Source organism: Citrus clementina, unplaced genomic scaffold, assembly GCF_000493195.1.
Source record: "Citrus clementina cultivar Clemenules unplaced genomic scaffold, Citrus_clementina_v1.0 scaffold_7, whole genome shotgun sequence".
NCBI lineage: Eukaryota > Viridiplantae > Streptophyta > Magnoliopsida > Sapindales > Rutaceae > Citrus > Citrus x clementina.
The window spans coordinates 8,732,909-8,787,631 of NW_006262075.1; the positions used below are offsets into that span (position 1 = coordinate 8,732,909).

The 54,723-nt window shown below is 34.1% G+C and overlaps 7 protein-coding genes, 1 long non-coding RNA gene and 1 pseudogene across 17 annotated transcripts in view; 7 read left to right on the plus strand and 2 right to left on the minus strand.

The window, feature by feature from the left end:
• Positions 1-583: 583 nt before the first annotated feature.
• Positions 584-3,667, plus strand: LOC18037337 (transcription factor bHLH68). The gene is made up of 9 exons (XM_006426867.2): positions 584-1,018; positions 1,153-1,504; positions 1,690-1,764; positions 1,983-2,048; positions 2,296-2,361; positions 2,531-2,590; positions 2,718-2,762; positions 3,062-3,106; positions 3,251-3,667. The coding sequence occupies exons 1-9, from the start codon at positions 837-839 to the stop codon at positions 3,377-3,379; spliced, it is 1,020 nt and encodes a 339-aa protein (XP_006426930.1). The 5' UTR covers positions 584-836; the 3' UTR covers positions 3,380-3,667.
• Positions 3,668-11,068: 7,401 nt separating this feature from the next.
• Positions 11,069-13,927, plus strand: LOC18037604 (probable inactive nicotinamidase At3g16190). Of its 2 annotated transcripts, XM_006426870.2 has the most exons (5): positions 11,069-11,199; positions 11,311-11,424; positions 11,823-12,057; positions 12,159-12,275; positions 13,504-13,927. In XM_006426870.2, the coding sequence occupies exons 1-5, from the start codon at positions 11,149-11,151 to the stop codon at positions 13,575-13,577; spliced, it is 591 nt and encodes a 196-aa protein (XP_006426933.1). In that variant the 5' UTR covers positions 11,069-11,148; the 3' UTR covers positions 13,578-13,927. The 2 variants fall into 2 exon arrangements, with proteins under 2 accessions (XP_006426933.1, XP_024036627.1); XM_024180859.1 differs by lacking the exon at positions 11,069-11,199 and having other exon boundaries at positions 11,395-11,424; positions 11,795-12,057.
• A 4,160-nt stretch (positions 13,928-18,087) lies between these two features.
• Positions 18,088-20,452, plus strand: LOC18037613 (sodium/hydrogen exchanger 6). Of its 5 annotated transcripts, none has more exons than XR_002904546.1 (5): positions 18,093-18,541; positions 18,648-18,699; positions 19,346-19,443; positions 19,744-19,895; positions 20,122-20,452. XR_002904546.1 is itself a non-coding variant. In XM_024179992.1 (4 exons), exons 2-4 carry the CDS (start codon positions 18,352-18,354, stop codon positions 19,512-19,514), a joined length of 411 nt encoding a protein of 136 aa, XP_024035760.1. In that variant the 5' UTR covers positions 18,089-18,210; positions 18,324-18,351; the 3' UTR covers positions 19,515-19,737. The 5 variants fall into 5 exon arrangements, 3 of the variants coding, with proteins under 3 accessions (XP_024035758.1, XP_024035760.1, XP_024035759.1); XR_002904547.1 differs by having other exon boundaries at positions 20,139-20,452; XM_024179992.1 differs by lacking the exons at positions 19,744-19,895; positions 20,122-20,452 and having other exon boundaries at positions 18,089-18,210; positions 18,324-18,541; positions 19,346-19,737.
• Positions 20,453-20,737: 285 nt separating this feature from the next.
• Positions 20,738-23,567, minus strand: LOC18035878. Of its 3 annotated transcripts, none has more exons than XR_002904565.1 (4): positions 23,329-23,567; positions 22,842-22,987; positions 22,667-22,732; positions 20,738-22,160 (listed from the first exon to the last, which is right to left on the minus strand). It is a non-coding gene; the product is annotated as an uncharacterized LOC18035878 (long non-coding RNA). The 3 variants fall into 3 exon arrangements; XR_002904563.1 differs by having other exon boundaries at positions 22,830-22,987; XR_002904564.1 differs by lacking the exon at positions 22,842-22,987.
• A 216-nt stretch (positions 23,568-23,783) lies between these two features.
• On the plus strand, positions 23,784-24,963 carry LOC18037005 (probable inactive nicotinamidase At3g16190). Its single transcript, XM_006426874.2, has 5 exons — positions 23,784-23,807; positions 23,857-23,970; positions 24,261-24,495; positions 24,637-24,753; positions 24,875-24,963. Exons 1-5 carry the CDS (start codon positions 23,784-23,786, stop codon positions 24,961-24,963), a joined length of 579 nt encoding a protein of 192 aa, XP_006426937.2.
• Positions 24,964-30,520: 5,557 nt separating this feature from the next.
• On the plus strand, positions 30,521-33,918 carry LOC18037303 (protein NRT1/ PTR FAMILY 1.2). 2 transcript variants are annotated; one of them, XM_024180036.1, is made up of 5 exons: positions 30,521-30,585; positions 30,681-30,939; positions 31,185-31,402; positions 32,087-32,637; positions 32,718-33,918. In XM_024180036.1, the coding sequence occupies exons 2-5, from the start codon at positions 30,828-30,830 to the stop codon at positions 33,670-33,672; spliced, it is 1,836 nt and encodes a 611-aa protein (XP_024035804.1). In that variant the 5' UTR covers positions 30,521-30,585; positions 30,681-30,827; the 3' UTR covers positions 33,673-33,918. The 2 variants fall into 2 exon arrangements, with proteins under 2 accessions (XP_024035804.1, XP_006426938.1); XM_006426875.2 differs by lacking the exon at positions 30,521-30,585 and having other exon boundaries at positions 30,648-30,939.
• Positions 33,919-35,119: 1,201 nt separating this feature from the next.
• On the plus strand, positions 35,120-37,247 carry LOC112096873 (annotated as a pseudogene).
• Positions 37,248-37,386: 139 nt separating this feature from the next.
• Positions 37,387-43,717, minus strand: LOC18037304 (uncharacterized protein C630.12). Of its 2 annotated transcripts, XM_006426876.2 has the most exons (14): positions 43,475-43,717; positions 43,169-43,310; positions 43,011-43,061; positions 42,748-42,926; positions 42,524-42,659; positions 42,070-42,166; positions 40,447-40,506; positions 40,267-40,367; positions 40,046-40,080; positions 39,892-39,949; positions 38,568-38,642; positions 38,340-38,497; positions 37,982-38,236; positions 37,387-37,853 (listed from the first exon to the last, which is right to left on the minus strand). In XM_006426876.2, exons 2-14 carry the CDS (start codon positions 43,295-43,297, stop codon positions 37,625-37,627), a joined length of 1,563 nt encoding a protein of 520 aa, XP_006426939.2. In that variant the 5' UTR covers positions 43,298-43,310; positions 43,475-43,717; the 3' UTR covers positions 37,387-37,624. The 2 variants fall into 2 exon arrangements, with proteins under 2 accessions (XP_006426939.2, XP_024036468.1); XM_024180700.1 differs by lacking the exons at positions 43,169-43,310; positions 43,475-43,717 and having other exon boundaries at positions 42,748-42,935.
• A 6,994-nt stretch (positions 43,718-50,711) lies between these two features.
• LOC112096874 overlaps positions 50,712-54,723 on the plus strand; it is a 15,494-nt gene continuing 11,482 nt past the window's right edge. The window contains exon 1 of the mRNA XM_024181072.1: positions 50,712-51,909. Within this exon, the coding sequence (XP_024036840.1) occupies positions 50,712-51,909 (1,198 nt within the window). The remainder of the gene's footprint in view (positions 51,910-54,723) is intronic.

Genomic DNA, 54,723 nt, shown 5'->3' on the forward strand with positions numbered 1-54,723 from the left:
ATGAGTCTTTTAACGATAATATATAGATTGTATTTAACTTTTTCATTTTTTTTATTTATTAATTATCAATCACTTTTATATATATATTTACTCGGAAGGAGATCAAATTATGGGAGGCTAATAGGCTTAGCCGCCTCCTATTACTAGAAAACAACTATATGAATAAATAAACACGGTGAAAAAGAAAGAGGGCAGAATTGGTACATTAATCGTGTCAGCTAGGGCTTAACACTTTTTTTCATATTCTACTGAATATGTCTGGCTACTTAGATTCTAAATTTTTGTTCGCGAGTTGCATTATTGCACAAGAGTAGAGAAAGCATTATGATAACATACTATTATACTCAAGACCCTAACTCCAAAAACAATCCCAATGTAGCCTATTACCCTAAATCAAGGAAAATAATAATAAGGCTCCTACAAAGCATTTGTTTATGGACTGAAAACGCACATCACACCAGCTTTCTTGCCCCCACTTTATAATAAAGCAAAAGCATAGAATAAAAAAAGAATACTAAATAAATGAAACAAAATAAATAAAAGAAAGGGTACATTTGCAAAGCTTCCTTGCCCCACATCTCTATAAAAATTCCTTTGAAGAAATTGGCTCAAGTTTCTTCAACCTCCTAAAGCAAATAAAGCTTTAGCAAAAGTTTTGTTTTGATTCATAAACAAGAAAATACATAACAAGTGGAGAGAGAAAAGTGAAAGAATTGAAAGGGAAAAGAAAGAAAGGAGAATTCATTTTTGAGTTCTTTTGAGTGGCATGCTTATGAACCAGCTAAACTAGATATCATCAATTATCAGTGTGTTGCGAGTGTGATTGTACAAAACAAATGATGGCAGGAAACCCTAGCTGGTGGAGCATGCATCCACTTAATCCTCATCAGTTATCTTCTTCATCATCTCCATCTCTATTTCCATCTCAATATGTACATGGATCTTCTTCTTCATTTCCTTTCAATTCTTTGCCAGATTCTCAAGACCAACATCCTCAGTCATGGAGCCAGCTACTACTGTAAAATTTCTCCTCTCTTTCTCTAGCAATGCTCACCTAATTTAGACATGCATGTTATAAATCATATTAACTATTTTAGATTTTGCGATGAAAGGTTTAGCGGGGTTTTAATTTGGTTATTATTTGTATTTTAGGAGTGGGCTGCCCAGCGACGATGATGGTTTTAATAGTACTCCAATTAGCCACTTTCATCAGCCTAAAAAGTTCGAAAGTTGGGAAGATCATCATCTCCAAATCATAAATCCATATTCTTCATCAAGAGTTGATGTTGTGGATGATGTAAAGCAAGAAGCTCCCCAAGCCAACAACTTGTATCTTCATGGACCTGGAGAATTTCAGGCCACTGCTGCTAGCAACTGGCCCCAAATCATGCCACTTTCCCCTAGGTCTTGTGTCACCAGTTTAAGCAGTAACATATTAGACTTCTCTCATACCAAGCCAGCAGATAAGAAAAATAATCAGCAACATCCTGATCATTCATCTGAGGTAAGACTGAGAAAAACCCACAATATATATATTTTTTAATTATTTTATAACAGCTAGCTAGGATAAGGCTATATATTGTACATAATTCAATTTACGAATATATATAAAAAAGAAAAAATACATTAAGTTTTTCCAAATTTTTAATGCATAATATCTTTTTTCTTACTCTCTTCTTTCCTCTACAGTGTAATAGCACAGCAACTAGAGGAGTGAGCAAGAAAGCTAGGGTTCAGACCCCTTCAAGCCAAACACCTTTGAAAGTAGCACAACTTCTCTCTCTCCTTGTGTGTCTTTTTGTTAATTTGTGAGCGTGAAGGGATGTTATGTCTTTCTTGATTGTCCATTTCCCTCAACATTGTTATTCTTTGGCAGAATTAAAATTTATCATAATAAAAATGCAATTAAAATATTAAATAATGTTCATAATTCATATATTGATCTATGGTATTTATATATATATCTATTGCCAATTTGCCAGGTGAGGAAGGAGAAGCTAGGAGACAGAATTACAGCCCTTCACCAACTGGTTTCCCCATTTGGAAAGGTAAATTATAATTAAACAAAAACTGAACACAAGGAATCATACCAAAAGCACTTCTGTTTTCTAAGATTAAACCCATAAGTGGATTTATTTTAATAATTTTTAATTTGAACACTGATCAAAAAAGCTTTTATCTTTTTTTTCTTCTGGCTTCCACTTTTAACATTTAAAGATGATGAGAATATGTGTATATTGCGAAAGTTGGTTTGTTGATGAGATCCATGTGCATGTTGTTGTTGCTCTTTTGCAGACTGACACTGCTTCTGTCTTGTTAGAAGCTATTGGGTATATTAGATTCCTTCAAGGTCAAATTGAGGTGATGATGTTAATTAATTTCTTCCTAATACTATTTTTTTATACTATCTCTGTAAGTCTGAGCATGCAGTTAAAGATTCATTTATTCATATGCCTTTTCTAATAATTAAAAACAATAAACTTCAGTTATCATCAAAGTTACAAAATTTATTCTCTTCCAATGCATGCAGGCACTCAGCTCCCCTTATTTGAGCACTTCTCCTTCGGCAAGCATGAGGAACCAACATTGTGTAAGTACCCACGAAATGGTTTTCCTTTTCATTTTCCAAAGCGAACCCTAGCTAGCTAACTCGCATTTTTTAATATATTTCTTTATATATATATATATATATATATATATAAATTTATCTATTTCAGGTTCACGGAGATATAAATGGTGCATTTCCTGAAGCCCCAGGTCAGGTAATTAAATTAAGCTTTATCCATCACCTCACCTGTTCTTTCAAAAGCTATGTGGGAGAGGGCTTTGATTTTGAAATGCACTAGTTAATTCATCTATCTATACATTTGATAATGAAAAAAAGAAAAAAAAAACATTGAAAGGACAAGGTTCTCATTTCTCAACTTTAGACACTCTTTTATTTAAGCAAACGTTTATCTAAAGCAGAATATGGGGACAGCTGAAAATTAATTTTGAATCAAAAGGAGAGTTCGAGAAAGATTTAAAGTAGTAGTAATGTCCTTTTTCTCTTTTTGTATAGCTGTTGAATGACACCTGCCTCAAAAGAAAAGAAGCTCCTAACCAGGTATAGCACTCAGTCAGTCAATCTTTCTATTCATTTATACAATAATTGTTCTCTTCCATTTGACTAATAACATTGATTTATGAATCATCATTATCTCCATGATTATGATCATTAAGTAATTTGGATTAATTAATTATTTACTAGGATGGCCAAGGCAAGCCAAAGGACTTGAGGAGTAGAGGATTGTGCTTGGTTCCACTGTCTTGCACTCAGCAAATTGGGAGTGACAACGGAGCTGATTTCTGGGCTCCGGCGCTCGGTGGCGGGTTTTGAGCTGCCTTTGGCAGCATATTTGGAGATTTTCATGGGAATGGTATAACATCATGAGCAGTCACTCTGCTGAAATTAAGACTGATTGCTCATGATGCTATGCATTCTAACTATCTAGCCAGTTAGATCAGATGTGCTCATTCTTCTTATTGCAACTCTCTTTTAAGCAAATCAAGATTGCATGTCATTAATTACCCCTTGTAGCTTCATGTCCATGAAGTTCTATAATTAGTTATTTTGCGATTCATGTTCAAATACTTTAACCTTTAATGGGAGTAGCATTTTCTCTCTTTTTACTCATGAAGGAGGAAAAATGCGGATAGAAATATTTTATGTTCCTCTCTTTAAATCTAGCTATTACTCTTTCTTTTCTTTATACGTAATATATATATATATATATATAATGTTTCATTCCATTAGTTCTCATCAGGATTGATTTTTGAACAAGCTTAGAAAGATCGTCTCTTTAGCTCAATTTAAAATGAAGGTACTATTATTTAATTAACGCCTTTCGAGAAAATGCACAATGAAATGGAGTAACTACAGAAGTTAATTATTTATTTGTAATTGGTAAAATTATGGGAATAAAATTCCCTCTTGATTTGAACATTCTTGATCTTTTACAAATCTTATGCCACTTGTATTTTAGTATTAGTATTTGATTAGATTTTAACTATCTTTACTTTTTAATTTAGTAGCCACTAATCACGTAAATAAATTTTGGCTTAGAAGAAAATCAGATCATCCTGAGAGGATTTTGATCCAAAATTCTAATCCATGCATAGACGAAGAACCGGTGCAAAAATAGTTGGTTAAAAAAATCATGTAAAATTACCCCAAGGACTTATCCAAGTGATTTTTAAATAGTTTTTATTTAGTTGACCATTGAGGTTTAAATCCTAAGAAAGGTAAAAGGCCAAAAATAATAACAATAATAATAATATACGTTGTGCCTATAAATAAATAAATGATTATGTAAAATTTTAGGTTAGCCAATGTAAATAAAAAATGCAGAGATTAATAATACTAGTTTTTTTGAGTTCATTATTTAGTTAATGGATCGGCTCTTATAAAAATTATTGCTAGCTATTGTATTTTATGCTAGAGATATATCATGAATGGCTTTCATCATGCTTTAATAACTATGATCTTGATAATGAAAATATTCTTTTAGTACTCATTTCTTCATCATAACTTAATAGTGGAAATTAATCTCGGCGTGTCTCTATTGTTTTTGATGGATTTGTTATAAAGGATGAAGTGCTTTTGTTTTCCAAAAGTACTTGAATGGTGTTAGAAGGGAATTGGATTTAATGGAGCCAATGACGAAACTAGGGTTAATAATTAAAAATATCTCTTAATTAAAAACTCGACACCCTATTAGAAATTATTGTTTTATTGCATAGCCATCAATATTGGATAGTGCATGAAGTGAACCATTATAAAAAGTAAGCAAAATGATGGAAAATGTAGTGGCTTAATTTTAATGGATGAAATTGATGTTCAACATCTAAATTAATTGGCACTTGAAACTAAGAATCTACACCACAATTCCAATACTTATAAAAGATATTTAAAGGTCAAATTATTTTAGCTTAAAATTTTAAGTAAAAAAAATAAAATCCCACCTTAATTAGGCCCATTTAAGAGCGTGCCACTTTTGATTTTCATTTTTTATTGCAGAGAAACAAGAAGAATATTGTACAAAACATCCACAAAATGGCAGTGTTTTTACAAAACTCTATTAAAACAACTCTAAATATAGGTGTAGTTTCTTAAATGTTGTGTATATTTAATTAGAAATCATCTAATTCAGGATTCTGTATTTAGTATTTAATCTAACATTGTGAACTATAACAATATTCGTATTTAATTTACATAACTAATGAATTGCACATACATACATGCATGAAAAAACAAAACTTATATGTAATTCTGACAAAAAAAATTAATGGAAAAGAATATTGGTCATGCATTGGGTTTCACACCTTCACCCTCACAAAATCTTCTTTTCTGTGAAATGTAAGAAAGAGCCATGTATATGAATCTCATATTAATCATTCACAAGCAAAAAGCCTGGAAGAACAAAACAATACAATCATGTACTTACTCTTTTGTTCGCTATCTATGAGCTACAAATTTTTTTTTTTTTAAAAAAAAAGACCCAAATATTTATCTGCTAAAGGAAACTTTACATGAGTACTCATGAATCATGATACATATAGCGAATCCAAATTTGTTTCCTAGCAATCCATATGCATCCGAAAATGACAAAGGCTTCAAAAGAAAAATAATAATAATTTCCTGCAAATTCATGGTCATGGCACTCAACGACCCACCCGAATATGGACCCCATTTCGGGTATTTCTAGACTGCTTTTTTGGATTGCAATCGAGTGGAGTGATTATGGGCCACTCTCGCAGTCTCGCACGCTCCTCGCAAGCTGCTCTTGTAATCCTGACGTTATATATTGCATCATCAGAATTTTTAATTATCTAATTTTTGTGGTTGGTAATGGTTGCTATAGTTTACTTATCATCAAACATGTTATTTAAAAAGAACGTGGGCGAGTGATACATGTTTAACTTTTTGCCTTGCCCACTATTCTTATTTCTCAGAAGAAGTAATGTCCATTGGAGAATATAAGACATGGTCCATTATTGCCTACTTAATCATGGTCTAATTTGTTCAAGTTATGTGGTTCCTAACAACTCCCGCCCCTCAAACATTGAAGACATGAATTTTGAGTCTTATCCGAATTTATGTTCCTTTTAAATATTTTAATAGAATAGATATCATTCTAATATTAGTATAAATAGAATTTTAAATTAGTAATCGCACATTAGATATTGAGTCTTATACAGTCCAATATTAAAATTTACTCTCTCAACATTGACGACATGAGTTTGAATCCTACTAAAACTTTTTTTTTTCCAAATATTCCCGTAATAAATTTTTATGTTTGAGGTCAATAAACTTTTGGGTTGTACTATAAATTAATATATCTACTGAGTATTGTTATGTCCCATAAGACAATATATTATAATATATATTTGCAGACTGTAATAATTTCTTTTAAAGAAAAAACTTAATCACGCTAAAATAACAAAAATAACTTGTTTTCTTTTTCATAGTTGTTATAATTTTGTTTGATAGGCCTCTCAACTCTCAAGTTACAACAAATGGAAAAGGTAAAAGCCCAGGTTTTTTTAGCACCGGGGATTTTATCCGGGCCTGGAAGCCCACTTGGATCACTCGACAATTTTATTTCTTGCACACGAACTTATACAGAAACAATTAAAATGAATTTATCCACAATGGATAGTAAATACTCTTCAACTCAAAATTTATGCTAAATAATCTTAGAGATCCGATATTTGCCTCGGGTCAAATCCCGCAAACTAAATAAAACGGCGTCGTTTTGTGTAGTTTTTTTTTTTTTCCTTTTTTGCTTCTCCAAAATGTTGCCGTTTCTAAACCAGCTTAAGATTTTTTGAGACAAAACAAAATTTGTCTCCTGGTCGAACTTCTGATTGGCGATTTGGGTACAATGCAATGACAGGAAGATATGAAGATCTCCTGTAACTCTAATAGAAAGCATTATTTATGCCAGCACAGAAATTGTTATTTATTTCTGAGTAAAAAAAAAAAATTATGTGCGAATTCTCAAACAATGCACCATTAAACGTGGACCGATATGAGACAAAGCATATATAATTTTATGTGCCACCATAAACAATCGGTATAGACTAAACATTAAAGATTGAACAAGCAATAAAATCGAATAACATAAATAATTAAAATTGCTCTCCCAAAATCACAGTCCATAATAAAAATTAATAAAAAATTGTAGCAAATAAGCAGACAGAGAATGAATGACTCACGGTAACAGCAAGAGATGAACGACGAGGGAAACGTGAGGGGCGTAGTGCTGAAGGGCTTGCTTGAGAGGAGGCCACGCATCCTTGCTGTCGGGGCAGACCGGGTCAAAGAACGCTTCGATGACGATGGTGTCCGAGTCAACGGGGTGATTCGCGTACAGGAACCCATCGTACTTTGTCGGCGGCAACGACTGGGATTTTGAGCATGAATTGAAAACGAAAAAGCAGAGCAGAGCTGTCGAGGAAGGAAAGTAACGAATTTTTCGGTAAGGAAGAAACGAAGAAACAAAGAAATGAAGGAACAAAGAAATGAAGAAACGAAGAGATTTACGGTGTTTCGTTTCGCGAATGGCTCTTCTATCTGTCTCAGGTGAAACGAATCCCAAGTGAAACGAAGAAACGAAGAGGAAGAGTGAGTGAAATAATCCATCAGAAACGGCAACGTTTTGGAGAGCAAAAAAAAAAACCTAACTAAATAAATCGACACCGTTTTGTTTAGTTTCGGAGTTTGACCCGGGCAAACATCATTTTCCATAATCTTATCAATCATGAAGGAAATAATAATCTTGAACCAGTGAATTTTATCAATCATTTAGGAAATGGTAATTTTGAACCATTTTCATTTTACTATTTTATGCTCTATATGATGAATATCGCATCACCAAGACAATTTTTTTTTAATAAATCTTTGAAAAAATTATTACATGATGTGTTATTAATATTACTTATAATAGTGCATTAGTAGTATTGTTCTTTATTAGCAAAATGTCTTTGAATCTACTGATTTTGATATGATGTTAAAATTACAAAATTTAAAGTTTCCGTCAAATATTCACTTATTTATAGTCTGCAGTTGAATAATAAGTATTTTTATGTAAGTTATTAAACTGATAATGCCTATAAGTATATTAGATAAAAATTAAAAAAATATATTATTAAAGTTAGGCATGAAAAAAAGGCCCAAGTTGAATTTTAGCTCGGTTGACTTGACTTGAATTTTTTAGGTTTTAACTCGAATTTAAGGATCAAAATTTGAGTTCGGGCTTAAAAATATATGTCCAATTAAGTTCAGGTCAAGATTTGACTATAGCCAACCCGACCCAACCCAATTACTTAATAATAAAAAAAATATTTTTATTTGAATTTTGTGTTTTCATTGGAATTAGACATGGTTTTTTTTTTATTATGTTTAGTTATTTGTATAATTTTGTGGTTGGGATGTTGATTAGAGTAATTTTATGTTTAATTTTAATATATTAGAATAGGTAAATTTAACTTATTTAAATATTAAAAAATTAAAAATATATTTAGTTGGGCTTGGGTCCTGACCCAAATAGAGTCCGGCTTGGTGAAAATTTGAAATTTTTATCGGATTCGAGCCCTTTATTTATGCTCAGCCCAAGTTCGACCCAACAAACTACCGTACGTAATTTATTGATTGTAAAGGATTAAACGAAATTTTCTAAATCAAAAAGTTTTATAATATTCATAAATATAATATAAATAACATCAAATATGGGAGGTTGGATGAAATTTCACGGCCAGACCGTAAGTTAAATTAAGTGCAATAGTAACGATGTAAGACTCCTCCTTCTTAGCTCTTAGCTTTTCACTTTGAAGAGGACCGAAAAAGTGGAGATTCTTTAAGAAAAAAAAGGAATTTCAAAGTCAAGGCTAGTGAAAGGAAAGGTTATTCAATTCAATATAAATCTTCAATAAAGTAAAAAGAATAGTCACTGTTTAGGTTCAGGCACTTTCACCAGTACTTTTTCCAGCAGAAGGAATTGGAGTAGCAGTTGCAGATCGATACGCAGTCCATCTTCAAGAGATGAGCTATTACACCAAAGGTTTCTTTTATTTCAAGGTTAAGTAGCCAAGTCAGAAGAGGGCTCACCAACCACCAGGAAAGAGGTCTTTATGGGGAGCGTCTGGTGCTCCATTATAAAAAAAATCACGGCAGCATTTAGGACGGTCTCTTCTACCGGCTAGCTTCTTTCAAGGCAAGGGGAGCTCATCTATTCATTTCCCTCTTACGAGCCTATGCTCAGGATGTTCTTCGATCCCAGCAAGTTCTTCGCTCGTGGGCTACCCTCTTAGCCCGTTCTAAGCTTAGATCAATACCTAATGATACAGGTTCCATCAATTTAATTTCCTCGGCCCTGAGCTTTTTGAGATCAAGAAAACAAGCCTTTTGGTGCTAAAATAACTCCCCTTGGGTAAGGAAGTTTTGGTAAGGACGTCAAGAATATACGTCCGAGGGTTAATAAAAAAATTAAGTGATCGGAGGAGGAGTCCTCCCTCGCCTTTACTTTAAAAAAAATCAGTTAATGTAACTTACGGCCTGGCCGTGAAATTTCATCCAGCCCCCCATATTTGATGTTTTTTATATTATATTTATGAATATTATAAAACTTTCTGATTTGGAAAATTTCGTTTAATCCTTTACAATCAATTTTATTTTATTGAAATCCTAAAATACGAATTCGCTCCCTATAATTTAAATTCTCAAAATAACCTCATTTAATTAAAATTTTTAATTATCATTAATTGAATAATAATTATAATTATTATTTTATTATAATCATAAATATATTTATATTTTTTAAATAGATTATTGTTTTATTAATAACAAGAATAAAAATTATTACAATTAATTAATCTATTAACAATAATTAATAATAATTTTTATTAAATTGTTAATAATAATAATAATTAATGATAATTAATAATAATAATTAATTTTTGAATAATAATAATTAAAATAAAAAATAATAATTATGATAAAAATTAATTAAGGATTTTATAGCAATTGGTTATAATTTGACTCATTCTAATTTTAATTCAAAGACAAAATAAACGCATAAATGATAATACAACTCATTCTAATTATGATTTCTTCAGTTCAAGTAAATAAATTAAAATGAAAATAATAATTATGATTAATTTAATAATATATTTTCTCAAATATTTATTTTTAATTTACTTTTTTTTAACAACCAATATATTTTCATCGAGTTAAAATTGATCTACATCTTATTCTATTGTAAGATTTTACAAAACGTGATTATTTTCAAAAGTTAAAAAATTCTACACACAGTCTCTCTCTCTCTCTCTCTCTCTCTAGAAAAGGTTTCAGAGAAAAATAAATAAATAAATAAACAAAATAACATTATAATTTATTTACTTGAACTGAAGAAATCATAATCAAAATAAGCTGTATTACTATTTATGTGTTTATTTTATTTTAGAAATAAAATCAGAATGAGTTAAATTGTAAATCAATTGCTATAAAATCCTTAATTAATTTTTATTATAATTATTATTTTTTATTTTCATTATTATTGTTATTATTATTCAAAAATTAATTATTAATAATAACTATCGTTAATTATTATTATTATTAACAATTTAATAAAAATTATTATTAATTATTGTTAATAGATTAATTAATTGTAATACTTTTTATTCTTTTTATTAATAATAACAATAATGTGTTTAAAATATAAATATATTTATGATTATAATAAAATAATAATTATAATTATAATTCAATTAATAATAATTCAAAATTTTAATTAAATGATGTTATTTTGAGAATTTAAAATTATAAGGGGCAAATTCGTACTCTAAGGTTTTAATAAAATAAAATAGAGTATAAGGGTTTAAACAAAATTTTTCAAATCAGAAAGTTTTATAATATTCATGAATATAATATATATAACATCGAATATGGGGGGCTAGATGAAATTGCACAACCATATAACTTAGGCGGACCCTTAAAAAAATAGTAATTAATAAAAACAAGAAAAGACACAAGATACCGGAGAAGTACCTCCCAAACTCAAGACTGAACAGAAACTCCAGTTTCAGTTCCTAAGATTTTCAGGTGACATGGCGGATACCAAATTCAACAACACAGCTCTTCTAGTCATTGACATGCAGGTCCTTCTCTCTCTGTCTCTTTCTCTATATATATGCACAAAGATGAAAATTTCTTCAGTTTAATTTCATTTAAATTCAATTAACTTATATGGGCTTGTTTGTAATTTGTAGAATGATTTTATACTTGATGATGGATTGATGAGAGTGGATGGAGGCAAAGCCATAGTTCCTAATGTAATTAAGGCTGTTGAAATCGCTAGGCAACATGGCATTCTTGTTGTTTGGGTAATCTCCGTTCCTATCTTTCATTTCATTCCCACTCCGAGTTTTCATATCCTTATTGCTCTGTTTGTTTCCTATGAAGATTTAACCACCAACCAAAAGTTTAAAATTTGATAAGAGATTATTTGAATTTTAGACTAACTGAATATGCTTTCTAAGGGAAGCCTATTTACTAGTCAAAGTTTGATTTTGTAGCTGTTATTATATTTTTTGAGAGAAATTAATAATACTCTGAACCTTACTTATATCTATTGGAATGATTATTTTGTGCCTTATCACTTATCAGTTTGATTTTAAAGATAAAGCTCATCACGGGGCATTTTTTTACGCTAAGGGTAAATAAAATATAATAATTTTTTTGGTGCATTTGTAGTAATTATGATGAGATATATTGGCTAAAGGTTGTTCGTGAACATGATCCACTAGGAAGAGATGTTGAACTCTTTCGGCAGCACCTGTACTCTACAGGGACAGTGGGACCCACCTCTAAGGGAAGTCCTGGTGCAGAACTGGTAGATGGCCTTGAAATCAAGGAAGGTGATTATAAGGTGGTGAAGATGCGCTTTAGCGCCTTTTTTGCTACCCATCTCAATTCATTCCTTCGAACTGCAGGGATTGATAGTTTAGTGATTGTTGGTACGTTAAATTTCAAGATTTGAGACCCTTTTGTTGATGTGATTTAATGCAGTGTTCTTGTGTAGAATAGTTGTGTGATTCATGTTGATCTCTATTTCTAGGTGTTCAAACTCCAAATTGCATCAGGCAGACTGTATTTGATGCAGTAGAACTGGATTACAAATCCATTACTATTATTGTTGATGCCACTGCTGCTGCCACACCTGAAATTCATGCTGGTACGTGATTTTCAGACACCTGGGTTCTTTTCATTTGATGTTTGCACCACCTGTTGTGTTCTTATGCAATACTTATCCTTGTTTTCTTTTTGGGTATTTGCCTCGACTGAAATGAGTCATTGATGAAAATAGCATTTTTCATATCTGAATTTGTATTCATACAAATTTTACTTCCACTGGGGATCTTTACTTGCGAACTAAAATTGTGAGTGCATGAAGCTTGATAAAAAATCCAATAGTAAATTTCATAAAAATTGCACTGCTTCCATTTGTTTCATTGTTGTCAGTGTTTCGACACTGTTTAGCGTACTAAGGTGACATATAGTTGCTTCTAGAATATGATTATGCAGCAAGCAAAAGTTTATGATATGAAGAAATGCTACTTTTGGTCGCCTTTGTATGTTTCCATAAAACAATGTTTTGGGTGTTGATCAGTCAACAATAGGCCTTTAAGCTTTTAGTGCTGGTATGGCATCAACAAACAGACTTCTTATGACATACATATAGATTAATGAGGGTATAGGATGTTTAGAAGAAGGAGCTTCTGCCTGAATTCTGTGCTGCAGCAAAAGTTGTTAAGTAAACTCACTTGCTTCGTTAATGAAGAATAATACTGGACTTCCCAAGTAATATCACAGTATTTCCATCCCAGGTGCTGATGTGGCACTCATCTATTGAATCATTAGTTTTGAACTTGTAGAATTACTTATCGCCCCCTCCCACCATCCAATGAATGAATACCACCTCACTTGGGATGGTAACATTTGGGGTACATGGGAAGTGTAGCATTAGTCAAAGTGAATTATGCCCATCCTGAGCTTCACTGAGGCTTTTAGCTATTGCGGATGAACTTAGGTTTCATTAGCACTACCTGTAAGGTCTGATATTCAGACTGCCGAAATGAGATAAACGATCTTTTAAAACATGGTGATTGAATGGATAGATGCTACTTTTTCCTATTTAAACCCGCATGTTTCTTCTTTAATACTCTTCCTCAGTGTCACTTAGCACTGTTATCTGTTGGTATTCTTTTCCAGTCATTTAAAGAAACTTGGCAGAAAGAACTTTAGCCAAATTCGTTCTCTTCAAACCATACCATAAAATAGCAAATTTTATGAATATATGCTCTCTGTCTCTCTCATGCAACGCATCAAATTATGCTTGTCTTCATAGATTTTAGATTGGAAAATGTTATGACTAATGATGACTTCTAAATTTTCTGAAACAGCCAATATTTTTGACATGAAAAATGTCGGCGTTGCTGCCCTATCATTACAAGAATGGTCCGAGGCTGACTGGTGATTGTGGATTGATCTGGTGTTACAGCTGTTTACACAGTGGTGCCTGAATCATGTTAGATTGTATGGGTACATGATATATACCTGCTTGTTTTGTTTGAACGGATGTGCTGTGTAATAATTTGGTCACTTCCCACCATAATCAGCTCATTGTGTTTCTGAGGAAACAACAGGAATGTACCAATAGTTGTCGAGCTAACATTGTAAATAGATTCAGGATTGACCCCTCTGTCAAACTCTGTTTACTTAAATCTTAGCTTTGTTAGAATTGAAATGCAACTCTGGTGAATTATTGGATGTTTGTGCCTAAAGTCTAGGTTTTGAATCCTTTTGATAATTCATCTAGGATTTTGATCCGAGTTGTTTGCTTAAACATTATTTGTTTATCAAATGTGAATCGTATGTCGAATTTAAATGACTTGGCATGAAGTATGAATTTGTAACAGTATGTCGTTGTTAGCGCGCCATCTACTGCATTGCATGGTTGACAATGAAGCTACATTGCCACTCAACATTCAAACAAAACATGTTGAACATAATAAGTTTTAATCTATAATGTGAAGCATATCGTTCCTCTCTCATCATTGTTAAGAAGAGGCACAAAATTGGTTGTTTAAAATATGAGTGGATATGATTTTATATACTAGAAATTAACACCAAATTTCTAGAAATGAAAATGGAGTTGTAGTCTTGTAGACTTTGGCACAATGTAAAGTTGTTTGAGTTGGATGCTAAAACGACGGGAAATTATGTGTATGCAAATATTTACACAGCTATTTAGTTAGTTATACGGAGCTCTAGCTGCCAGAAAATCTGTATTTAAACCTTACGGATAGAACGCGCAATTTATTCACCTCAAAAATCTTCTATTTTAGATGTATAAATATTAAATAATTAAATACCACTAGTTATTCTATGTACCATATGAATCATATATTCATATGCCATTTCTCGGATCCAAAAACACAGCTCTCTTGCTCTCTCATGCATAGATAATTTCAAAGCCTAGACTTCAATTAAGATGTGAGAAGGTGCCCTCCGTTGAACTAAAGAGTAGTTGTCGGCAAAATTTATTGTCAAATCATCAATGATTATCGTAGACCAACATTCCCACCGACTACACATTAAAAATCAATAAATAAACAAAGAACCTCAATATGCAATTCGATCGTTACACTGGAATGACCCTACAGAAAAGTAAACAAAGTCCAAAAATCAGTTTCATATTTCCAACTCTGTGGCTTTAAGAATATTGCCCATATACCTAGTGAGTATTAATTTAGAACAGGTAAAACGTTGAAAGTCATTCATTTTTTGGTTTTCAGACGACTTTTCCAATCATTATCTCGTCTTTGATATGTACTGATGGATATAAAACCTAACAGTCACTGAGTTTCATTATAATCAGGTTCAAAATTTTCAGACACATAAAAGGCTAGCCGGCTAAGCAGTACTAGCATTTGGAAACTTTTTGCATTATTTGATATGGCACATCAAAATGGGAAAAACACTGCTCTCCTAGTTATGGACATGCAGGTCTCTTGTCATATATATAGAGATAAGAAGCACATTAATCACTGATCTATTCATTTTTCACTTTATTTGAATTTTTATATTTTGGGTTGTTTGCGTTTTGTAGAATGATTTTATAGCGGATGATGGGTTGGTGAAAATGGACGGAGGGAAAGCCATACTTCCTAATGTTATTAGGGCGGTTGAAATCGCCAGGCAGCGTGGGATTCTTGTAGTTTGGGTAATCTTGCTAGTTCCGATATTATTTCTTTGATCGTAGCGTTAATTGTTATTGCTCTGTTTGTTTCCTGAGAAAAAATATACGTACATGCATATCACTGGATATTTCAGCTTTCCACAGTATTAATACATGAGTGAGGAGCACATGCGTTCAGAGGAATGATAAAACTTAAAACCAAAGGCTGCTTCATATGCCAATTTCCTTGTGCAGCAAGAAAAATGTTGTTAGCTTTGAGCCATATTTTCTTCATGTTAATCAATCAAACGTTGAATTTTTTGAAAATAAAATCTCAAATCTTGTTTCTATGTTGCATATGCTTGTGTCGATGATGATGGTGATGAGAAAAAGTATGGCATTTTAAAGGTTGTTCGCGAGCACAACCCTCTAGGAAGAGATGTTGAACTCTTTCGCCGGCACCGGTACTCTCCGGGTAAAGTGGGCCCTGCGGTAAAGGTAAAGGGAAGTCGACTTCAACTTGTAAATTTTCTCTACTTTTGCACAGCAAACATTGTCGACATGAAAAATTTTGGAATTGCAGCACCAACCTTAGAAGAATGGTCAGAGAGGGTAGCTGATGCTTAGCTTCATTTGATCAACAGAGACGCGGGACCAATTTACAATTGGCCTGAAGCCCCTGTTTCATGTTATCCTGAACGCATCAATGAATGGAGTTGACTAGTAAATCTTGCAGAATCCAATGAGGTCGAAGTGTAAAAGAATTGATTTAGACTTTATTCACCCTCCTATCTTATAAAGACAATAATAATTTGTTAATTAAAAAATTATATCTACATTTCAGGAGAAGAAATTAGACATTATATAGTTTTGGGATCTATCCATCTACATTATTTAAAAGAGCCATCCGAAATATATGTTAATAAACAAAGTAGAACAAATTATACATACAAAAAAAAAGAAAGAAAAAAAGGTACACATACCGATGGATACATATAATCTTCAAATTCGGTGCCCATGACTGATGTAACGTTCGGATGCGCGAATCACGTGGTTCGCATTTTATAAGGTTGAGAAAAGATTTTCCATTGATTCGTCGGGCCCGTTGGCTTGCAGCTGACTCCATATTAATTCAACCTTCAGCTGATATTGAAATTTATAAGCATACTGGAGTCTTCTGATGATGACCACTGCGGCCTCGGCCTAATGGCAGGAGGCACAAATTTATGTGACTTATATATGTACATACATTTGATATTATAGACGGGGTAGATATCTTTTCAAATAGTAATGAGAATAAATTTTTGAATTGGTCTTGATGGACTTCTAAATTATACTTGAAATAGTAATATCTTTCATATTATAACCGATTAAAAAGGAGATAAAATGCAGAGGATATAAACTAAATGTTTTAGCAAAATGATATAAAGAATACATGATTTTTCACTGCAAAATCAGCAAAAGATAGAAGAAATGCGCAGCCCTTTGTAATATAGATAGTAGCGAACAGTTGCATCTACAGGTGCAACATTTTGTGACTCAATTGCCCAGTTTTGCTCTGAGGTAGTACAAGAAGGATATGCATCAAATGGTAGCATTTTGTTTCTTCTCCTCCATTATAAGTAGCAACCTTATCACCACGCTATTTAATTTCTTGGAATCTTCACCCACTGCAGCCTCCTGTAAGTTGATGCTTGAATATTTAAAAGGGTGTGGTTACTGTGGTTACATTTCATAATAATGAAACTTACATCCACTCGAGAGTTGTTCCCAATAATTTAAGAGTATTTGAAAATTAAACTCTTGAACGGATGTAAATTACATTATTATTTAGAACAACTATTTAAAAGCAGCTGCTTCCAACCTACCGATCCTCATTCAAGTCATTTTATCAAATATCAAACGCTTATCATTTTAACTATGACTAATGCTATTTTTATAACTATAACTATATAATTATACACACACACACACATAAAAACTAGGAGTAAATGCTACACTTAATAGTGGGATACATAACTTGTATCCAAGTGTTATGACTTCTTACATGTCAATCATTAGTAGTTGCTGTAAAAGTACTGGTATTTGAACCAAGAAGACGTCACCAAAATAGAATAAAGGTTATTGTTTATGTTACAGTACCACTATAACACACAAAAAGAGGACACTACTAATATTATAGTAATGTCATTTTCATTTTAGTGGTATCTTCTTGATGGTCAAATATTATTTTTCGCTAGTGTAATATTATGATAAGCAAAATATTAGAGATATATCATTTGTAATACAAACTATGTATTCCAAATAGTTAAATATTTCCAAGAACTCCATGTACAAACAAAACAAACAAATTTTAATAGTGTGGCTGGTCACTTGCTTTTATAGAAAAGCGCGACATATATGGAAGAATTTTTCTGATTTTTTACAAAACTTAAAATAATAATCAATTTTTTTTTTCAGCATGTAAATGGATATATTATCTTACAGTGTAGCTAGCTACAAATACCAACCAAGCTTCAGTTCAAGAGCAATAGCAACTCTGTAAAGCATTATTGACATGTCACATCAAAAATGGAAAAGCACAGCTCTTTTAGTTATTGCCATGCAGGTCTATATATATATATATATATATGGATCCCTCTACGTTTATTGTAACATACAATCGATGAAAAGATTGGTCGGTCAATAAACGCTTGCCAAGTGGATACATAAGTGATAAAATTACACTGATTTAAACGGTCGAAACCGGTCACCAAAAACAAGCAACGCGAGATACTCCCTTCTACAGCCGGTCTTGACTGGCGTAACGGTGTCGTTTTCACCTTCAAATTACCCATCCCTTCCAACTTAATCCAATCGTCGTCAAAATTCAATCCTCCACCACCGAAGTCGTTACGGCTCACAAGAGAAGAAACGTGACTGATGCTTGGTTAAATTTTCTACTTATTTTCAGAAACTATTTTCTTTCTCCCTTTTTGGTTGGTTGTAACGCTGATGTTCTTTAATTACTTGAAAGTAACAATTTGATTGGATGAATTTTAGGGCTCGAAAGTTGGGACATCAGGGTATAATGACGGGAGAGCCATTGCAGATATCTCAGGCGAACGATCCTCGTGGAAGTCCCGCAAAGGAGCAGCAAGCCGCTGGCGTTGGCATAATCCTCCAGATCATGATGCTTGTACTCTTTTTCGTCCTCGGCCACGTCCTTCGCCGTCACAAATTCTATTATGTTCCGGAAGCCAGCGCTTCTGTTCTCATAGGTATTATTTTAATTACTTTTATTCCCTTTATTTTCTTTTTCTTTTTCTTGCTAATTTTACTTTAATTGCTGGCTGAATAATTATCCTTACATCGTATATTTTTCAGGTTTAATTGTTGGTGCACTGGCTAATATCTCTAATACTGAAACAAATATTAGGTATTCATTTTCTTTTAATGAATTAATGTCACTGGATTTTCCATTTTTGCTTCTATGATGTGATCCTAAAACTCTAGTTGCTCAGGTACAACCTGTCTCGTCATGATTTTGTTTTCCTGGCAGAAACCTTTTTTTTCTAACTTTGGAGCCATTGTGACATTTGCTATTTTTGGAACCTTTTTAGCTTCAATGGTCACGGGTATACCAGTTAGTGTCCTCTTTTTATTGTGCTCTTCATTTTGTTTTTGGGCTATTCCAATGATATGGATTTGCATGTGGCTTAAATTCGATGTTTCATCTACTTTGGTTTTCATTATCTGTATCTGATTTTTTTTTCTTAATGGTTGGTGTGCGTGTATGGTGTTTGTAGTTAGTTCCCATCTGATGCATTGGTTTTTGGGGAATCTGTTTTGAACAATGCAGCAAGTCTTTGTTGATAGCTATGATGTCCAATTTTCTTGCGAGTGAATTTTCTGTTTTATCCTAATAAACATTTAACGTGTGAGAATTGATCTTTTTCTATGTGTCACAAATGGTAGATGGCGATATCCTTGTACCGGTATGTAAAATTTGCATTTGTCATAACCAGTTAGTTCATTATGTGGGTTAAGATTTGGGATTGAAGTAAGCTGTTCTTGATATGTAGGGCAATGTCCTTAGTGAGAAGTCATGCTTCATTTGGGCAAAATTTCTTTATGGTGATTGTCAGGTTTCTTGAGACCTTTGTTGGCTCAATGTCTGCAGGTAGTTTTTTCAATCTGTCTTGCAGTTTTGCCAAAAATTATACTTTATGTTATAATTTATACCCTCTATAGTTTTGGGTGTTCTGCTTTATATTCACTGTGAATTTTGCTTAGTTATCCTGTTCTGGCCTTTTTTCATGCTCTGGTTATCGTCGTGTATGACAAACAGTTATAGTAAAGTGAGAGCTAGGCCTTATTCCTGCTTAGGAGCCATAGATATAGATCCTATATCAATAATGCAGTATTGCTATATTAATCCCTTTTTTCATTAGATTATTAATAATGCAGTATTGCTTTGCAGGTGTTGGAGTTGGATTTATTTCTGCTTTGATATCCTTTTTTTTTTGGGGCTTTATTGATTAAATTTGTTGCACTGACTTTTATCTATTAGAATGTTTTGTGAAACCTTAATTCCCTGAACCTTTTCAAGTATGCCAGATTGGATATTGACAAGTGAGTACTGCATATTATTATTTATTCTAAGGCCAAAAATCCATCGTGCATAAGAAGATCCTGATTAAAACATTTTGCTGTGATTCTCTTTTCACTAGCCAGAACTTAGAGTGTTGTCTCTTTGTTCTTTTTCCATATTTCTCGTAATTAGATAGTGAGGGAATTTGAGGATTGGACTAAGAAATCCTCGAGGATAGATAGTGACTTACAAACTGTTGAAATGAAGATGCAAAAAATTTCCAGATCTGTCAAAGAGATGGAACTTGCACAGCAGGCTGTGTACTCCAAGAAAAAGAAGGTCTCTTGGAGCTGGTAGAAAAGGGAAAAATTGCAGCAAGAACTGAGAAGAGCGGACAAAATGCGAGTATCGACGGTTGCAGCCACCGAGATGAAAATCCAGCTGTTGGAGCACATAAAAAGTGATCGGAAATTGTTCTCGCTTATTTTTCAGGATATGTAGAATACTTGTGTAGAGAAAAAATGGTCTGATTCTTCCATTTATTTATCGTACTTAAATGGCTACTTCAGTTAGCAATGCTAATTTGATTTTTTAATTATGCCAATGTGAATTATTCCTTGTTGTAGTTGCGCAATTTTTGGTTGTATCAAACCTTGATTCAATTAGCAATGTGTGTAGATGTACTAGCTGGTAAGTGTTGGAAAGCCAGAATTAATGTTTGCAGAAGAATTAAATAATAATGGCATTTGAAATTTGCATTATACACTTGGACAAAAATTTATGCTTAGGAAATTAACTGACTGTTTCCATATAAAAATCCGATCTGCAACCAGCAACCTCTATAGTAACAAAAAAAAATTTGCAACATTGTCATCGTTTTGAAGAGGTTACAAGGTAGTAGTGCCAATAAATCCCCAGGAATACATGCTCAACCACCTAATAATAGTGTTGATATCAAGAAAAGTTTAAAAAAAATTTCAGCAAAATCCAAGGCATCCAGCCATCTTACTCCGAGCATGAAGGTCTGCAAAACTTGAAATTTGAATAAGAAAGCAGAATTTCAACATCAGCTGTAATGGTTGATGCAGAAGAATGTCGTTTGTGTGTATTCAGTGTTATTAATCTGCAGTTGTCATCAATTATACGGAACTATGAAGAGAACACTCCCTTAAGTGGTAAAAGGACACAGCAAGATAATTAGATTGAAACATCCAAAGTGCAGATCACAGCACCATGCAGAGACATGAAGTAGTCAAGACAATTTTAAATTTGAAGTCTTTTAGGGAAAAGCACGGAATTGTAGCCATACTGAAGCTTCTGCACAAAATCATGTAAACTAATATATGTGATTGGTCATGAATCAAATTTAGGGCTTTTCAAACTTCAATATAACTTTAACGTACTCTTCTTCCACACAGCTTAATTGAGGACACATGTGAAATTGTTAGCTGGCAGCTGTAGTAAACTAGGAAGTAGATAATGGTAGATCAAACAAATTACATATAGTTCTGCATGAACAATGAAGTTATTAGTGGATTAATCGGTTAGAATAGTCTTCAATAGATATTACAAAGAAAATGGAACAAATGGCCACCTGAGTCAGAGATGTTTAGCACCGGCATGATGGAACATTACAATAAGGATATATGCAGACCGGATTTATAAAATATGGACAGCAATAGAATGTTTAAAAAGATAAAAAGTTGCAAAGACAGAAGCCAAAAGTAATAAACTATACCACTGAAAAATATTAGCATATTAATCAAAAACAGCACGTGTTGGTAGATATCTGATTAAGTAGCAACTAAGAAATTTAAGTTATGTTTCCACCATAACTGATATGTATGCCACAACAATTTCACAAAATGAAATAACATTTACAAGAGTATATATCTTATCATCCCACATCAAAAGCCAGGTAATTACAGGTTAAATCCTAGATTACAAATGCTTCAGAATAACATAGAAAAATAACAGGGCATGGCCCCGGGACAAGGATGACACACACTAATCGAGAAATAGTCCAAGAATACAAAGGTTTCCAGCGTCATTACTAGTCTGTGCTTCATTGAGAGATATAAATTGCAGTTACTGAAACTTCTAAGCAGCAAACAAGTAAAGAATGTTATGTATCATTTTGATGCAGTACCGCAATACAACATGATGTCATAATCAAAATGTAACACTTAACCCTTCAGGAAAGAACTGATGTCGCCACAATGATACAAAAGTATGGGGAAATTCACAATAAGCCCCGTCCACTGGTTCATTACGTGTAGTATGCAGGTCCCCCATCGTAGAGATATCTAGCAAACATGAAAACTCAACCTTGAGGAAGCAATAAATGGAAATTAAAAGATACAAATTTAAAATATAATCCAAAATGCCAAAAAACTTCCAGATTTGACCTAAAATATAATGTCATTTTAAACAAACAAACAAACATCCTCCAGATGGCATAGAAAAGGAAGCAGATTTAAATAAAATTTTGAAAAAAAGGGAAAAGAATGAATTATGCATCGAGGACGAAACTGTGGGGACAAAAACATAGACAATTTGCAGACAAAATACAAGACCCCCGTGTCTAGCGACTTCAATTTCTTAATCTCATCCCCAGGAAGGCCATGCTGCTCTTGCTTAAGTTTTTACTTCACAGAGTAAATTACATAACCCTGCAATGTGTCAGGAATGAAGCCAGCCAGGAAAGCATAACACAGCTCAAAGTAGATTCTAACAAAGCCATATAACTAAATCAAACAAGTCTTCATGGGAAACCAACATTAAAAAAATATGACAACAAAATGAAGTTTACCTGGATATCTATAACATGGTCAGTTTTGAAAGCTCAAAAGGTCCTTTCTCAAGCAAAACTCTTCCCCTGCAAAAATGTGAAGTTGAATTAAACAAAGGAGAAGCGAAAGTATCAAATAAGGTCATACAATTTTTATCCGAAGTAAAGGTTAAACATTGCCCACATCCAAGCCAACCAGTGTATGCCTCAGCTCATAATCATCCATCCTTTTATGAATCTCAAAGAGTTGTTCCGCATCTTCTTTAATACAAGAGGGAACAACAATAGTGGAGGCTTCATGAGGTACAGGCCTCTGGTAGCAACATACATGGGCAATCCTCTCTGTAAATGTAGGCATTAAATGAATTTTTCAATAATAATTAAGAAGGCAGTCCCAGCAAATTAAAAATAAAATAAAAAGAAAAAAATTGAACAATTGTCGAAAAGAAAAATTCCATGTATAACTACTCAAATACAAATTTTAAGAACGTAGCTAAGTGAACTTCCATTGACCGACTATATTAAAGCTAATAATATTTTAAAACTACTTATTAATCAATCTGACAACAAGGAATCGAAAGCGTTCAAGAGCTATTACTTTTCTTGTATGAAATAATTTTTTGACCAAACAAAATTAATTAAAAAATTAAAAAAAATAAAGAGAAACGAGAAGGAGAACTAACAACGTCATCCATGTGGACGTCGGAGATAAAGAGGAAATTTTGAGAGATAGCTGGAGAATGGCATTGATAAATCGAGAGAGGGGAAAATAATGCAAGTCTCGTGGCCTGCTATCGAAAATTCTTCCACTTTCTACCCTTGTAATTGCATCCCCCTCTCACTCTTCTCCTCTTCTTTGGCTTTCCTGCCCTTCTGTAATTCAACGGCAGCAGAGCCCTTCTGTAATTCAATGGCAGCAGAGCAATCAATCGCCTGAGTTTGCAAAAAAACATTCAAACCGTTTCATCCGGTAACCCATCTCTTCAATTAACCTATTCAGCCAGTTTGCCATTCCAACTGTTTTTGCATAAATTTAATAATATCCGTTAGATCCAAATTTAAGATATCTGACGGTTATCATTTCACTGATCGTATGTTACGTTAAACGTAACTTAGGGATTGCCATATATATATATATATGCAAATTAAATTAACTCTCCTTGTTTCAACTTATACTTATTTCTACATTTTTTTTTTTTGGTGTTTTGTAGAATGATTTTATAGCTGATGATGGATTGGCAAGAATGGATGGAGGCAAAGCCATACTTCCTAGTGTTATTAAGAGTGTTGAAATCGCTAGGCAGCGTGGGATTCGCATAGTCTGGGTAAATCTCAATGGACATATGCCTTTTCATTTCACTCTCATATAATCACTCAAGCATTTCAATGACTAGAAATTGAATTTTATCCGTTTGAAATCCCAGAGACAAATAAATATATGTCAATCTGAACTTCAACAGATTTCCTTCTGTAGCAAGAAATAAAATATGGTCTATAATTGAGAGCATCAGTCAATCATGATCATCATAGTAGTGTTTATACTTTACATGTGCATTTTTTTTTTTTTGGGTGATGATATATAATGAGGAAAAAAAAATGGCACTTACTACTGAAGGTTGTTCGTGAGCACGACCCGTCAGGAACAAATGTTGAATTATTTCGCCGGCACCGGTACTCTAACGGGAGAGTTGGTCCGGTGATAAAGGGAAGTCGAGGTGCGGCACTTGTCGATGGCCTGGAGATCAAACAAGGGGACTACAAGGTGGCGAAGACCCGGTTCAGCGCCTTCTTTGCCACCCCACTGCACTCATTCCTTCAAGATGCAGGGGTTGATAGCTTAGTCATTACTGGTAAATCAATGAGATTAATTAATCAAACAATGTTACGTTAGTTAATAGCAAGTCACGCATCAATTTAATAAATTAATTAATTGTGTGATTTGTGCGTGTGCATGCATATTTCATAATGCCATTATGTACCTATATATCCAGGCATTCAAACTCCAAACTGCATAAGGCAGACTGCTTTTGATGCAATAGCTTATGACTATCGATCTGTAACCGTCATCGTTGATGCCACTGCAGCTGTCACACCAGAAGTTCATTCTGGTATGTGTTATTTTTGTACTATATATTTTCACCAAAGACTCTCACGTACGTAGCAAAATGCCATCCTCGTATATCTGACTTGCGCTTGTATTTTTCATTTTTTTTTCCATTTATTTATCAGCGAATATTCACGACATGAAGAAGGTGAAAATTGCAACCCCAACTTTACAAGAATGGTCTGTTGAGGCTGAGGCTGAGGCTGATGCTTGATTCATCTGCAGTTGTATCATCTGATTTTGCACGCCTGCAAATGATGTATTAATAATATTGATTATTTGTGCCCATTTGCTAATTTTCGTTTGAATGGATTTGTTGTGTGATTTTGAGTTGGTGATTCCAAGATCCAAAACCATTGAAAATTCACCAAGTTGTTTCGTTTTATACAACAATGGGGAATATTATCTGCATGCTGTAGTATGTGTTGCGTGTGATCTATGTTCCTACGTGCAGGGCTGCCCATTGAAATACTGCTCTGACCTCCCAAGCCTCGAGTCTTAATTGTGTGATTTGAAACTGACCAGTTTGAAAGGAATTCAAGGAAGTTCACAAGCATGACACCAATGAAACTATGTTTCACAAACAAGACCATATGTTATACAAAATGCCCTTAAAAATAATGGATTTAGAGCCTCAATCAATTTACCCAGCCTTATGGGTTACACGGCCCAAGATATTAGTTACTCCCCCGCTTGATAGTTGTGCAATCTTTGCCTTTCGCTATTGTGGCATGTCAAAAAACTTTTCCTGTAAATCATTATTAAAAAAAAAAAAAAAAAAAAAAAAAACAGAACTGAAGCACTTTATATTTAAGAAAGGAAAAAAAAATTGAGAAAGTGGGAGTGGGAGGGGCATATTTTTGAAAGTTAGCCACTTTTGCGGCGTGTTCATAAACAATATAAAAAAATTCGTCCCCTCTATTTTTTGCGTACTGGTTTGTTAAAAATAAACCTAGACAAATAATTTGAAATATGAATTCTAACCTTGAAGACAGTCTTTAACATATTTTATTTCAGCATCTACGATAAAAACATATTTTAATTCAGCATCCACGATAATCCACCATTAAAAGTTTACTTTTATGCCCAAAAAAGGAAAAAAGAAAAAGAAAAAGAAAAAAAGAATCCCCGTATCATCTTTTTGCATTTGTATTAGAAACATGCACCGTGGGAAAATAGAAATGCTTCTCCCACAAATTTACATATTAGAATATGGAAATAGTCGTTAACGTTTTTTATAGTTGCCATGATACTCTCGATTTTGAACCTAGCGGAAGAGGGTAGAGCCTAGAGACAAGCAATATGGGCTAATGCCTAGAGGCCCAATCTGCCAGTTGTGTAACGAGTCATGTGCTGTTATCATTACGTTCGACCCCTTTAACCTTTTCCATCTTTGGTTTAAGATCATTATCAAACTGGCCAGATAGCTTTGGGGCCTAGATAATCAAGCGGCTTGGTGGACCCAATGAGTCCACTTTTCAGATGGGTTAGCCGTGGGCACGGGCCCTCGGGGACCCTTCCCCAACATTCTTTTTCCAAATCGTAAATGATGAGATTCCTTGCGATTTATAATTCATAGTTGATTGCTTGATTCTTCTTCTCCTTTCAATAGAATATATTTTTTTTTTCTTGTATTGTTTCTTCCATATACTAAGTATAGGGGTAGTTTCAACTTTTCATGGCTGCATAAAGTTGGCTAGAATTGAAGATTGACTTGCCTCTATTCATCAAAATTGGCCCACTATTTATTGTTTGAGTTAATGATAATCTAACTTCCGTTATCATGAAAACAACAGCAAATCATCCAAATCTTATTGTGTTCCCAACCAACACATGATTTCTTGGAAAAAGTAATACCATCTATCACTTCGAAAAGGTCTTTTACAGCTAACTTCAATCTATTTTTATAAAGGTCACTTCCCTAGTCAACATACACATCATCACCAAAATTCCTATTGCATTTCTCAAAGAAAAATTTGCTTGCATCTAACAATTTGTTCGGTTTCATTTTGTCAAAGATTTTGAGAAAGCAACATAAGACTTGAAAATTTTTTAAGGATAGAAAGGGGATTTGTGCTGATTTTGGGTTATTTCTACACTTAATAGGAGAAATATTCATGCGAGCTCATCAAACCCTAAACTCCACGAGTGCAAACTATGGACCTACTGATCCGGACAACCCCTCATAATTCATAAACCGCAGCTTTCATACCATGATTGGCTTGTAAATACACTTGAAAATGATAGAGATCCTCAAAATCTCGAACATTTTTCTCTTGATGCTAATACAACCCACCAAACAGATAAAAGTGTCTCTTTGCATATTGATGTTATTGAAGATAAAGATAAGATGCAATAATAAAGCGATTTTTTTCTTCTTGCTTTGGCCTACCTTTCCTCACACAACACATTGGCTGTTCAAACTTTCACATATGAGAAAAGAAAGTTAAAAAAAAAATAAAAAGAAATACAAAAAAAAGGGAGCTGTTCTGTTATTATACTATTAGAAGTAGGCCGTTGGAGTTTGAAAATAAAGTTGGGGAAGGGGGGGGGGGGGGGGTCGGTCTTCTTATTTAGTGTCAACTTTAGGGACAAATTGCAACACGCAAGACCTAAAATATAGAGTGGCACTATTTCGTTCTTTATTATTGTCTTGTCCACTTCTTATTTTACCCTACCAATTTTGGGACCTCTCTAGGGGCTGCTATCAGATTCAACTGACCCCTTGATTTATTGTGAGATTTGTAAATTCAGCTACGCGGTTTCTTTTTCCTTGACATGTGATCTAACAATTAAGCCAACTTTTTTTTTTCTATTGATTAGGAAGATAAGGAGAGGCAAGTAAGAAAAATAAAAGGCAGATATCCTTATCTAACATTTCTTTGACGGTTGTAAATATCAGTTGTAAATCTCATATAATATAAGTTGTAATCTGAGTATTAGTCTCATGTAATTTTTAAAAAAAAAATTCTTTGACGGTTGATCATTCTTTTTCTTTTTCAATTTCTAAATATTACTTATGGAATCATTTTATCGTTCATTATAGTAATGGCGCCTTATTTAAATCTATATTTGGAATGTATAGCATTTACTTTACCGACGTTATATTACAAACCAAGTGTCTATATATAGTCATATTGCGACCCCTGATTTTAAAATCCAAATGGGAAGTGTCTGTTTTCAATAGTTGAGAAATCACCCTTACTTATCAACCGGCAAGAGTCTTGTCTTTTAGTATGGTGGAAATGAGACGAAAATAATTGATTGAGGCTTAAACTCATGAATTAATGGTTCTTAGTTTAGTCTCAAAATTAATTATTATTATTTCTTTTTTTACTATTACAAAGTTGACATGACAATCATCACGTACGTCATTTATAGTTCATCAAACACCTTTATGATTTGATAATTGTAGAAATCCACGTGTAAGAAAACTTTTAATTATATATATATATATATATTTTTAAAAAAAATTGAGAAGAAGGATACACACACAAAGAGATAATTCAGTCATTCACTGAAGATCATCACCAACTATGTAGTAAGCAATTGAACTGCGTAAATTTCTGTTCATAATTTTCAAAGCCTTGGATTAACTACACAATTGCATACGGTAGCCAATGTCACTGCATGCAGTAACAACAATATCACTAAGCAAAAGAAGAAAAGTTGATTCTGTGATCATGGAAGTCACAAGATGATAGGATTTTTTTTTTTTTTTTGGGAAAAAAATATTATAAAAAGTACATTATAGTATTAGTGTCAATTTAATAAATCGACGTGCGGTGTATCTAAATCTTGAATAATTTGAATGGAGGAACATGGAAGCTGGAATTTTCGTATCAACAGTATTCAATAATCTCGAATCGATTATGAAAAGGAAACTTGGTCTCAGCTGATTGACTCAAGAGGGTAACGACAACGAGAAAATCCAAGTCCCCGACAAATTAATTAAGAAAATGAAAGAAAGTTTTCCATGAAGTTGGAAAATCAAAGGAATAAAAACACAAAGAAAAAGCCAATGTCCTCTCTGGAGAAATGAAAGGGAATGCACAGTAACTGTTCAAGATATTATGTTACCACTTACATCTTATCCACTAATAATGTTAATTAAAACTAAATAAAAATTAGTGGTATATGCTTGTATTCTAATTTTTTTTTAATGGGTTAAATAAAAAAAAGAGCAAGTGGTATATGTTTCCTTGTGACTGAGTGGATTGATTTCTTGTAGTCAAATCAAACCTAACGCCGCATTATTCATTATTTCAACTGATGCATGAAGTTGATATAAAGTCCTAAGAAATTATTAAAGCAAATACTTCAATCATAGTTGTGTTGTGTCCAATATTTAGTGGTGAAATTAAGATTTTAATTAAATTATTTTTATTATTATTCCGCTCGATAGTATTTTAATTCTTTGTTAGTTCATATGAGTAAGGTTTAAATTATAGGCCTTTTATTATTATTTTTTATGTAAGACAATATCTTAGACAAATGCTATCTCTCTCTCTCTCTCTCTATATATATATAGAGCATTGGTATACTTGCTTCATAATAAAGGCTAATAATTTTATTATCAATTAAAACCCAAGGTTCATTAATCTACGATAGTTAGAATTATGCAATGAGTAATTTTTTTTTTTTTTTGGTTGGAAAATTAATACATGTGTTACATTCTTTTTAATTAGGAAAATCGTGCTGTCATTGATTCAAAGGAAGAGTAAGCATGTGTTACATGTTATTGGTTTTATTCATTGTATTTTGGGACTACTGAATTTAAACAGATAGTTGTTACGAGAATTCAATTGCGTAACCTAAAATTTTTAGGTATTTTTGAACTACCCATTAAAATTTTCAATGCCAACTCTTAATCTATTTCGCCAGTTTATGTACAAAAATTTGATGAAGAAAAAAAAAGTTACCACATTTGATATATCTTCACCTAACATCATAAATATAAAACTTTCTACCCTCATTATATGTCTTCAAAGCCTTTCACTCACTTCAAATCTGAGAGCAAATCAAAGAGTAGGAAAATGTCAACACCTTCTGGCCACCTTTTACCCAACTGATGAATTGTTTAAACAAATTCGTGAATCAAGAAAACCTTCTTGATGCATCATGATCCATCAATCAACAACTGAAAAGTCAGTAAAAATGAAACACAAATAAACAGATTTTTTTTTTCCACATTGATAAATGCACAGTACAAAACTGTACATACATAATGATTCCGAATAGAAATTTCTTCCCTGTAAAGTGTAACCCATGCCAGCACCCTTAATGCATGAAAAATTGAAAATGGGTTGTTTTTGTTGTTCTTTCAAATCTTGATCTGAAATTGCAGTTTCCAAGAACGTTAAAATAATACTACTCTTTCCCATTGATCGAAATTATTTCTTTTGAAAGATAAATTAATGGGGATTATTATCATCTATACCCCACGTGCACGTACACAAATTTTAAGATTGGTCTTTGATCATCCACTAAAGCCTATATATATATATGCATCATCATTGGATTTTTAGATCTCCGCTTTTTAGCTTAGCTGCCCATTATCTATGACTGTGGCGATGTTGACTCAAGCTGCAACAAAAGAAAAGCAAAAGGGCGAAGTGGCCCATCTGATTACCGTGAGACCTGCCACACCATATCCCAAAAAAGGAGTATGATGATTGATGATTTGTAGGTGTACTACTCTCCCTCCCTCCCTCCCTCCCTCCCTCTTGATTCTTTTTTATTTCAAAACTTGTTTTTTATTTTCTAAAAAATAAAAGAAAAAGAATGATGTAAAGTTAAGGTGATGTGAACTACAAGAAAAGCTGCTAACATCATGGTATGTTCCGCTCGCCTCAATTATTTGTTTTTTTTTAATATTATTATTTAATTATTATTTGTTTTTTCACTTTTTCGGCACTGGACTGAAACAAGAAAGTGGGTTTCCTATTTATTACACGCAATAAGATTATAAGGAGATCTTTGTCTGAAACCCATGCTACTATAAAATCTCCCAAGGCTAGCTCTTTTTCATGCTAGATTTGGCTCTCTCTCTTAAAGCTATAAGCTAAAGTTTCAACAATGGAGGAAGCAATTTCAGATCAAAGAGAAACGAGGCAACAGGAAGAAGCAGCTAATAACGTTCAAGAGAGAAGAAGAAAGGGTGGCCTCATTACCATGCCATTTATTATAGGCAAGTTCACACACTTGCACATCATCATAAGCACAATAAATAAATCTTACATTTCAAGTGGGGTTTGTGACTTTGTGTGTTTTTCTGTGCATGACTTAATATTCGTGAACTTTCTTTAAACTTTTTCTCAGCGGGGGGCTTGCTTGTCTGATTTTTCTGTGGTCCTTGAACTTCATGCAGAATTTTTAAATGGGTTTGTTTGTACTTCTAACTTTGTGTTATGTGATGTTTTGAGCACTGAGCAGCAAATGAGGCATTTGAGAAGGTGGCAAGCTATGGGCTGGTGACAAACATGATACTGTACTTGATGAAAGACTATCATTTGGGAGTTGCAAACGGCACAAATGTGCTTTTCTTCTGGACCGCTGCTACCAATTTCATGCCTATTTTGGGTGCTTTTCTTTCTGATTCTTATCTGGGTCGATTCCTGACCATTGGCTTGGCTTCCTTCTGCAGTCTCCTGGTAACTAAATCTTCTTTTCCCTTTTACAATTTCACTGTTTCTTGTACTATTTCTGTTATTATAATAATCACAACACTAATCATAGCTTTGACCATTCCTAAATTGATAATCAAGGCAAGGCAAAGGTTTTAGCTGAATGCGACTGTCATTTTCACTAAGGTTTTATCTTAATTGTTTAAGCATTAGCATTCAATTTATTATCATCAACTCATTATTTTGCCTGTCATTTTCACTTGGGCCCACGAGAAGTATATGTAAAAGCATTTTTAAGTCTGTAAATTGGATTCTTCCTTGTTCTCTTGTGGAATCCTTCGCATTTTTAATGGCAGTAGAAAAATTTTACTGCCCTTTTAGGGTAGCTTGCCCATGTTTCAGTGAGATTGGAAGCTGAAGAAAGCGGTTTATTTGAGAAACAAACAAACAAGAATCTCCTTTTCCAATTTACATACGCAGTGGATTTTAGTTAATCCTTTACTCATCGAGTACGGTCAGTAAAAAGAAATCACACCAATGCATTAGCTCATTTTAGAAATAGCTTTGTGCAGGCAGAGCTGAAATATTGATGTCGTTTCTGATATTTGGGTAAAATGTGTTCTTAATTAAAATCAGCAACGAAATTAGTTTCGAATTGCTTTATCTTATGCTTTTATGAAGAGAAATCTCATCTAATTTTCAATTTCACAGGGGATGTTTCTCCTATGGTTAACAGCAATGATTCCGAAAGTAAAGCCTTCACCGTGCAACATATTAACCCAGAGCTGTGAATCCCCGACCACAGCTCAAATGACACTTCTGATCTCTTCTTTTTGTTTCATATCCATTGGAGCTGGTGGCATTAGGCCATGCTCCATAGCATTCGGAGCTGATCAATTGGACAGAAAAGATAATCCCAACAATGAGAGGGTCTTAGAAAGCTTCTTTGGTTGGTACTACGCTACATCAGCTATAGCCGTCGTGATTGCATTGACTGCCATCGTTTACATTCAAGATCATCTTGGATGGAAAGTTGGATTCGGAGTTCCTGCAATCCTTATGGTGTTGTCTGTTTTACTGTTCTTCATTGCTTCTCCCTTGTATGTCAAGCTGAAAGCAAGCAGTAGCTTATTAACTGGCTTTGCACAAGTTGCAGTTGTTGCTTACAAGAACAGAAAACTTGCCCTGCCACCGCCAAATGCTAGTTGGTGTTACCATCGCCAGAAGGACTCTCTGCTCATTGTGCCAACTAGCAAATTGCGGTAATATGTTAACTACCTCATTGTCATTTTTTTTTTTCCAGTTAGAATATTTCACGAGCTTTTGTTGCTTTTGCCGTCAGGTTTTTGAATAAAGCTTGCCTCATTAGAAGTCCAGAACAAGACATTGCTCCAGATGGATCAGCTTTAAATCCATGGAGTCTTTGCACGATTGAGCAAGTAGAAGAGCTCAAAGCACTCATTAAGGTCTTGCCATTGTGGTCCACGGGGATAATGATGTCGATCAACATTAGCCAAAACTCATTTCCATTGCTGCAAGCTAGTTCCATGGATCGACATGTTACTTCAAGCTTCCAGATTCCCGCAGGCTCTTTCGGCACATTCACAATAATTACTTTAGCAGCATGGGTAGTCCTCTACGATCGTGTTTTAATTCCAGTGGCATCAAAGATGAAGGGTAAACCAGTGAGGCTTGGTGTTAAACTAAGAATGGGAATTGGACTATTTCTCTCGTGCATGGGAATGGTAGTTTCAGGACTTGTTGAGAATATTAGACGAAGAAGAGCTATCCGAGAAGGTTACCTGAACAATGGTCAAGCCGTGTTGGAAATGTCAGCAATGTGGCTTGTGCCACAGCATTGCTTGAACGGCTTAGCAGAAGCATTCAATGCAATCGCGCAAACAGAGTTCTTTTACTCAGAGTTCCCAAAGAGTATGTCAAGTATAGCTGCCTCCCTGTTTGGTCTAGGGATGGCTGTGGCAAACTTGTTAGCTAGTGCTATAGTAAGTGCCGTGGATCATATCACTTCAAAAGGAGGGAAAGAGAGCTGGGTATCGAGCAATATCAACAAGGGTCGTTACGACAATTACTATTGGCTTCTTGCTATAATGAGTCTTGTTAATTTGGTATACTTCCTCGTGTGTAGTTGGGCATATGGACCTTGTGTTGACCGTGTAACGAGTGTTGGAGATGAAGGGAATGACGTAAAGGATGAAGAAGAAGAGCTACTTCATTTAGGCAATAGCCGAGTTGGCAATGAAGGAAACGGCTTAAAGAAGGAAGAAAGTTTCTCATAGTCCAGGGAATTGGGAGCATGATTTGAATTCAATCGGTTTGATATGATTTGTTTTACTGAATGTATGTATAATTATGCGACTGGGTGGAGAAAGTAACTAGGATTATAGATTTATGAACTCTTTTTAGGCTGGTGTTTGCTCTACAAATTGTCTCTTACATAGCAATTATCGTATACTTCTTCAACTGCTATATTATATATGTATTTGCAATGTGTTTATCCAATGAAGTTCAGTGTTTTAACTTGAGTTCATATCTAAGGTTTGATAGATAGCTTTGGTTAATATTTTTTCTGAAATAAATTAGGGAGCTTATAATGTGCGTAATGTAATACACTAATATGATCCTAGAAATCAATAATTGACATTACTGAAAGTTCCAGCTGTTAATACACAATGAGTTGAACAATAATGCGTTGCTTTGGGATTATTTCAATAATGGGACAAATCTTTTACTTGTCCCCGCAAGAAAATCTCTGGAAGATTTTCTCTCACATTTTCCTCCTTTGGACCAAACGCACGTATTGTTAGTCCCCATTCTACTGTCCTTTACTCAATGGAACCCACAACCTGGGATTCCTTCTATAAAGTATGAACATCTTTTCTAGCTAAAAAGACAGTAGCCATCCTCGATAGGCTGCCTCTTGTGGAGGAATTTGCACACGTGAAACCGGACAACTTAATCTAAAAATATTACACCATATTCATTTAAATTTCATAAATCTGACCAGAAAAATGTATGTGCTGTTATAGGAGCAGTACGACGATCGAGGATGCTTGCTTTCGGATATCGTCTTTGTTAATGGGACAACTCTTTCGCTTAAAAGTGTTATTTTTTTTTCCCTCTCGTTTTCCCTCTTACCAATCAGAAAAAGAGGCCACATCCGATTAACCTTCTGCATGTATGGCTTTTAGTGTACTTAAGAGATGTGAAGCTTTATGGTGCGAAAATCAGTTAAGATAGTTACAGAAGTGACGATGTGGCATTTCTGACGTGTCTGGCCAGGTGGGACCCGTAGAAAATTGTGAATATCAGTTTAGATGGTTGCATTTTCTGGATAGAGAGTAGTTAATATGCAAAGTCATTTAACGAGAGAATTCTTGTAATTTCTATTGATAACAATTGTTTAAAATTTGACCCAAACTATTAGATATATTATTATTTTTGCCTCTTCTAGTTATATTATTATAATTAGATCCCTATTAGTTATTATTTAAGATCAAATGAAGAGGATCGTACTTATCTATTTTCATTCTTAAATACATGCATTCGCTTCAAAATTAATCAATTTCGGCAGTATTGAAGATTAACATAAGATAAATTTAACACATATGACATGAAATCTGTGGTTCGATATCTTTAAAAAGAATAAAGTGATCCAATTTATTAAATAAATTAAACAGTAATTTAATTAATATGGTATCAGATCCCATATAAAAAGGGCAGTGTATGAAGTTTATTTATCTTATTGGAATATTTCATACACTTCAATTATTTTGTTTTATTTAGTAGAATTTTCCTTCAAGTCATAGAAAAGTGATCATGAGCCACTAACAAGCAACTCCAAACAGACGAAAGGGTGGCCTCTTAACCATGCAATTTTTTCTTTGTAGGTACATGCACGACATTAAATAATAATGACACTTAAATTAATGGAGCTCGTGTGACTTTTTTACCATGCAAATGCTTAAAATTGTCACGTTCTTCTAAAATCTGTATCATCTTAAATACAATCATTCAATGACATTAACATGTAGAGGCGGAACGGTATTCATACGTCTCCAAGTCAAAAGAGAAAATGAGGGAAATTTAAAAAATAATAATAATTTTAAAAATTAATTTACTTACGTAATTTTTATGCTTTAATTTCCCCCCTCAGCTTTTACATTAGTTTGCTGTAGCCTACTAACTTTCATGCTTTAAAGCCCCACTGTTGGCATCTTCAATTTTATAGATTTATGCTACGGCTAGTCAAGTTTATATTTTTTTTCATTATGGCCCGTATTAAACAAAAATTCTGGCTCCATCACTGATTGTATCATATGAATACTGGATATTTATTGCAATGATCAACATGATTAGCATTTTTAAAATGAAACACATCTATAGAGCCATTAATCCTAAACAGGTACAATCTGGGCTAATTTGGTGCATGCAAATGAGGCATTTGAGAAAGGTGCCGAGCCAATAGCTACACATAAGCTCAATCTTTGATTTTTTATTATGTTTTGGGGAGTCGAACAAAAGATGAAGTGAAAATAAGGTTTTTGATCCTTATGCTGTGCCTTTGAGCGGCAAATGAGGCATTTGAGAAGGCAGCAAGCCATGGGCTGGGGTCAAACGTGATATTGTACTTGATGACAGACTATCATATAAGAGTTGCAAAAGAAACTCATATTCTTTTGGTACGGAATGCTGTTCTGAATTTCATGCCTATTTTGGGTGCTTTTCTCTCTGATTCTTATCTGGATCGATTCCTCACCATTGGCTTTGCTTCCCTACTCCAGTCTTCTGGTACAAGTTTTCAAATCCATTTTTACACAAGCAGTTTGTTTGAGAGATCATATTGAATTTTCGATGAAACAGGGGATGGTTAACAGCAATTATTCCACAAGTGAAGCCTGCCCCATGTAGCCAATTATCCCAACGCTGTGAATCCCCAAGCACAGGTCAAATGACTACTAATCTCTACATTCGCCCTCATGTCCATTGGAGCTGGTGGCATTAGGCCTTGTTCCTTGGCATCTGGAGAAGGTCAATTAGAAAGAAGAGATGATAGCCCCAAGAATGAAATGGTCGTGGACAGGTTCTTTGGTTGGTACTAATGCTTCCGCAGCTCTTGCTGTCCTGATTGCTTTCACCGGTATTGTTTACATTCAAGATCATCTTGGATGGAAATTTGGTTTCACAGTTGCTGCTATCCTAATGCTGTTGTTATGTTTCTTGTTTTCCCTTGTTTCTCCTTTATATGACAAGCTGAAAGCAAGCAAGGGCTTATTCACTGGCTTCGCACAAGTGGTGGTTGTTGCTTGTAAGAACAGAGAATTTCCCCTCTTCCGGTAGATGCTAGCTGGTGTTACCATAACATTAAGAGTTCGCTACTCATTGTGCCAAGTGACAGATTAAGGTAACACACTATTACCACTGCCTCAACTACATTTTTTAAATATGAAAGTTCGATGAGCTGTTTTCGCTTTTGTTCCTTATCAGATTTCTAAATAAAGCTTGCATCATTAGAAATCCTAAAGAAGAAGAGCTCAGAGCACTCATAAAGCTTACGCCACTGTGGTCTACAGGGATGATTATGGCAATAAACATTAGCCTAAACTCATTTCCATTGCTGCAAGCAAGTTCCATTTCTTCAAGCTTGCAAATTCCAGCCGGCTCTTCTAGCACGTTCTCAATTATTGCTCTTATCATACGGGTAATCCTTATTTAGAAATGGTTTTGTGAGTTTTATTAATTTGCAATATTCTGTTGTGTGTAGTTGGACATACGGACATTGCTCCAAAAGCATAAGAATAACGAGTGTCGGAGAAGGGGGGAATGGCTCAAAGGAGGAAGAAGAGTCATCTAATACTATGAAACAATACTTTGGCAATGAAGGAAATGGATTGAACGAGGAAGAAAGTTTATCCAGGCCCAGGAAATTTGCAGCTTGATTGGAGTTTATTATATAGGCATAATTGTTCTATTGAACGTATGCAACTGGGCGAAGAAAGTAAACCATAGTTACTGAATGTATGTATAATTATGTAAAGGCAAAATGAAAAATTCTATTTGAAAATTCGCCAAAAAACACACAGTTTCAGAGTTGGAATAAAAGGCCTACACATGAATCGATGGTTCCTGAGAAGTAATTCCTAATCCTGATAAACATGGAGTTTACAGTTTCTCAATTGTGCATCTCAAACCATTTAGGCAGAATCTCCATGTGCATGTTCAGATTCGACATCATTGGTCAATCCAATCCTTGAACAGCAACATCATGTAGAGAGGAATATTTACTACAGCAATGACTGTAAGCATTCGGAACATACGCACCAATCTATGGATTATGAACTTTGCTGTTGATTTGCTTGTTCTTGGTGGCAGATTTGTCATGGGATCATCTACATTCATAGAGATCTCTACCTCCTGAGCATTACCTTTCTTAGCTGTGTGCCGCATCACAGCATTACCCCTACCACAAAAAAATAAATAAATTAATAACTGTAAGAGAACATATACTAGTAACCAGAGATGCGAATCAAAGTGTATCACTTGTTATAATAAATGGTATCAGTAAATGAGAATATGGCGTTGAAGCACCTTTCCATTGTCCCTGATGTGTCCTTTGCACGAGTAATGGGAGTATTTGTGGCTTTTCGAACAAGGTGCATGGATCCTTCTGCATCCCATACCATCTCGTACTCACAATTCTCATCTTCAGTCTTTTCTTTGGTTCCAACTTTAAAGAGCTGTTTACCATACGCCAAAAAATCACTGCAGTGGCACCCAAAATTCACACCACCAGTTGGCCAAAAGAGGAGAGTAACGAGGGTCACTATGAACAGCAACAGATACCTGATATAATAAGCAAATACAGCAGGTAAAGATTTGAACAATACCCAACTGATAAGCTTAAATACAAAAGTGATCATTTTTAATCATCAACCAGGAGAGTTACCCTATATAAATGTGTGTTTGCATTGGAAGAAAACACAGACGAGTAAGAACTGCTTCTTCCAAATTGGACATGTTTAAAAGAGCTGAATTACTGGCAGATAATAGCATGAACGATGGATACAAGTTTCCCTGCTGCCAACTTATTGTCCCTACAGTGTGCTGCATATTATCATCAATTATATTCAATCTCTCTGTAAAACTTGTATTAGTCAAAATACTAACTGCTTACCTCCTTTATATGCTCATGGTTGGACTCATGGGAAACCGTACACTGGTCATGATCATGACCAGATAAGACAAGTACCTGCAAAACTCATATCATCATTGGACAGGCCTCTGCATCATAGACACAATTCATGCAATGGTGTGAAACGTCACAAATACTAAGGGCCCATCCCTTATTTTTACACCGGCACCATTTGTTTTTGTTTTCTTAAATATAAAGGAGACCTGTACAATCCAAGGTTATGAAAAAGCAAAGCAGATGGATTGATGCAATAACTTAGAACCAAAAAATTATATTTAGACCATTGAATAAAAGACAAAATATGAACTTTGGACTGGAATGAAGTCTGCACTACAGTCAATTACAGATAAGTCATAGTATTTATAACATGGGAAAAGACCACTTTGGTTAATTTCACATAACCCCAGCAAATTTTTAAACAATGACATACTGATCCATGACTATAGAAACCAAGGGCTATGTGCACTGTGAAGGCTGGGTGTGGTTCAACAACAGTGGATATCAACAAAATGGAAGCTGGGAAGTTTTTTTTTTTTTTTTGGGGTAAGAAGCTGGGAAGTATTTTGGTGGCAGAAAAGGCTTACTTGCTGGTTCGCAATGACTCTTCTGGAAACATTGTTGTCGGGATATTTTTGGTTTCATAAGCAGTATTGGTGAAGTTTGGTCACTGAAAACTGACCAGAAAAGTGAAACAGGTTTCCCTGCCGTGTGTTAGTTGCAAAAACGTATCAATCAGAGGTTGGGCTCTACTACTACTAACAGATTGGTGCAAAACCAATATACAAAAAAGAAAAATTATTTTCTAAAAGTTAGAGAAAATTAGCAGAATTAGAGAGAGGATAAAATATAACTTTATTCCAATAATAAATTATTATACAAAGTCTGAATTAATACTTAAAATAAAGCCCTATTTACACAGGTCATAAGTATGAAAAATACAGGAAAAGAAGTTTACCTCCAAAAAGAAAAATACCCGCCACATTATCAGATTTTGAAAATACCAAATTAGAAGCACCACTTCATTTTCTTAAATGATTTCCAAAAATGCCGTTCAAAACGCAATGCACTGGGATACTCCTAGGATAGTGAAAAGCAACATAATTCAAATATTTCTATTATTTTAAGTGTGATCGCCAAATTTGGGCACTCAGCCAAAATTTACATGGCATCCACCTTGACAGATATGCATAGAAGTCATCATTAGAGGTGTTATACAAAGAATGATGTCTTTACTATGTTTCCCACATCAGTATCAGCACAAAATAACCATACACCGGATCTACAAATAATGGTAAAGAGAACTTACAGGTTTAATCAAGTCGAGCAAGCGGTTTGATGATTCTTCAGTGATGTAATTTTGGTACCTGTATTACGGGACTATCAAATAGTGCTCTACTACTACCAATAGATTTTATTGCAATTCTGTCGTCCATTGCATAGAGAAGGAAGGATAAGCTTACAATATTTCTTGGCTGTGACCAGTACGCACGATCCGCTGGACAATAAAGTAAATTATTCAATTGAACATTCAAATACTGAAAAAAGTACAGGAATTCTGATAGAAAATTCCTCAAAATAACATGAAAATCACGGCAATGCCCTAAAAATGTATCTGGAACAGTAACTGTAAATAACATGTTTGCTTAAACTTTTAACTTCTCAAAAACTAAAAAAGTAATACCTGATTGATAATTGGAGAACTACGGTGAGGGCCACAAGGAGTCTCATCTCTCCGATACAATGGAATATGTGTCAATAATACCCTTGGAAGCAATTGAAAATCTGAAAGAATGTGAAAAAATATACATAAACTATTCCTATGTGATTAACACCATCCGGAAAAATAAGTTAATATAAATACCTATAGATACATTTTTAACAAAATCCCAAGTTGCAGCAGCCAGGTTTCCTTCTGGATGTCCTGTACACGGCATTAGCACTTGCATTATTTATGAACATTCTAAATTCTAAGGATATTCTAAGAGACACCAACCTATACTTATTTAAAAGTTATCATTTGAAGTGACTCATCTCAATTGCACTACAAACAACATATCTAATTCATTTTCCTTCAGAGATAAAATCCCTAAAAAATTCAGAGCAGACTACGCTTGAATTTACTTCCTCTGATTGAGCAGTCAACAACAGGTACTATGATAACAGAAATAAAACCATAGAGATTTTACGCAAATAATTATCCTAAAGCATGAAAACATAAATAAGGATGCAAATGGTCCAAACCTCTACAGACACAAACCTCAATAAACACTTCACATACAAGATTTAACGCTTCATTCCAAAAGATAATCAAGCAAATAAAAGTGCTTTATTCTCAAAATGCTAGAGAACCATCTTATGGTTACAGATTTTCTTAGGGCTTGAAATTATTTGCTGGAACTTACTGGTTGATTATGAAAATTCACTTTCTAATTGGAAAAAAGAAACAGGCATGAAAGAGAAAGTAAAGAGAAGTAAAATAATAAAATTGATGAAAGTTTGAAACAATGAGTAGTTACAATTTTTTTTTTTTTCAATTCTTCATTACCTGGAATAGTATTGTATCTAAAATCAGCAGAAATTTATGCATAACTCGTAGTATTAGCAAACCCCAATCCCCATCATACAAAAGCACAGATGTCTAAAGGGAACACAGAACTCTTTTAGAGTGCAGCAAAAAGCAGACATGCCCTAGTAGATTGCCATAAAGATTGTATTGACACCCTCTTGCTGCAAGAAATAAAGATTTTGTCTCAGACCAACAAGTTTTAATTACTTGGAGATTTCAAAAATGACATCCCTTCAATCAGTATTCTGAGGAAACTCTTTACAGGGAAGCACCTGCAGACACTAATTTTATCAAGTAGTGGTTGGCAAACTGCTTTTTACCTTAAGGCAGTTTGCTCTTTCAAAATTAATTGATTTTATCATGATTTTTTTATTCCCCTCATCTTTTCTATCCTTTTCAGGCAACAATGTTGGTTGGGGACACTAATGCTTTGAAGCCATCAACAGTCAACACAGATTAGGAAGTTTGAAACCAATAAAACAAATAGGCATAATCATGCTGTTGTACCCTTTTGCCCAAATTGATCTATTTCAATTAAAATGCAGCACCTAACATTTGATAACACTTTCCAATAAATAAAGTCCGAATTGCTGTCTTACGATAAGGTTCCAAATGTCTGTAATGTTTTATTTTTTATTAAAAGCGGCCATATCCAACAATGTTGACAGCAAAAATTAAGAAAACAGAAATTAGAAAATAACAAAACACAGTTAATCTATAGAATGAATTCTGTCGGTAACTATAGGTATCGCCATAATTCAAGATGTTAAATATAATTTCATAGATTACAGGATCAATGTACATGAGGGGGATGAAAAAGAAGTGATTCCAGAGTCATTAGAAGATATAAACAACACCCTTATTCTATAGTAATAGAACTAATGCCATGTCAAAGAAGAGTTGGCCACTTTAATTTACCATCTAGAGTTTGAGCATCGACAACAATGAACTCAACTTTTCCAACTGTAAATCGGTAGTTTCTCTTCCCAAATTCCTTTTCATAGCGTCGAACGATCTGTAAACATGTAAATTATAACTTAATAAACAAGTTATTTCAAGTCTAAGAAAGCACATATTTTACTATTGAGCATTGGAGAAGAAATTTTTTCAAAATACACATAACACAATCCACTCACCGTACTCAATTCAATGCATCTCATGCCCTGGACTTCCGAAAAACTTTGCATTTCAACAGGATTATTCACAAATAAATCTTATAAAACTTAAATTAATGACATTCACAATAAAAATTTGCCAATACTTTTTCATAATAAATAAAGTTTCATGGCAGACATATCCTTCAAGTAGCTCTAACTTAACACTTTATCTGAACAAAAAAAGAGTACTTTTTAAGATAGAAATGGCATAATACCTCTGGTTTATGAGAGAGCAGAGCTGCATAACCATTATCATGATTTCCAGGAAGAAAGTGAACTCGGATATCTCTGAATCTATCTTGACTTTTTAAGCCAAATATATGCTTAAAACGGTTTAAAGATTCCTGCCATCTAATCAGTGAAAGAAATGTTAAAAAAGGCAATCCTGGGTCAGAATTGTTTATTGAAAATGGAAAATTCTACCAAGCCTCGCTCTTACTCTTCATCAGACAAATAAGGACCCCCATCGAAATGATCACCCAAAAACAAAATCACATCAGGTTTAAAAGGCAGGATGGAAGCAAAGAATGCTCTGCGCATATACAAATCGGTAAAGAACTGTGCGACTTCTAAAGCAAGTGATTTTGGAGGCAAATGGAGGGAGGTTTTATCCATGATCTGTTAAAGCTAACAAATAATATCAGTAATTCAAAACAGAACTACCAGCATAGCAGCAACAGAGGGCAAGGGCAAACTAATCACCTGTGGATCCGTAATAACGGCAACTTTATCATAACCATCAACTCCATCCATCTAAACTCAAAATTACAACAAACATTAATACTATAGGAACAAATTCACATAAAAAAATTCATGCATTACAAAAGTCCAAAATTGATACGCTTTGTAAATGAAATTACCGATGAAGACGATGGCCACGAACAAGAGCGAAGAGTGGGAATCCAAAATGCAAACATCTCCCCGTAAAGAAGAGTTATGGTCCATGTCAAGCACAGAAACAATGTCAATTTATGATGCTGCTTCATCATATTATTACCTCCCCTACAGTTAGCAGCAACTTACAGAGAATTAGGGGGTCGTTTAGTAGCTTTCACTAAAATGCTTAACAAAATGAGGCACTCTTAAATTGCAAATTTGGTAAAATAGAAATCAAAATTACGAACAAATTAACAAAACCAGAAGAAGTTTGGATTGACCGCACTTGCCTAAGGCGATTGATCTCTCAACTCTCCGACCAAACACAAGTATAGCACCACCGTCACGGGCAGTGGCCGTCGCCAAATCTAGGCGTGGGATTCCTCGAATTCGATGACGAAGTGGAAAAATATTAGATAATGTTTTGTGAGAAATTGGTTTAGGGTTTGAAAAGCCGTTAGAAGGTTTCCGGGGTCCCAAATTTGTTGATTTTGTGTATGAACAGGGATGCGATAACTTTTTTTTTTTTTGGGAAAAGAGGGATGCGATAACTTGCAAAAAAAAATGAAATTGATGCAGGGGTTTCAGAAAACAGATTTTCGGTGGTTTTGAGAACGTTTTCAAAAAGTATTTTCATTTTTCAAAACACAAAACAATGAAAAATGAACTACGGAAACTGTTTTTCATTGCTTTGTTTGGGGAGGAGTGTAAATACTCTGGCAGCTAGTGGGGTCCACATGGGTGCTTTTCGATTACGCAGTCCTGGCAACTGTTGGGGAACTGACCGGAGCTGAGCCTAATTGCTGAGTTCGGTACACCTACAATTAAAGTTTGGATCTTGCTATGTTACATTTAAGGTAACATACACACCTAATAGTTGGCAGCCATGTGTCCTGAGGAGAGAGAAAAGGCATTGAAAAACAAGGCAGAGGAGTTGGCTGTAAGTTACATGAATTGTAACTTAGGCAAACTCCTTAAAGTTTTTAAAATGATATCATATCGGAGCAATCTACGTTACAGACGCTGTTAGCCTGTGAGTTGACAAGAGAATGTATGGGTGCGTGGCACGTGGACTGCGGATGGAAGGGGATATTATATATGGAACCTGCCATTCCGGTTTTCTTCGGGTGACAAAATGCTCTCCTCCCGGCTGTGCCAGGGTCATCCTCTTCGGCAGTATAAGGAAACTGCTTCAGATCCGATGCAACCATACTGTCATCATCAACCTTGGATTCACATATATATCTCTCATATTTCTTAGTCATATCTACCCACGAACAACCCATCATTTGTAATTTTAGTTATACACTTTCGCTACTACAGTAACTAATTCGTCTCCACCACGTCCCATTTGCTGGTATCTTCATACTTCTAGATGTTTTCTTTGCTGGTTATGGTTTGCCCAATATTTTTCATAGTCACCTGCTGATCTTTGTACTACTCCGACCAATTTTCACCGATATTTCACCGAAATTGACATTATCTTTAACACCAACCTAATTAAAATATAATTAATTCTGTTAATTTCTCTAGCCACGTGTCCTTTTATTACTTTTCACATTCGGTTGCACATTAACCGTTAAAGTCGGTTTCCTGTGCTTTGGTGATTTTTTCCCCTTATTTTTCTGACCGTCCATCTTTCTCTCTCCACATCCAGAGATTACAGGTCTGTTACTAACAGAGTCTGTAACGTAGATTGGTCCTATCATATCTTATACGTTTTCGTATACCTGTCAAATCACGTTCAGCTATTTTCTTATACGTGTCAAAATCACAATAAAAACTGAGCTCAGTTATTTTCGTATACATGTCAAAATCACAATAAAAACAGAGTTAAGTTATTTTCGTATACGAGGAGTGCTAGCAACAGTAGCCCTTATGGGCGACTGTTTCAGTCGCTTGTTTCTTGTGTTGACACGTGTTTTTCTTTTCAGTTCATTTATGACTATTTAATTTTACCATAATATCCTTATTAAATCTTCTTCCATAAAGCGCTTTTTTTTTTTTTTAAAACCAATCATGCATAATCCATTTATGACCATCACTCAATTCATTTTCTCTCTGCAGGCCAAACCAAACCAAACCCAACACCAGAACAGAACCGCTTTCCCAAGCGTGAAAGAGAAAAAGAGAATAATGGTGGCTGAGGCTCTCCATTTTATGGTGGCAACAGAGGAATCTCATGCATCCATCCGCCTTTTTCTATGAAGCTTTAATTTAATAAGTTCTTATGAAAATTTTTCTTTTTAGAAAAAGTTAAACAAAAACCCAGCTTAAGAGATGACTATCCTGAAATTTGCAAGACTTCTGATTTTTATTTTTTATTTTTGGTGTTATACTGAAGATTTTATTTATAAGCAGATCTAAGCCCTTTTTGAATGGTTGAAAAAATTGGAGCAACTTTCTGTTGGGTGGGTATTTTTGTTGGGGAAGAATGAAAGTGGTTCGAAGAGTTATTGATGAGTAATGGGTGAGAGTGGATTTGAGAGTGAGGATAATGGCCATTGATGAAATGGCGAAATCGAGTGAGTTTAGTGAGACAAAGAGGGAGAAGGCTTGAGGGCCCGAAATGGATGGAGGAAAAATTGAGGAAGAAAAGAATGAAAAATGGATTGAAGGATAAATCTGTAATTTAAAAATGATGTTTTTTTATAATGAATAAAAGTTTGGAGTCTTACGTAACTAAAAGTGGGGGTGAAACTTTTAAAATAATAAAACTGACACGTGTTTATTTATAGAGCGGCGACTGAGACACTCGCGAGTATCCGTAGCACTCCTCTTTCGTATACATGTCAAAATCACAATAAAAATTATTTTCGTATACCTATCAAAATCACAATAAAAACAGAGTTTAATTGTTTTCGTATACCTATCAAAATCACAATAAAACAGGATTCCGCTACTTTCATCTACCTGTCAAAATCACAATAAAAACAGGGTTAAGCTATTTTACTACGGTTTTTATCTTTTGTGATTTAATTAATGTTAAATTTAATTAAACACTCTATACTTTTTTTTATTCATAAAATATTAAAAAATATTATGATGCTTCTCACTTGCACTCTTTTTATTTATTATTGTTATAAGTATTAAAATATTTACTTGTTCACATCCAAGATGGAAAGCACCAATATAAATAAAAAGACAATAATACCCTTAAATTTATAAATTAAAAATAAAATGCCTTTCCCAAGCCATTTGAATCAATGAACTCAGCATCCGTCTCCAAGATCTGCTTGCAACTACTATACAAGCCTAGGATCTGCATCCCGTATACCTTCCAGTGATATATACTTTCCAGCCAATTGCAAGTAAAACACTTGAACAAAGATCACACCCATTTGCACTCTATGCATCAAAGCTAAAGCGATAACCCGACCAGAGGTCAAGGTGCAAGGGATGTACCTTAGATGCTGAACATACAAGACAATTCATGAATTTTCTGTAACTTGTTTTATTTTCGTCAGACATTCGTCAAGAAGGGTACTTTTGTCCTTTTAAGACTTATAAACAAATTTTAAATGAAAGAAGTGCAAGGGGCTCCTGTAAATTTGATAGTAGTTAAAACGAACCCATACAGACAACATGCTTATACATATATATTATATTATTAAATCAAAATATAATTTTATTTTAACGAAAGTAATTTGATTTTTTAAAAGAATAAATAATAAATGAAATATCTAATAATTAGTTATAATGCTGATACTAATTGATATGGCACATAAAAATCAAGTTAGTAGCGGCAGCAGCATTGTAATTATAAAATGGGACATTATCATTTTATTATTTAATATTTTTTAACATATCATTTTACCATCAAAATTTTTTAATAGTTACTTTTTCTTATTTAATATTTCAGTTTTTATCATTTTACCACTAAATTGTTAAAGTTAAAATTTTCGTTAAAGATTTTTTTTACATAAATTATAGTAAAAGTTCATTTTATCCCTAATAAACTATATAAGTGTAATTTAACCCTCTAAATTAAAATAAAATACAAAATTAATAAAATACAAAGAAACAATGCTTTTATCAATTGATTATTTTATCTATCTTCAATAATTAATTGATAGAATTATAAATATTATATCTTGTGAAATTCTTAAAATACTGAATCTATTGAAATTATTAAAATACCCCTGTGGCATCAACAAATAATAAAATTAATAATTTAGTGGTAAAATAATAAAAATTGAAACATCAAGTGAGAAGAAAGAATTGTCAGAAAATTTTGGTGATAAAATGATAGGTCAAAAACTATTAAGGAGTAAAATGATAATATCCTTATAAAACATATCCTTCCATTTTGGAAAAAAAAAAGGTTAATTATCTATTGTTTTTGGTACCTTTTTTTTTTTCAATGAAATTTGCGATTCCTTTATTCAGGAGGTAGACACACCATAAGTAGTTTGGTGTACATAATTGGATTGGATAAATATTAAGGATATTAGTTAATTAATATACATGATATTAATATACATGATACTTGCAAATGGTGAAAAGTCAGAAAAGAGAGAAATAATCTACAGAATAGGCCATATTAAGATCAGTATTCATTATTTCAGGAGATATGATCAAGAATTTGATCATCCTTAATTTGTACAAACAAAATAAGTTAATCATTTTTCATGGCTTAACAAAAAATTATCTTAGTAGCTAATTTTTTATTTTTTTTGAGCTTAATATATTTGAATGGATATTCCAACTAATATGGTGTTACAACACAACATTATGATACAAGTAACAATATTTACTGATATGATTTTGATCTATACTTAATAATAGAATTTCACATTATTAATTTCACTAGAATCCCTAGAGCACAATTGAACCTTTAGATATGCTAAAAAGTAAAAAATAAAACAAAAATAAATATTTCATTTCAATTTTTCTAATGCTTGCTTGCTCTTTCAAGATGGAGAAATCGTAGAATACCTGTAGAATAAAAACTCAATTTATAAATTAAAAAATGTTAAAAAGAATTGCTCAATTATGCAGCATTAGAGAAAAAAAGATAAAATAATCCCTAAGGGATAAAGAGAACTGTTGATATTGTCTTTTACTGAGATGGATGTTCTATAATTCAAAAATTCAAAAAAAAAAAATTGTTTCCCAAGATGATTCAAAAAAAAAAAAAAGAAGAAGTTAAGCTAACAACAAAATTTAAACTTTAGTACGAAATAAGCACAAAAAAAAAAACTACTTTTCAAACACAATTATCTTTTATTTTTATCATCATCATCATTATTATTATTATTATTATTATTTGTATTTTTTCTTTTAGTCAAGGCAAGCCTAATATTTTTATTTGTATTATTACTACTACTATTATTTATTTTTACTATTACTACAATTATTGTTGTTATCATCATCATTGTACCCTTGAGATTTATAGTTACATGTAATAAGAATGTATATGCCCTACACTATTTTTGAACTATTGTTAGATTACTAAAATATTAATAACATTTTCATTACACTACTTATTTATATAATTTACAAAACTTAAGAACTAGTGTTGAAATAACTTTTTTTTTATTTGATATCTATGTTCATTACTTTAGAAGATTTGGTAGGAGATCTGATCATCTACACTTAAGTTTTTGACTTTGTACATATTAATGCTCATTTATCATTTAAAAAATTATAATTAGTTAACAACATTTTTTTTTTGGCAACGAGCGTTATTCTTTTTTTTTTTTTAAGTATGTGTGTCCTCTAAAAAATATATGCATATAGTGTTCAATTTGCAAAATAAATTCTTCAACTTTTCATGACTTAACAAGAATCGTTTGAAAATCTTATTTCAACTAATATGGTATTAAGAGAATATAACACTCTAGTAACAATATTTATTGATATGATTAATTTATTAATATATTATTTCCTTCCAACACCCACGAAATTATTTCCCCTTGGCCTCCTTCATTCTTCTTCATTTTTTCATCATTCTTAACTTTTTCTTATTTTAATCATAATTATAAAGCCCGCGATCAAGGGAAGTTTTGTCCAGAAAAGACAGTGATATATCTTAGATGCTAGATAAAAGAAGAAGGATGTCTTGTCTCTGGGGCAAGTTTCGTTTGTCTTGTCTTTAGGGCAAGTTTAGTAGAAAGTATTTTTTACTTGATATTCCTACTTTGTGATGGCCAACAATGAGAGACAATCGGATTTTAATATTAATAACGGATATGCCAGCATGTCCATTGACGACGAGGAGGATGATGGGCTGATTATTGCAGGAGAGGACATTGATGATGGGAACAAGGTCAACATCGATTACCGGTGTTGTTTGGTGGGCAGATTTTTGACAGATAAGGTGATTAATTTTGCTGCTATGAAAAACACAATGGCTTCTCTTTGGCGGCCAAGAAAGGGTGTCTGTATCAAGGATTTATCGCCTACGCTGTTTTTATTTCAATTTTTTCATGAAATTGATATAAATCGAGTACTGGAGACAGGACCGTGGACTTTTGACCAGCACATTCTACTGGTTAAAAGGCTAGATGAGAACGAACAGCCGCAGAATGTTCCCCTGTTTCTTGCAGATTTCTGGATTCAAATATACAACCTACCCATTGGTTTCATGTCTGAAAAAATTCTGAAGAATATCGGAGATTATGTTGGCATTTTCTTGGACTCCGATGAGCATAATTTCATGGGAGTTTGGAGAACCTATATGCGCATTCGGGCATCCATTGATGTGAGGAAGCCCCTTAAGCGTATGATGAAGCTTAAAAAGGAGGGTGGTGAATGGATCTGGATAGACTTTAAATATGAACGATTGAATATTTTCTGTTTCATCTGTGGTTTACTGGGGCACACAGAGAAACAATGTCCGAAGTTGTATGATTGTCCGTCGAGTGAGATTGTGAAGGTTTATGGTCACTGGCTGAAAGCGCCGAGCAGGAGGAGCCTGATGAATTCCGGGGAAAAGTGGCTGAGATCAACGATGCCGGAAGAGAATAATAATGGAAAAGGAAACAGCGAGAAGTTTGCTGGTGCAATGGCGGTTGATTTGGTTATTAACGCAAATTCTGGAGCTAATATGCGTAACATAAGGGATTATAGTATCAATGCGGGGATTGAGGGGATCAATAAGGAAAGCAACAGCTTGATAACAATCGGGAGACATTTGCATATCAATGAAAAGTCAACAATGGGAATCATTAATGATTTGAGCGAGGAAAAGATTCTTGACGAGGAACGGGAAGCTAGACTAATTGTTAATGAGTCAAAGAGAAGAAGATCTCAAGGTGGGCTTCGAAGTTCTGTGGGCTTTGAGGATACGGTAGCTTCTCCGGAGATGGATATTTCTGTGGAAGGAAAAAATGGGCAATCGGTGGGACTTGTGATCAAGGCCCACCGAGAACAATGAGTGTGTTAAGTTGGAACTGCCGTGGGCTAGGCCACCCACAGACAGTTCAAGTCTTGATTGAGTTGGTCAGATGTAAAAAACCTACTATTATTTTTCTCATGGAAACGTTGTGTGGTAAGGATAAATTAGAGAGTGTCAAGAGGAAGATGGGGTTTAATGGGCTTTTTGTGGTTGATCGCGTGGGCCGTAGTGGGGGGCTTGCTCTTCTTTGGGATGCCAATACAAATGTCTCTTTATTGAGTTATGCGAGGAATTTCATTGATGTTCATGTGGAGGTAGCTGGGTTGGGGGATTGGAGGCTAACTGGTTTCTACGGTTTCCCTGAATCGAGTCGTCGTCGTCAATCTTGGGATTTACTTCGATTTCTTTCTTCTTCCTCAACTACCCCATGGGTTTGTCTTGGGGATTTTAACGATTTATTGGCAGCAAGTGAGAAAAAATGTAGACTTGAGCATCCTCAGTGGAAATTGCAGGGATTTAAGAAGGCTATTTCTGATAGTGGATTGTTGGATGTTGAGATGGAAGGATATCAATTTACTTGGGAGAGATCCCGAGGATCAGTGGATTGGGTGGAAGAGAGGCTGGATAGAGTCCTAGCCTCAGCTGAATGGCTTCATCGTTTTGCTCGGGTTAAAGTTATGAGCTTGGAGGCCTCTTGTTCTGACCACTTACCTATTTTCATGGATCCGAATCCTATTAATACTACCAGTAGGCATAAGCGATTCCGTTTTGAGAATTTGTGGCTGCGAGAACGGGATTGTGTTGAGGTTATTACAAATAGCTGGAACTCTTCTTCGGGTTGTTCCATCCAGCAAAAGATTGCGCGGTGTGGTGCTGACTTGTTCCAGTGGGGGGGTCATTTAGCTCGTGATTTTCGTAAGCGTATCTCTGATTGTAAATGTCTTATGGCTCGGTTAAGGGGGCGGCGTGACCAAGGGAGTGTGGAGGAGTTTGTGGAGGCCAGGAATCGGTATAATGCTCTCCTCCATAGTCATGAAGTCTTCTGGAAGCAGAGAGCAAAATCCCTTTGGCTTAAAGAGGGAGATAGGAATTCACGGTTTTTTCATGCTACGGCTTCAGCAAGGAAGCGTAGGAACTCTATTGAAAGATTGCGAAATAGACAAGGAATTTGGAGCTCTAATCAGGAGGAGATTGATGGGATGATTGTGGATTATTTCAGCACATTATTTCAGACTGAAGGTTGCAGTAGTGAGGAGGTTTTAAGATGTGTAGAGAAGAACATCACCGAGGATCAGAACATGATGCTCTTAGCTCCATTCTCAGCTGTTGAAGTTAAAGATGCCTTGTTTGATATGCATCCGGAAAAATCTCCAGGGCCTGATGGTATGAATCCTGCCTTTTATAAAAAATTTTGGAATATTGTTGGTGAGGATGTGGTGCAAGCTTGCTTGAACTTTATTAATAGGTGTTCCTTTCCGGTGGGACTTAATGATACATCTATTATTTTGATTCCGAAAAAGCAGCAGCCTGAGACCTTAGCTGATATGCGGCCCATTGCGCTGTGTGTTGTGCAAATTTTAATGTACTCGCAAGCGCACGAATCTATTGTAGTATAGATCTATGGTGACGAGTGTCGATCCCACGAGGAGGTGGATTTTAATTGTGTAGAATTAATTTTGTAAATGGGTTGTTGGATTTATGGTGGAAATGATTTGGTATATGCTAAAACTTAAATTAAAATGGCGAGAATAAATTCTAAAATTGGAATTGCAATGGCGAGAATAAATTGAAGATAATTCTATTGAAATGACGTACTTGGGTATCTGGATCCGTATCAACATGCATCATGGGCTAAATAATCCGTATTAATGCCAATTAAATCATGAGGGGGGAATCCACACCTCATGAACCACGCTCTAATCAATATGGTGCTAAGGGCTTATCGTGCCAAATAATAATAACCTTGTACCAGAGGGCCGGTGAAACCAAGGCGGTACTAGACAAGATTAGTATTATTTGTCGACGAGAAGTCAAAACATCCACAAAAACTAGAGGGGAAGAGAAAATAAATTTACCAAATAAAGCCCATGACACATGTTGAGACTTCACCTTCAACCCAAGCTTGAAAGAAAATTAGCCACTCATAATTGAACTAGGGGCAAAATGGGAATTTATTAAAATACGAAGAAAATACAAGATGGAGAGGGAATTACAGAAAACAGAGTCCAAAAATGGATTCAGAGATATCAAATTAGGGGGGGGAGGCCCCCTTTTTATAGATACATGGAGTAAATCATGGCCATCGGATTAAAAACAGTTTGGACGCTCAGGATTGCGCCACGTCATCAGTCAACAGTCCACGTTTGACCACGCGGATGAACAGTAACACGGTTTGACCCGACTTTGAACAGTAACGCGGTTTGACCCGGATGAACAGTAACGCGGTTTGGTTGAAAATAATCCTGTGTGATGCATGCACCGTACGCGAGATTTTTCGTCCACTGATATGCTGCCACGTCACCATCAACAGTACATAAGAATTTTAGTCCAACAGGATCGTGACACCTCATCAGTCAATGCCACATCATCGGTCAATGCCACGTCATCATCCGTCTATGTGAACAGTGTCGTGAACAGTAACGTATACAGTACCGTACACGTGAATAGTGCCATTTTTCCTTTTATGCTCCTCCTAAGGTTTTCGACCGTCCTGAGTTCAAAAGTGATGTCCGTTTTGCCGTCTGATCTCTCCTTTATTGTGAAATGACTATAATGCCCCTAAAATACATAAAATACTTAATTAAAATAAAACACATGTAATTAAATCACAAGAAGGTTAAATATATAAAAGTAAGGGTTGTTAGTAAGACTTAAAATGTAAAATGACGGTTTTCTCCTTTATAAATATGCATTTTCTAATACTCAACACACCCCCCAACCAGCTTATTGCTAGTCCCTAGCAAATAAAGCGAAAACAAAATTCAAATTCAAAATAATTTTTTTTTTTTGTTTTAATAGAAACACTCGTATTTATTCCATCAGATTGATGATAACACTCAAATAAAAGTATAAGCATTATCTCCAGTCTAAAGCAACATCACACCCACATCAACCATCCACATGAATTAGCCCAGTAGACTTTGTTTTAGCTACTCTCAAGAATGACATGTCAAACCCCAAAATCTCACTGGAAGTAGTGACACTCTCACAAATAAATTAATCCCAATAAAAATAGTCACTCCAATGAATGGTAATTGAGAGAGAAAATAATAAAGAAGTGATATCACATGCTCTCACCAAGATGAAATAAATATGCCCTTAGCTTAGAAATAATACGATCTCAAGTCAAATAAAATGTTAGTCAACCCACTTTATTTATCTTTTTTTTTTTTTTTATGCATCACTACATCTTTTTAGCCCATATAACTAGCTTCTACTTCAAACTATAGTTCCCTAAAATCAAGAAGGACTTTTATTAGGATGAAACGTAGGCTAGGGACATGGCTAACAAAGAAGGAAAATAAGGAAAACAAAGTGTATGTTTGAGAAAAATGCAGAGAAAATTTTTTTTTTTTTTTTTGGAAGTTGCAAGGTGGATTTCACCTATTTTTATTCTTTTGAAACAACAACTTTTGTTTTTGTTTTTTGTTTTTTTTTTTTTTTTTTGGCATAACTTCACTGAACAACATAATTATTTACATTTTCTCAAACATAAATAGGTGATGGAACTTATAAGACATCGGGTAATACTCCAAATCGGAGTGGGTCAAGATGATAAGTTGACAAAGAAAATGTTTTTTTTTTTTTTTTTTTTTTTTTTTTTTTTTAAAGGCTCAAAAGGGTTAACTATGGATATTTAATAAAAGGGATGGCTAGAAAGGCTCAAACGGATCAAAGATGGCCTTTCCATCGTCTTTTAGAGCTCTGAATAACCTTCCATATCTACTAGTTAGATGAGCCTCCAAATGTAGCAACACACTCTTTTTTCTTTTTTTTTTTATTTTACAAATTTTTTTTTTTTTTTAGGGTTAACCCAAAAGTAATTTAAAGATCGGGTATAAAAAAAAAAACTACTAAGCTGTATAAAGAGGGGGCAAAAGGGTTATTCCCCAAGAAAAATAATAGGCCCAAAAACCCACTTGGTACTTATTATGACATGTTCATTCCTTCAAGCAACCCAAATATGTCTCCCACATC

What these genes read in the sequence shown, in the direction of transcription:
- LOC18037005 (XM_006426874.2), top strand. Translation starts at nt 23,784, where the DNA reads ATGCAAATTAAATTAACTCTCCTT. An exon ending in AAATTAAATTAACTCTCCTT is followed by an intron (nt 23,808 to 23,856) that starts GTTTCAACTTAT and finishes GGTGTTTTGTAG; the next exon opens with AATGATTTTATAGCTGATGA. An exon ending in TGATAGCTTAGTCATTACTG is followed by an intron (nt 24,496 to 24,636) that starts GTAAATCAATGA and finishes CTATATATCCAG; the next exon opens with GCATTCAAACTCCAAACTGC.
- LOC18037337 (XM_006426867.2), top strand. Translation starts at nt 837, where the DNA reads ATGATGGCAGGAAACCCTAGCTGGTGGAGCATGCATCCACTTAATCCT. An exon ending in TGGTTTCCCCATTTGGAAAG is followed by an intron (nt 2,049 to 2,295) that starts GTAAATTATAAT and finishes GCTCTTTTGCAG; the next exon opens with ACTGACACTGCTTCTGTCTT. An exon ending in GCATGAGGAACCAACATTGT is followed by an intron (nt 2,591 to 2,717) that starts GTAAGTACCCAC and finishes TATCTATTTCAG; the next exon opens with GTTCACGGAGATATAAATGG.
- LOC18037304 (XM_006426876.2), bottom strand. Translation starts at nt 43,297, where the DNA reads ATGATGAAGCAGCATCATAAATTGACATTGTTTCTGTGCTTGACATGG. An exon ending in CCGTTATTACGGATCCACAG is followed by an intron (nt 42,927 to 43,010) that starts GTGATTAGTTTG and finishes TAGCTTTAACAG; the next exon opens with ATCATGGATAAAACCTCCCT. An exon ending in ACCATGAGCATATAAAGGAG is followed by an intron (nt 38,498 to 38,567) that starts GTAAGCAGTTAG and finishes GATAATATGCAG; the next exon opens with CACACTGTAGGGACAATAAG.
- LOC18037613 (XM_024179990.1), top strand. Translation starts at nt 18,313, where the DNA reads ATGAATTTTAGGGCTCGAAAGTTGGGACATCAGGGTATAATGACGGGA. An exon ending in CAGCGCTTCTGTTCTCATAG is followed by an intron (nt 18,542 to 18,647) that starts GTATTATTTTAA and finishes TATATTTTTCAG; the next exon opens with GTTTAATTGTTGGTGCACTG. An exon ending in AATACTGAAACAAATATTAG is followed by an intron (nt 18,700 to 19,345) that starts GTATTCATTTTC and finishes CTTGATATGTAG; the next exon opens with GGCAATGTCCTTAGTGAGAA.
- LOC18037604 (XM_006426870.2), top strand. Translation starts at nt 11,149, where the DNA reads ATGGCGGATACCAAATTCAACAACACAGCTCTTCTAGTCATTGACATG. An exon ending in TTCTAGTCATTGACATGCAG is followed by an intron (nt 11,200 to 11,310) that starts GTCCTTCTCTCT and finishes TGTAATTTGTAG; the next exon opens with AATGATTTTATACTTGATGA. An exon ending in CACACCTGAAATTCATGCTG is followed by an intron (nt 12,276 to 13,503) that starts GTACGTGATTTT and finishes TTTCTGAAACAG; the next exon opens with CCAATATTTTTGACATGAAA.
- LOC18037303 (XM_024180036.1), top strand. Translation starts at nt 30,828, where the DNA reads ATGGAGGAAGCAATTTCAGATCAAAGAGAAACGAGGCAACAGGAAGAA. An exon ending in TACCATGCCATTTATTATAG is followed by an intron (nt 30,940 to 31,184) that starts GCAAGTTCACAC and finishes AGCACTGAGCAG; the next exon opens with CAAATGAGGCATTTGAGAAG. An exon ending in GTGCCAACTAGCAAATTGCG is followed by an intron (nt 32,638 to 32,717) that starts GTAATATGTTAA and finishes TTTTGCCGTCAG; the next exon opens with GTTTTTGAATAAAGCTTGCC.